The sequence below is a fragment of the Pavona decussata genome, unplaced genomic scaffold, assembly GCF_977016875.1.
Source record: "Pavona decussata unplaced genomic scaffold, jaPavDecu1.1 SCAFFOLD_242, whole genome shotgun sequence".
NCBI lineage: Eukaryota > Metazoa > Cnidaria > Anthozoa > Scleractinia > Agariciidae > Pavona > Pavona decussata.
Genome location: NW_028145647.1, coordinates 407,523 through 460,000, shown reverse-complemented (window position 1 = coordinate 460,000; position 52,478 = coordinate 407,523). Strand labels below are relative to the sequence as shown.

At 37.2% G+C, this 52,478-nt stretch overlaps 3 protein-coding genes across 5 annotated transcripts; 2 read left to right on the top strand and 1 right to left on the bottom strand.

Moving 5' to 3' along the window:
* The first annotated feature begins 13,010 nt into the window (after positions 1-13,010).
* LOC146457509 (uncharacterized) lies at positions 13,011-31,270 on the top strand. 3 transcript variants are annotated; one of them, XM_085091891.1, is made up of 3 exons: positions 13,011-13,196; positions 29,758-29,903; positions 30,330-31,247. In XM_085091891.1, exons 1-3 carry the CDS (start codon positions 13,138-13,140, stop codon positions 30,968-30,970), a joined length of 846 nt encoding a protein of 281 aa, XP_084948017.1. In that variant the 5' UTR covers positions 13,011-13,137; the 3' UTR covers positions 30,971-31,247. The 3 variants fall into 3 exon arrangements, with proteins under 3 accessions (XP_084948017.1, XP_084948014.1, XP_084948015.1); XM_085091888.1 differs by lacking the exons at positions 29,758-29,903; positions 30,330-31,247 and adding exons at positions 13,997-14,145; positions 14,562-15,320 and having other exon boundaries at positions 13,015-13,196; XM_085091889.1 differs by lacking the exon at positions 13,011-13,196 and adding an exon at positions 28,927-29,055 and having other exon boundaries at positions 30,330-31,270.
* LOC146457510 (uncharacterized) lies at positions 20,667-22,991 on the top strand. The gene is made up of 3 exons (XM_085091892.1): positions 20,667-20,801; positions 21,543-21,688; positions 22,118-22,991. Exons 1-3 carry the CDS (start codon positions 20,743-20,745, stop codon positions 22,759-22,761), a joined length of 849 nt encoding a protein of 282 aa, XP_084948018.1. The 5' UTR covers positions 20,667-20,742; the 3' UTR covers positions 22,762-22,991.
* Positions 31,271-39,805: 8,535 nt separating the features above from the next.
* LOC146457508 (high-affinity choline transporter 1-like) lies at positions 39,806-52,009 on the bottom strand. The gene is made up of 8 exons (XM_085091900.1): positions 51,847-52,009; positions 48,834-49,039; positions 48,165-48,272; positions 45,962-46,266; positions 45,505-45,633; positions 44,726-44,879; positions 43,537-43,769; positions 39,806-42,543 (listed from the first exon to the last, which is right to left on the bottom strand). Exons 2-8 carry the CDS (start codon positions 48,994-48,996, stop codon positions 42,040-42,042), a joined length of 1,596 nt encoding a protein of 531 aa, XP_084948026.1. The 5' UTR covers positions 48,997-49,039; positions 51,847-52,009; the 3' UTR covers positions 39,806-42,039.
* Positions 52,010-52,478: the final 469 nt, after the last annotated feature.

Genomic DNA, 52,478 nt, shown 5'->3' with positions numbered 1-52,478 from the left:
ATTTTCTGTTGAATAGAGTTTTATGTTGTGTTTTGTTGTGTTTATGGAGTAAGTCTTTCATATGTTTGTTGTAGAACTCTGAGCCTTTGTCAGTCCAAAGATACTCTGGTTTATCCCCTTCTTTGAAAATCTGTTGGAATGCTTTGGTTACAGTTTCACCTTTCTTATCTTTTAACGGAACAATCCAGCCGTATTTACTGAAGATATCTATAACCATGAGAAGATACTTATAACCTTTGTTCCATTTACTCAACTGTTGGATTTCAACAAGATCAGCAGCCCATATTTCATCAACATCATTAACAATAACACGCCGTCGAGTAAAGTTACGCTTTATGGGTTTATGCAGTTCATCAGCTAATGTTTCTTGCCAGTTTTTACTCGACGGCTTTTGGCGTTTTTTGAAGCTCCAAGTCCAAGCTTTTTCTTTGTGGCTATTGCAGCTTGAGCCAAGCTTGTACCCCAAGGCTTTCACGATAAGGTATTTCAGATATTCTTTGTAGCATAATATCATCAGCTGCGTGTTTATCGGATAATGATCTAGCATTACTATAATCTATATCATGTTGTTGGCAAATAGCATCTAGTTTATTTATTGGTTCTCGATAATTGGGATCATTTGATGCTAATCTTTCTTCTAATTTTGTGCCAGGTCCACAATAATTGTATTTTTTCCCCTTAGAGTTCTCATATGTAATTCTCCAAGTTTGGATAGTTGTTTTTGAAGATCGAAACTGCCTAAACCACTCCCATCGAGATCCTTTCTGTCATAGACATATTTTTTATTAGGACGTACTTTAGTAGATAATTGATCAAGCATTTCAGAACCTGTCTTCTTTATAAAAGAAGTAGCTTTTTCTAAAGCATAATCAAGAGCTTTCTTTTGTAGCTTGGGATTTCTCAATGCTTCAGATCCGTAATATCTACCCATTTCTACAGCCTTTTTACCCAACCATGGGATACCATGTTGAATTAACATATCAGTACCAGTTGATGCTAAAGTATCCATTATGCCCGCCCCTTTGTGCGGGCTGCTCCGTTTCCCTGATTTTGTTTAACAAATTTGGTTTTTTTTATCCCGCATTCTGCACAAGTACAAAAAAACATTAATCTATTATTTTTTGTTTGGAAATAACCAGAAGGTTCAACACATTCAATTTGTTTTTTCTGTTTAACACAATACGATTTTACCATTTATACATATATATTACACAATATTTTTGAAATAATTTATTATGAATTCATGATTATCACTATCAGTAGTATTCAAATGGAAATTGGTATTATGAATTGTTTCTAGAATCGATTTTACTTTTTGTCTTTCAAGCAGATAATAGAGACACCAATATCCACATAATACAGAATCTCGATCTTGAATTTCATCTGATGAATATATCAAAGGTTTACCACTTGCTGCAAGATATTTTTCCACTTCTTTTGGCATAGGTAATCCGAAGCTGTCAAAATATTCAGCATATTTGTTTCCATTTCGATATGCAACCCAATGTGTGCCTGATCCGATATAATCATCAAGATTTATGATCCCCACTTCATTGTTTCTGATGGACATGGGTAATTTATCTTTGCTGAAAACTCCTCTGAAATATTTGATACCAAGCTGTTTAACCCAATTATTAAGATCAAAATTGCTAAGCGGAGTATTAATAAATTCTACAATATGTTCACTGCCTGAAGGCTGTGCAGATCTTACAAGATATCCCCGATTAGTGGAATGTTTTTGAAAGGACTGTTTTTTCCCAGTAGTAACCCTTTTCCTTTTTTGGAGGTTTTTTTTTACTCCCATGCCTATGGGTTGTTTCCAAGTACCATAAAATGGAGGTGGTCTATAATTATAATCAGCCGGAAGAACCAAACCACCATTGGTATTTTTGGGAACATAAACTGGTACAGACCGTCTTGATCTCTCTCTGTCCACTTGCAACCCTTTTCCAGTCAATGCATTCAACAATAAAGGAACGCCAATTGAAGCCAATAATGTACCCAATAAACCACCTGATTGACTTTTTGTGGGTTTAATAACAATCTGTCCACCAGTATGAATTGCATTAACGATTTGTTTCTTTTGTTCATTTGTCAACCAATCTTTATACTTTATCAATTGATCAACTTTATTTTGTGGAATTAAGAACCCACCAACCTGTCCTTTTCCGAATATCTTATCAACACCAAGACTGGCAAGACCAGATAATGCTCCAGTAGCCAGTGGACCAGCAGCTTTTGAAGCTAGACTTGTTACAGCTGGAAGTGCCCTCGCACCAAGACTGAATAATGATGACCAAAGGCTCCCTCCCATTTTGACTGCTTTTCGTATCTGTGTTTTTGATATTTTAATGTCAGAACCAGTACCATTTGCCATTGATTTTCGTAATCTATTTATTTGGGTTTTGGTTAACATAAGTTGGTCAGGTCCATTTAGTTCATCATGTGATAATCTGATTGTTATTGCTGAATTATCTCTCAATGCTTTTGCTAATTTTTGTTTTTGTCCTTGAGACAATTTTACACCATGTGAATGATAGCTAGTCATATCTTATATATGATATGTGTAGATAAAATTATATTTATCTGAATAAAAGCTTGCCGTCTTTCTGTACAAGTTTAGCATCTTGTTCGTATAAAGTGAGGGCATAAATTGAGTAGTTTGCATTTGTGGCACCTGATAGTTCATAATGAAATACCAGTTTAGTTGTTCCATCTCTAATATCCATCTTTTGTTTTGTTAGATCAAAGTATAAAAACCCGAATAATGATTTGAAATTAGATGTATTCAAAAGTGTACCTTGTCCATATTCATTGTTTGCATGAACATACTTCAGTACATCTCGGTAAACACGTGTCATATCAGTTGATGGGTTGTAGTGCACATCAGGATATTCATTACCATTCGCAACAACCAGATGAGCAGAAGATAGTGCTCGATCATTAGCAACATTGAATGTGTTGTACAAGAAAGGATTAGTCGTTTGTGCACCAATATTAGCATCATTGATGATGAACACAAACACATGTCTTGGTCGTTCGATGCCAGTTGATATTGTAAATGTACCAGATCGTAGTCTAGTACTCAATGATCGCTCAATGTTTTCAAGTAGATATGTCCATTTATGTGGTTTCATAAACTGATCAATGTATAATGATTGTCCTTCTGAATTGAAAGTTATTCTTGGCACAACTAGTTGCATCCTCATTATCATAACACGACAGGCAGCCCCAGCTTGCCAAATAAGATTATAATCTGATTCAATTTGTAGATATAATTCCAATCTTGTTGAAGGAAGAAGTTCATCTCGTAGTGCCTCAAAAAATGAATAATGATTAAGAGTAATTTCTGTTGTAACATCTGCTGATAAACCCAAAAGTGCTTTTCTTGCAGCAAATCCTTTATTGTAATTTGCCTGAGCAGGTCTTTCTTCAGCGTGTCGGTTTGTATCCAAATAAAATAATTCATTCGTTGCAGTTGATTGAGCATAATCTGAGCTATATTCCAGCAGATTCTTGATATTGACAGCATGATTTGCATTGTTACAGTCATAAACTTTCCGACCATTTAGTTTAACATCGAAGTTGTTGATGAATGAGTGGGATCCATTAACAATCCCATTATGATCCTCAGCCGCAATATTAGCGTTAGCCATTGTCTGTACTTTGAAGGTCATTGAGATTCTGGCATTTTACCAGTCGAAAGGTGTTACCTCACCTGTGTTGTCAACCACAAACCTGTATCCAGTCTTCTTCTGAGATGCATCGTTAGCTGGAGCGGTAGTATTCAGTGGTGTTTCAAGTTCGAAAAAGACATCTTCATAACGTTCTAAATATTTTGGATTCCTGAATGATTTCATTATACTGTTATTACACAATTATTACAGTTATTACACACACTATTACACAATTTTCCTCCTTCTGATTTTCCCACCAGATATTATCTGATTCACTCGATCTGCTATTTCCATATCAGAAAGTTGTTTTGTCACCTTTGGCTGAGTGGACACACTGGTAGGTGACAAAATTGAGGGTTGTTTTTTACTCAATAACTGAACTATCTTATCTCCGGCTTTATTCCCAATATGCTCTCCAGTTTTTGTAACAGCCTTTGTAGCTGCTGTTTTAACTCCTTTTTTAGCTAATTCTTTGGTTGTTTTTCCGAATAATTTTGATGCAATTGATGTAAACATATTCCCGCCAACAATTGATTCATCGTAAATATTCTTTCTAACATAACGACCCATTTCTGGGTCAAATCTTCTTTTGAATTCACTTTGTCTCATTATACAATTTCATTACACAAAACTTGAACGTAGAATTAAACTCATAAACCAATCTATATTATTTAAATCAATGGGTTTGTTTAATGCATCCGTTACCGTTATTCTGATTTCGGATATAATATTCTTTGATACTGGACTGAATAAAGCTCTTTTCGGCTCAAAAGTAAATGGAAATGATCTTCTTAAATTATCCGTTGGAATCATTATTAATGTATTTGTTAATACTCCATCGCTAATACTGTCAGTTATAAGATCACAATTTATGTTTATGACATCAATACTATTGGTTATATTTGGAAGTTTGCTGCTATATTCAGTCTGTGTTATTATTTTGGGCTCAAAACCGATCAGATCACCGAATTTTGAATTGGATATATCCAATCTCCATTTATTTCCAAGTTCGACAACGACACGATAACTTGATAAAACAAAATACAGTTTGACAGCTACACCATTAGCTGGTTGATCATCGTTTTGTTTAATGGCTTGGGTAATATAATTATTGAGATCATCATAACTGTACATACCATCAACAAATGTGATTGTTTCCCAATTGGCTCCACTATCTTTGGAGTATTTGATTTTATTATTGTTGCTTTTATTATTGATATTATGCCATGAATAAGTCATTGACACACGATTAACTGCTAGTTCATGTTTCATATCGCTGCCAAGATGAATTGGTGGATTAAACTTGATTAAAAAGTCTTCAGGCTGACTCCTACCTATTTTTTGACGATTAACGGATGATATCTTTATTTCTCGTTCTTGCATATATATCTTTATAATACATAATTATTCAACAGCTCAATGAGTTGTTTATTGGAAATCGTACCTAGTTGATTCAATTTATGGGCAATCTGTGAAAATTCATTTTTAACGGAGTTATTCCCAGCTAAAATGGATCCGCCGAGAAGTTCCATTCTGTCAAGTAGGTCATTTATATTATTGAAATATACAACTCCTGATCCTATTTTTTTGAACTTATTACTGGTTTTATGAATTGGAATTTCACTCAGTTGGTTTAATTCATTGAAAACCATTTTGGCTATATCACTGTATTTCTTTTTTGAAGTGAATCTCTTTGTGAGGAGATCAATGGTGTCAAAATCAACCTTCTTATCAAGCACTTTTTGTCCATCTTTTGATGCAATAAGACGTAATTGTCCCATCAATTTGGGGATATCAATCATGAGACCACCATACTGACCATATTGATTTATCTTATACGCATTCCGCTTTGGTTGTGTATGCAAGCCTTCACCACTGGTAGTTTTGAGACCTTCTGGAATTATTTTGAGACGATCTCTGTATTTTTTCAACAATTTACTTTTAGCCCTCAATCTTGGTTCATCTTCTGTTTTATTTTTTGCAGCAGCACCCAATAATTTCCCATTTCGTTTTATTTCTTCATCGAGTTGATTCATATAAAAATCATAGTCAATATTACCTTCAAGGATACCTTTGAGAACACCACTCGGTGTTGACAGACCCATGGTCATTAATCTTGTGTCGTTCATCCCCATCAAATCCAGCATCCAGATTTGATTTCAGATTAGACTTTGCATCTGATTCCATCATTGCTGGTTTGTAACCAATCGGCAGTTTTGTTGCTTGTTGCGGTTGTTGTGGTTGTGGTTGTGGTGGTTGAATTGCTAACATCTCAATGTTCTCCAAACCTGATGTGATTGCTTTTTGGTTTTTCTGCAATTGCTTAATCAATTTATCCTGTTTGTCGTCGATTGCTTGTTTTGTCTCTTCCTGAGCTTTAATTATTGGTTTGAACGTTTCTGATAAACCTCGTTGTAAATTTTGTTTATTATGCTTGTATTCTTCTTCTTGCTTGTCTCTTACCTCTTTAGTTAAAATTCCAGCCTTAATCTTGGCTTCAGATATTTGTTTTAATCTTTGTAAGTCCATTATACTATTTGCTTACATAAACTTATCTCAACTTATCTCAACTTATCTTTCAGAAATCATATACAAATCCATCATCTTTTATTGTCTAATTAAATATTATAATGGATATTCCAAACTATGACAATGAAAATGAAAACAATAATTTCAAACGGCTTTATGGATTCATGCCAAATGATACATTTCGAATGCTCATCTGTGGTAATACTGGTTCGGGTAAAACTAACCTTCTTTATCACATGCTTATGAAACCATTGCTCTACTATGATCAGATACATCTTTATGAAAAAATCTAGAACAAGCAAAGTATAAAGATATGATTCAAAAGCTAAGTGATATATTAAATAGTGTTGGTTATGATGTGATAGTTTATAGCGATGATCAGATAGTTCCAGTTGAGAGTTTAATGGATGATGAATCACAAAAGATTGTCATATTCGATGACTTTATTTGTGATAAAAACCAAAAACCAAAAACCTAATCAATTAGTATAATGGGAATTTTCAATGATGAAACAACTTCTACATCAGGTTCTGGATCAATAGGACAACAAGGTCCTCCAGGTGTTGGTTTTATACTAACAGATAATGGTGATTATAACTTACAAAACAAAAAAATGGTTAATGTCAAACAAGGCACTGATCCTAATGATGCTGTCACAAAGAGTCAGATTCAATTGTTGGATGGAGCACAATCAGGTACAGTCGTCAATAATAAATCAGTAATTTACAGCAATACTGGCAGCGTTCATACCAATAGTATCTATCTACAAGATATACCAGACGGCGCTGGTAGCTCTAATGATGTTCGATTAATGACTGAGCATCAGTCTCATGAAAACATTCATCTTCATATACCAGATTTGAAAAACTTTGATGGTTATGGTGGACGAGCTAAAAGCGAAATAATGGTCACATCAACAGAACAACATATTACCGGACGGAAAACATTTTTTGATATTAATGTCTTAAAACCTGATAATGACAATCAAGCAACAAATAAAAAGTACGTTGATGATTCTGTTAAAAAAATACCATCGCCTGATTTATCAGGTTATTTGGAAAAGGATGGATCATCACCAATGACTGGTAACCTTGATATGGGTAATAAACAAATCACCAATCTTGGTGCTAATATACAAAATACCTATGATGTTGTTAATTTAGGTTTTTGTGATACCAAATATTTGCAAAAAGTTTCAAATAGTGATCTTGATATGGATTGACATCTGATAAAAGATATGGGTCCACCTGTTGATAATACTGATGCTGTTAATAAATACTACGTTGATCATAACTTTCTTAACCGTTTAAATCCTGCTGCAATGGGGGGCGATCTAGACATGCGTGGTCATGAAATTAAATTTCTGAAATTATCAAATGATCCATCAGCTGCTGCTCGGGTGTCCGAGCTGAATCTCAAAGCTGATAAAAACTATGTTGACAATCGAGATACCTATGTTATCAATACTGTTTCAACTTTAGTTAATACCAATTTGAACACCACCCTGAGAAGAGATGGGACCAATTCAATGACTGCTGATTTAAATTTGGATGATCATAAGTTGATAAATGTTAAAGAGCCAGCCAATGATAAAGACGGTGTAAATAAAAAGTATTTTGAAGATAAACTTGCTGAATCACATTTGATTAGCAGTCACAAAACAAACGAATTCAAATACCTGTATGACACAGATGAATCAGCTTCGGAGTATAATATAAGGGTAGATGGGTTTGAAGAAAACTTCAGAGAATCTGCTCATCAAAATAAAAAAGCTTATTCAATCACAATGATTAAGGACACTGATGGATCTAATGATTATCGAAGTGGTATCTCATTCAACATTTATCCATTACCTATTGGTACCTACACAATGGTATTCGAGTATTATTGGCCTGAATCCACCAATGTATCACTGTCAACTCAGGGAACAACTGTCTATATTCACAAACAAGTCTATCGAGCATTCGACACGTACGGCAAACTACTTGTTCAGATAAATAACAACAGCAAAAACACACCTGATCGTATAACATTAGTCATTCATGGCAGAGCTGTAGTCCAAAATCCAGAAGGATACTTGGTTATTTATGGAATCAAAGGGTGGAGTGATAGTGTAGATCCAAGAGTTTATGATGGTTTGAAAAATGAGATGTACGCTGATATTAATATGAATAATAATAGAATCGTAAATTTGGCTGATCCTACAGATGATAAAGAAGCTGTAAATTTACAATTTCTACAGAAAAAAAATGGACCAGTTCGGATTTTCGGAGATGTTATACGTAATGGTTATTTCGTCACAAAAGGCGCTTATCTCAGATTCGATAAAAAAATATGGATCACAGATATAAGACTTATGAGAAGAACTTATGAAAGAGTCACAGACACAATTATTATAACACTTCTAAGTAATCAAAAAAATAATTATAACTTCGATTTTCAAGATGCTAACACAGTATGGATAACTGTAAATAGATTATTCGATACTATTGTTTCACTGCAATGTGCAAAATTAAGAAACATCTATTTTACTATTTATCACAAAGCAATATTAATTAATATAATAATATCATATACAATGCCATACGTAGAAGATGAAAACGGAAATAAGTTTGAATATACAGTCAGACATGAAAAGGCAGCAAGATATCATATGGAAAGAACCAATTCACGTCAATGATGATGGTCACCTTGACACAGAAGACCGTCATCTGATTATCAAAGATGGAACACAACCAAATCATGCAATATCTCTGAGTCAACTCCAGAGCCACACAGAGGATACTATCAAACCACTGATTGACAATAGTATAAGACAATCTTTGGTACAATTGGATTCTGACATCAAAGGATTATTGGAGAATATGATGCGTGCTAAAATAATTACCGTTAATAATCAGCACGATTAATGAAGCTCTTAAAAAATCATAAAATTTTGTGTGACAATAATTATAGAAGACTATGATTGATGTAACCGAGTTTAACCACGTCAGCAACACATTATCATCTGACCAAATCGATGAATTGAAATCTTATTACAAAACATATCACAAAAAAATGTGGATTTACAAAAAAGCTTATAAATCCTATAGAAAATGGAAATTAATCGGTAACATCAGTTCTGCAATTATTGCTGCTGGTGGTATATCCAGTAGTATACCCACTTCAGGTATATCTCTTGTTGCGGCTACTGCTGTTTCACTTTTCATTCAAATATATTTGAAGCATAAGAACAGGCGTGGATCCAGGGGAGGTGAAATGGGTGAATTTTCACCCCCCTTTTTCTGAGCCCCCTTCTTTCCTTTTTCTTTTTTTCTTATCCCTCAAATATTGAAATAATATTTGATTTCTCTGATTGAGGCGGAGAGTGTGCATAAGCAATGACTGGTTCAGTGTGTTTTTAGCCATGTTCAGCGTGTTTTTATCCATGTTCAGTTATAGTTTCGCTATAACGAGTATGTCTTCACGGAAAGCCCTCTCTTGTATGAGCGGTGCTCCCTGTAAATTTTCTTTTAGCGCTGTATTTTCTTGTTATTAAATGCCATTTATGGTTTGGAGGATTTGCGTGATAGTCACTGAACAAAGGTATGTGCTTAAATGTCACATGTTTTGTTTTTTGATCTCAAAGGTCATTTATGGGTTTTGTGTTCTATCTATTTAACCTGTTGTTGTTTCTGTTTAGCGACTGTCGTTCTTATGCCCTTTGTGGCAATTGGTTCAGGCTTCGTATGGCTCATTTCAGTGTGTCTTGCGACAGTATAGCCTCTCTTTTTATATTTGTAAGGATAGGATTTGAACCTTGTTCTGATCATTATCTTGTAGCTTTTGCATTGCCGGGCCCGGCTATTTGCTTTTGTCTTAAGATGTTGTGTTACTTATCACGGTTATTTGTCTCTTGATCCTTTCTTTAGCTTTGTAGCTTCTTTAAAAGCTGTACAATACGTCAATTTGAGGGCTAAAGACCGCTTTAGTTACGGCTGTGTTTTTTGTTATCGCTCCGCTTTGTAACTGTGATCTTTGTGTTTATGTTGCGGGAGCTTAGTATTTTCCTCCTGTGCTTTGACTACGCCTTAGACTGTTTACTGAGGCGATTCTTCTGTGTTTCTCTGGCCAGGGGCTGCTACGAGGTCCTTCAGCCGTTAGTAAATTGTGGTATTTTAGGCAATGGTCAGTACTGTACAAGAGTGACAGGCCTGCACGACTCCCTATTGTGTTAATTTGGCTCTCACGAGTATATCTTTCATTGACCGCCCTCTCTTGTAAGATATGAGGGGCGGGTCTTTGTAATTTTTTTTTTTTTGAGCAATGGTTGGTTGTTGCTCTACAGTCTTTCAAGAGGATTTGTTTTAAGTTTGGCACTGCTGGGTGCTGGGTGGCTTTGGTTCAATTACATTATTACAAAAATTCACCCCCCATTTCAAAATCCTGGATCCGCGCCTGAAGAATGTCGATATAAAAACATATCAATGTCATTACGCCTATCAAAGATACGGGCACTTGTTAATATCTATAAAAGAAATCCTTAGAAGTGGCGAATTTGATGATGATCTCCTGAAAAAACTACAACATGCTGATGATTATATTTTAGACAACACACCGATTGTTGATAAACAAGCAAGGATGTATGATAAGTTATTTCACTGACCTATTTCACCACCAATCAAATCCAATACACTATCCCAATATTTTTTATAACTAGCCAATGTTCGGTCACTCTTAATACAAACAAGCGGACTGTGTTCTAATCCCATGGCTCTTAAAATTTGTTCCAATAAAAATTTTATACTGATAATACGTTTCCTTTTCCCATTAATACGGGGAAGGATTTTATTTATTTCAGCGAAAATACGATGTATTTTTACCCTCTGTTGATAATTAATACGAATCATCGATGCTGCCAATAAATCATCGATTATATTTTCAAGATGATATTTTCGATTGTAAACGCTCTTTGTACGAATTCGATAAAGATTCTCTCGGAAATTAACATATTCGTTTACTACTTTATAGCCAGCAACTTGCCCGCAATTTTTACAAACTGAATAACCTCTATCAAGAATTATATGAGCATTATCACAACAACATTGTTCGCGTTCGTTCGACTTACGATTTTCAAACTGCTCATGACAGAAAGGACAAGACTCTTCAAAATCCTTTAAACCTTCATGTATTTCTGCTGAACATAAATCACAATTCATTCTACTATACAATATATAATTGTACACAATATTGTTTAAACCAGCGAAGACTAAATCAATACATTACCATACAGTCATTACGCCACGGCACAGCTGTGGCGGTCTACATCAAATATCACAACCGATTCGTCGCTTCAGTCATACAAACTTTGTGAGTAAACTTTACCAGCAAAATTTATCACGACGTATAATTTTTGTTTGTCTGATGCATCAGACAATTCCTGATTGGTCGATAAAATCATACGACTGTCATATGACTTTAAACACAAAACACTAAATTTAGACGCAAGCGGGAAAGTCCCACTGCATTACATCATTTCCAAGAAAGTGAAACAGTGTTTGGATAATGGTGTGACTGCGTTTCTTACGCGTAAGTTAAAAAGTAACGACGAAGAGACAAGCTATCGACAGCAAAGAATAAATTTTTTCGAAAAGGCTTAAAGAGATGACACTACATAATAGTATAAAGAAATGAAAAATAAATATATTATAAAAATCCCAATTAAAGCCGAAAAACACATGAAAAAGGTTATAAGCTGTTATCCAATGGAAGATACATGCCCATGCATCAAAGTAATAAATCAATTAACCAAATGTCACAGTTGTAAACAAAGAAGAACATATCGACAATTTTATTATAATGGTAAAGTGACTTCCGTTTGTGAAAGATGTTTTAGCAGTCGAGATCCAAAAACAATTAATCTGATATATTCAGGTAAGCCGGTTCAACTAGAAGAACGTGATATTTGTGATACTATAAATGTTTTTGTGAAACAAATTTTTATTGGGTTGTTTTCAGGGCACATTATGGAAGCATTCTTATTCGTGAAAATGGAAACCAAATTTCATATACATGTGATGGAGCAACTAAAAATATGACTTTGACATATTTTGATGAATGGAAAAATCATCTACAATTCAAACACGGCAATTAAAAGCGGTGGCTCTATCGTCGCTCCACCTGAACAATATGATGATAATTTGATAGAAACGCCTATGATTTGGAAAAAAATCATTGATGCAATTTCTTTTTTACAGCGCAATTTTTTGGCAAAATTTATTAGCGCAATTTTTGGCGCAAAATTATTTATATATAGATTTCCAAAAAGTGATACAATTAAATGATTTAAATCATATGATTAATTCTAGCGTTTTATCATAATTCATTCCATATTTTCCACCTATTTTCTATCATTTATTAAGCCATTATGATTTGGAATGATTTTTAATGGAAAAAAATATCGGCGCAAAATTATAGCACAAAATTTTGGAAAATGCGCCTATACCATCATCTGCTATACTACTGTTTGCTTTAGAGAAGAGCCTGATATTGCCTGTGATTTATGTGACATATTTTACAGGGGAGTATAATAACCAGGATTCACATTGTAAATCAAAACCCAAATGAATGAATTTTTTTAAAGCAAAGACTTCAAATGTAGTTCACGACCGAGAAGCCCAAGACCACCAAAGAGCTTGTTGTCGAAGCTGCTTTAATCAATCCTTTGTCATATCTTCGCCATTCCTTCGAAGCCAACCACGATGTAATTATTCAGAAGGTTAAAAATAAAATACTGCGAGTAAAATCTCGTTTGTCTAATCATGCATATTTTATTCAGCGTTTCTCTGTACTGATGACGATGTATAGCTCCACATTGCTTCGTTTCTCCATATCAGCCGGTAACTAATAAGGCAGCTTAGTCTTCAACGCTCCTGTAAAACAACTTTGTACCATGTTGTATCGTATTTTGTTGGGTTTGTTGCTCGTCAGCTCCTCGCTGTCGACTACGAGGTAAGAACACTTCAGTAATATTCTTCTTTTTAAACGAAATGTTATAATCGAGTTGAATTTAAAATAAACAAACTTCTTATTCTGATAATTGAGAAGCGACAAGACGAAAAGCTTCATAGACTGGCATATTACTCCATTAGTTACTGCTTTCATTCACACAGACATTCCCAGATGCAAGCTACAAAAGAATAAGAGTTGCTAAATGTATATTGTTTAAAAAGATTTTGTGTTCGACTGAAATTATGTTATGGCAGTTATCAACACAATTATGCAGGTGCAATTTAGTTCCTCGACGGTAATAAATTTGCTATAAAAGCATTCAACCACAATTTAATCCTCAATGATTTAACGAAAGCACGTTTGGGCTACCCGTGAATTGCTTTCGGCCGTCAAAAAATCTATCATTACATAAATCTTATGCCACATCTTAATTTCGCGATTCAATTCGAAGGGCTGAGACATTTTACGACATTAAATTATTGCGCAGTTGGAGAATTGGGCGAAACGTGCGTCTTGCAAAGTAGTGTAAACCAGGCTTATATTTAAAGTTACTTTATTTCCTCGCGAGAAGAAATTCTTGTGTTCAACACTATGAAGGGAAACGAAAAAATTTGCTTCGATGAGGTGTATTATTGTAGGTTTTATCAACCTGTGTTGTTTATAGTTTTTTCAAGCTGTTACTTTTTAAGGTAAACTGATCGACCTGAAATGATCACCATTCATTTTCGAAGGGAAGATAAATGCTCTATTCAAAATCGTGGTAGCCTTTAATAAACTTTACCTGAATTTTTTTTTTGCAGGGGTTTGGCTAAACAGAGCCGATACAAAGTGCTGGAGATGGACACGAAAGGAAATCTGTATTTTTACAGGACTTCATTGTTCTGTAAGAATGAGATCATTAAACGGCTGGTGAATGGCAAATATAATCTGGTAGATTCGGCTCCTTTGGGTAAGTCATTCAATAAATTGATTTAATATGTACATATTTCCTCTATTGAGCAATGAGTGGACAGCAAGAGAATGTTTTTGATTTTTTCTCATTGTGATTAATTTTTCTTTATAAAGACAAAGGAAATTATCATAATTCGGCACAAAAAAGGTTCAGACAAAAGAAAATGACGTAAAGATTTTTATTAAAATACAGTTTCAAAACGTGCAAAGAGCAAAATTTATGAAGCAAACTAACTGAAAAAACTAATATGTTAAATAATGATTGGATAAAACCACAATCTTTCATTGTTTAGAAAGAAAAAATCAAACTAGTCCAGTCCTTCACAAAATATTTTCAGGGTAAAGGAAATGCACTTTATTTAACAAAGACTAATATTAATAGTGTGTTCATCTATATTGTTTTATTTTTAACAGGCCTGTCTAAGGCGTCTCCAGTACTGAATTGTAAGGACCTCAAACTGAAAGTGCCTTCTGCCACGTCAGGAGTCTACTGGATTGACCCGGATGCTGGTTCCCATGGTAACGCTTTCCAAGCCTACTGCGATCAACAGACAGACGGTGGGGGCTGGACTCTAGTCTGGAGTTACACCTTCACAGCTTACTCAAGCTTTGCAGATAAAATAAACGCCGTCACCCCTCGTCCCAGCTGGACAGCCAGCTCTGCCAATACTCGTGTCTCCACAACAGTGCCATTGAGCGAGACGCATTACGAGGCTATGAACTTTGCTTTGTGGCGAACCATTGGCAAAGAAACACTGATCAAAAGCAACATCAACAACTGGATCGCTTGCAAGGAAGGCACTGGCAGCATAGTGAGACAGAAGGCGGGCTCAATCAACTGTAAACTGGTTAAACAGGTCTCAAAGCAATGCGCTGGAGTGGTGCCAAAGTCTTTGAGGATAAACAATGGCGGACCTTATCTCTCCAGCAGTAGTCTCTATTATTACTTTGACGCTTATACTGGCGATGGCTGGCCCACACATGACCCATGTGGTAAAGGGCAGCAAAATCAGTTAAAAGGCGTGGTTAATCCGCACGGTAATCTTTTTGTCCGTTAAAAACTGATTTCTTACCCGCTCGAGTAATCATTAAGATAAACATGAAACTCTGCAATGACACACTTTTCTTTGTCAACCAATGCTTGTTAAGAGGTTTTAAAGGGACAAATATTTTTGTCATGCTAATATCATGCTACTCGAGTCGTACAATTGCTATTTTACGCTGTATTGGAAAGGGAAATATTTTTTGTATTTTTATACGGTGTTTTTAAGGCAACTTGTGGTACAAATAAACGAGGGTTTTTATATTTTAAAAGGTCTCATTTTATTTCAGTGTTCATTGATTTTTATTCTCCAACTTTGTCAGCGCTCTGCTTTTTGTATGACATTTTTTTATATTCATTACAAATAGAAATTTTAAAGACTTGAAGACCGAGTCCCAAACTACACAATCGCTTTTGCTTCTTTGACGGTTGCACAGACAGGAATCACCTTACACGTGACCAATATGAAAGAAGAAAACCATATACATGTTAACATTTTTTTCCATGGAAAGATTTGCCAGCTTCCCCGAGTAATCACTAAATTAATATGAAAACCTTATCTTAACACAATTTTCGCAGTTCTCCACACTTGGCTTGTTTAATCGATTTGAAAGCAAAAAAATGAAAAACCACGATATTCAAGGCGCCTGTTTCCACTCTATTGAGAAAGGAATACCGTTTCTTGTATTTTTGTACAGTGTATTTTATTACAGCGTTGCGAAACAGCGTGGATATTTACTGATATTCAATTTTAATTGTCTTGATTTGTTTATGTATTAATTGTAACTCACTTACCTTGAACTTATAATTTTATTTCATTGAAGAAAGCCTTTCCACAACTTAATTTCACTGTCCGTCATGGATGATATTTCGCGTCTGAAATTTTCAGAAATTTTTTGGGAAATTACCGAATCGCCAAATTTTTCATATTTTTTGAAAAGACGCTCTCAAAAGTCCAAAGCAAAGTTGGGCTGCCAAACCTGAACAAATAGAAAAACAGGAAGCCAGTGAATATAGATTGGTGAAACAAGGGAACATGGTTAAACGCTGTGAGGGAAAAGTAGATTCCGCCATATTCGCTAGTCATAAAACGCGCTTCTGTAAAAACAACTCCTTTTCGGGTGAGGACGTTTTGTCAAACCCACCAAACGTTTTCAAGTTAGGACAATTATGAAGTTTTCCTTCCCACATATTACAAAGTTATGCCAAAGAACCTCCTGATTCGACCCAGAAATGCCGTAAAAATAAATTTTGAAGCCTGCTTATTTTATCATGTGGTATCACATGAATGGTCAGCGTGTTTCCTCGCTCGTCTTACCCCTCTTCACCGCACAATTCCGTCCTCTTGTTTTGCTTCGAAAAATGCAAAGTTCAACTGCAACATATAATAATAATCAATTTTAATTAGTTCCAAAAGTAACTAAGACTTATGAGGGAGACATCTGACGGTAATAATAAAATAAAAATAAATCACTTTATTTAAGTATCTGAATGTCTTTAACTCAGAGCACTTATTTGAGACACCTTCCAAATCGAATTGGAATTTAGAAGTGTTGGTGTTTGAGGAGAGGGGAAAACCGGAGAACCCGGAGAAAAACCTCTCAGAGCAAGGACGAGCTCAACCCACATATGACGCCGAGTCCGGGAATCGAACCCGGGCCACATTGCTGGGAGGTGAGTGCTCTCACCACTGCGCCCTTCCTGCTCCCCACGAAATGAAACTGATAAACTAATGGCAAGTGTTAATAATCACACAATTTTTCTGCACATATGCCAAGGCATTAGAAGTCCTAGGAGATATGTAGATTTTTTTTCTCTGCATTGTATGCTAGGAAACCTTTAGTTGAAGATGGCTGAAAGTTGTCAAATTTAAAGTTTGGTTTATTTACACATAAAGTGACGCCTGTCATGTGCATCTATACAACCTGAGATCAGTGCAGTGAAAAGTATCAATGCAGTTTATTTGTTTGCTGTTTCTTCTTTTACTTTCAAACGTTTATATTTATTTTTCCATCACGATGGTGAATTCTTCGATTACAAAAAAGATAAACATAAATTCGTTCACAGAACGTTCAACAATAATTTAAGTTACGTACAAAGCAAGGTATTGTTTACACTTGTAAAATGTTCTGATATATAATGGATATCTTCAAAAGCTAAGGACTGAATGAGGCTAAACCAGCACTGATGATCAAAGTCTCGACGTCCGTTTTCTGCAAATAATGCCATTTGTTGTAATTTCCATATATTGATCAAACGTTTAATACGCAACGACATCTTGTATTATTTTACTGTGTGTTTGTTCTGATCCTCAGATCGCACTCTCAAGGAAGCGCCAAATGAACGAACTTAAACTTCTGCTTTTTTCAACGATTATATTCCCTTCACGGTGGGTGGTGAGGTGAGAATTAAGAATTGGTTCATGCTTAGCGTGCGTATATCGATCGAGTTATGGATGCACGCGCGCGGGAAGTTTGGAGAGCACGAAAGAAGCGTGCTAGCTTCTTTCGTGCTCTCCAAACTTCCCAAGTACATCCATAACTCGATATAAGCACAGCTAATAGCATGAATCAATTCTTTTATAACATAGTGACAACAAAGTACTGCGCGGAAAACAAGTTTTATTTATGATTGATTACAAAATTTTCTCAATGCACTGTATGGAAAACAAAGTTTCCGTATTGGCTGGTTACAGACACGCCAAAATGGTATCGATGAAAATTTTGCTTCTTTGATTTGTTTAAAGTCAATGAAAATGTAGACAAACAAGTTTCCAAGCCCACAGAATGTTAAAGTACTCAAATATTTAAGTCAACTTATAAAGGCAGGAGCTAGGGTTTCCATTCATCCCGATGTTTACGTTGTGCACGGTACAGTTGAAGAAGACTCAATTCCAAGGGAAAAGTCGGGTAGTTCTTCATTATTTTCGTCCATTTCTGGGGAAACTTTGAAAAAACTAAGCGAAGGAAACCCGAGTTTGTCTGATTTGCACACGTCATCGAATGGACGCACGGTCGTGCGTATGTTGAGAAATGTACCATGATGACGCCAATAGGAGTTAGATAGGGAAGCACGAGCGCTATGTTATAACGGTCAGCAACTTATCTTAAATGATACAAACTCGAGAAGTGAACCTGCGCACTTGCAGAGTTCGCGATTATACGCTGCGCTTAGTACAAAACAAAGTCAACGCGCTCGAAACAACAAGTCTACAGGCCCTGACAATATTCCACCAATGGCACCGAAGCTGTTAAAACTCGCGGGTGATGCTGTAGTTCCAGCTTTGACGGGTCTCTATCGGTATCGCTGTGGACGCAAAACTGTGTTCTCTACTTGGAAGATAGCAAAGCTTACGCCCATATTTAAAAAGAATGACGAAGCGGAGTGAGGTGACTATCGCCCGATCTCCTTACTCGGTATCCCAAGCAAGATCTTGGAATCGGAGGTCAATGATACCCTTTTGAGGCTTACCTTCAAAGAGAATAACAAAGTCTCAAATAGGCAGTGGGCATACTACCCAGGTTATTTGACAGAATACCTGCTGATCCATCTGACGGAGACATGCAGGAGAGTACAAGACTCAGGAAACTTTGTAGCTGCGACATTCGTGGATTTCAGACTGAGGCATTTGGCAGCCTCTCACCTGCTAGTGATTTTGGCATTACGGGTACAAATAATGAAAAATATATTTGCCGTATGTGTTTCCCTCCTAAATTTACTGAGCGCTTTTCCCGCCTAATTACTAAAAACTCGGGAAAGTTTAAAACAACTACTTTTCTCTAACATATCATAGGCGTGTTAGATGCACTAGGTCGTCAATTACTGACATTATACTTCCCAAATTTCATTTAGATGTTGCAAAAAAGTCTTTTTATTATCATGGTGCATCCTTATTTAATAGTCTTCCAATGAACATTAAGACTTTGTCTCCGATGGAACGTATCCAGGCTATTTCCGCTTTTTATTCTTAGGTTAACTTATTTCAACAGTGGAGGTTTCCTTTAAATCACGCATTAAATTAAGAAGAACCCTAAATAAGTATTCAACACGCATATATTTTATTCAAATAGTTTTACTAAAGCCCAAAGAAGTAAAATACAATTTTAAAGTTCTCAACTCCTACAAGTTCTCTTTAAAGCTAGCTTCTTGAAACTCGAAAGGAAAGTTTTTCATTATTGTCTAAGTCCTCCGGTCAATTTCTTCATTCAGCCGAATAATTTCGGTCACAGCCTCGTCAGTGTTGAAACTTTTGTCCATTAGTTCCTCCTCCGTTAAACTGCAAATTTTCTTTCAAGTCTTGGTATTTCCGTTTACAGTCCAACACGATTTTGCTACAGTCTGTCACCTCATCAACTTCCGTTTTTAGTTTTTAAAAGTCTTGTCATTCGTTCAGTGTTGAAGCAATTCCCTGCTTTGAGGGTTAGAACTAATCTTTCTGTCAAATTTGCTTTGAAAAAGCTTTCTGTTCGCAGATTGCAGATCGTAACCGAGAGATAGTCGGAATTTTACGCTAGAAACAATGAGCCACCCCCAACACTCTTAAAGGATTTCACATTGAGCCAGTTAACTAGCCGCATCGTCTAATTAAGAATAACAATTTAATGATGTAACAAATAAAGAAGCAAATGTTTGCTTTGTTTTATTATTTATGTTGAAGCTTCTTTGTGAATTATCATACTATGCTTATGGATTGGATGTAAAAAACGGGCTTGAGCCCTCTGGGTTCGGACGGATGGCCGCCATTATTAGCTAAAACTCAAATCAGTTTTCCCACATTTTGCCTTAGCTCGTGTGCGACACCTTGCGTTCAGTTACAGTATTGACATGTCCCGTTTGGGAAAGGCTACGAGTCGATTTAAATAAGAGCTGTCTGTAAATGTTTTTCTTGTTTTACACAATGAATTTATAAGTGATTTTATATGATTATGATCAAGAACTGAAGAAAATCTCAAACGTAACAATCTACTGTGGTATTGAAACTTTGAAAATTGTACATATGTAGTACGCTAAAAGAACAGACTGGGGATAAGAATGACTCAAATGATAGATGCCTGTTGTCATCAACAAGAAATATGCAGAATTTGAATTTCAAAACTGAGTACCTTTGGACAAAGTCAACAAACACATTAGACAAGAAAGCATACACCGCGAAACACTGACTCGACAAAATACCCTTTATATTGTAAAATCCAAAGGCTTGGATTTTCAACGACTTCAAAGATAGTGTCGATCGCGGCCATCGTCCATTATACTTAAAGACTCGGTGAAGGCAAACATTTTGACAATAAGATCTAGTTGATCTTGTTGTCAAAATGTTTGCCTCTATCAATCCTTTGATATATCGTCACCATTCCTTCGAAGCCAACGAAGGTGATATCATTCAGAAGGTTAAAAATAAAATACTGCAAGTAAAATCTCGTTTTCTTAATGATGCATATTTTATGCAGCTTTTCTCTTACGATGTATAGCCCCACGTTGCCTCGTTTTTCCATATCAGCCGGTAACTAACAAGGCAGCCGAATCTTAATTGCTCTTGTAAACAAAGGTTGTACCATGTTGTACCGCATTGTGCTGGTTTTCTTGCTCGTCAGCTCTTCCTTCTCGACTGCAAGGTAGGAACACAGCCATGATAACATACATTCTTTTAGGTGTGTTTATCCCATATATCATGGACAGCTTGAATTTGTAATATGCGAACTTAACATTCTGTGGTTGTATAAAGCGAAATGAACGCTTTTATTTATATACCCAATACTGTATTATTCATGCACAGATGCAAAAGAAATAGCAAAATATTTATTATTCGATTCGCCTTCGGCTAAAATGGTGCTATGGCAATTCTTATTAAAAATAGGTAATCTATTAAAATTTGCTTTCTTGAATGTAATTAACGTTATTTTAGGAAAAGCAAAGTTTTATAATGGGTTTCCCGCGAATTGGTTTCGGCCGTCAAAAAAATCTGTTTTATTAATATCACAGAAAATTTTTTTGCCCCATTCGAATTTAGTGATTTTCAGAGAGAAGACATTCGCTAACTTAGGAGAATTTGTCGGAGCACGCGTCTTACAAAGTCAGCTCAGATAACTAAAATTAAGCTATTTTCTTTATTTATACAATGCTTGGACAATCACGAAAAATGGGAAAATTACCTTTGATAGGGTATATTACTTTTAAAATATTGGGTTTTTCTAAGGGGGGCTTTTATGTGAAATAGATCTAGAAAGCGAATCGCAAACCTTTTACTAACTAAACTACACCAAAACTGAAATATTTACACTGAATCCAGTCTAGAGGGCCGAAGACAAAAGGGCCATTCAAAATTGTAGTAATGTGAAACAATTTTTCTTTCGCAGAGGTTTGGATAAGCAGAGATACAAAGTGCTGGAGATGGACTCGAAAGGAAATCTGTATTTTTACAGGACTTCACTGTTCTGTAAGAATGAGATCATTAAACGACTGGTGAATGGCAAATATAATCTGGTAGATTCGGCTCCTTTGGGTAAGTTATTCACTAAATGGATTTAACATGATGTATATATTTCCTCTTTTAAACACTAAGTGAACACCGAGCAATTGCTTACATTTATTGTCATTAAATTAAAGACAAAGAAAAATTACAATGATCACCAAAAAAGCGAAATTGTGACAAGAGTCAATGTTAAGGGAAAATGAGGTTAAAATAATGGCGAAAATCAATCTACAGATTACAGTTTCAAAATAAGCTAAGGGTTACAATTAGTAAGGAAACTAACTGAATAAACTAACAAGTTAAAATACATTTGCCATTCTGCATGAATGATTGGATAAAACCGCAATCTCGCATTGTTTAGGAACTAACAATAAACTGGTTCAGTCCTTAAAACTGATATTTTCAGAAAGGAAATGCTTGCCTATATCTACATTGTTTTGTTTTTTTCTTTTAACACAGGCCTGTCCAAGGAGTCTCCAGTACTGAATTGTAAGGACCTCAAACTGAAAGTCCCTTCTGCCACGTCAGACGTCTACTGGATTGACCCGGATGCTGGTTCCCATGGTAAAGCTTTCCAAGCCTACTGCGATCAACAGACAGACGGAGGGGGCTGGACTCTAGTCTGGAGTTACACCTTCACAGCTTACTCAAGCTTCACCAGTAATGCGAACGCCGTCACCCCTCGTCCCACTTGGACAGCCAGCGCTGCTAACACACGCGTCTCCACAACAGTGCCATTGAGCGAGACGCATTACGAGGCTATGAACTTTGCTTTGTGGCGAACCATTGGCAAAGAAACACTGATCAAAAGCAACATCAACAACTGGATCGTTTGCAAGGAAGGCACTGGCAGCATAGTGAGACAGAAGGCGGGATCAATCAACTGTAAACTGGTTAAACAAGTTTCAAAGCAATGCGCTGGAGTGGTGCCAAAGTCTTTGATGATGTACAAAAACGGACCTTATCTCTCCAGCAGTAGTCTCTATTATTACTTTGACGCTTCTACTGTCAGTAACTCGCCCACCCACGACCCATGTGGAAAAAATCAAGCGAATCAGTTAAAAGGTGTGGTTAATCCGCACGGTAATATTTTTGTTCGTTAAAAGCTGATTTGTTACCCGCTCAAGTAATCATTAAGACAAACATGAAACTCTGCAGTGACACAGATTTCGTTGTCAACAAATGCTTGTTAAGAGGTTTTAAAGGGACAAATATTTTAAAAAGCATGCTACTCGAGTCGTACAATTGCTCTCTTGCGCCGTAATGTGAATGGGAAATATTTTTGTTTTTTTATACACTGTTTTTAAAACTTATGGTACAAATAAACGAGGGTTTTATATTTTAAAAGGTCTCATTTTATTTCAGTGTTCATTAATTTTTATTCTCGTACTTTGTCAGCCCTCTGCTTTTTGTATGACACTTTTTCAGTATTTATTACAAATAGAGATTTTAAAGAACTGAAGACCGTGTCTCAAACTCCTCAATCGCTTTTGTTTCTTTGATGGTTGCACAGACAGCAATTCCCTCAAACGTGACTCAAGTGGAAGAAACAAACAAAACCATATACATGGTGACATTTTTTTCCGTTTAAAGATTTGCCAGCTTCCCGAGTAATCACTAAAGTAATATGAAAACCTTATCTTGACACAATTTTCGCAGTTCTCCAGACTTGGCTTGTTAGATGATTTTAAAGCAAAAATAATGAAAAAAAGCGCGATTTTCAAGGCGCCTGTTTACACTCTATTGAGAAAGGAATGCCGTTTCTTGTATTTTTGTAACAACATTTGTGAAACGACGTGGATTTTTACTGATATTCAATTTTAAATGTCTTAATTTTTTTATATTAATTATAACTCACTTACCTTGAACTTATTTAATCTATTTCATTGGAGAAAGTCTTTCCACAACTTAAAATTACTATCCGTCATGAATGATATTTCGCGTCTGAAATTTTCATAAGTTTTTTGAGAAATTACCGAATCGCTAGATTTTTTAATATTTTTTGAAAAGATGTTCTCAAAACACCAAAGCAAAGTTGAGCTGCCGAAACTGAACAAATAGGAAAACAGGAAGCCTATGAATATAAATTGGTGGAACAGGGGAACATGGTTAAACATTGTGAGGGAAAAAGTAGATTCCGCCATATTCACTGGTCATAAAACGGACTTCTGTACACTGAAAACTCCTATTCGGGTGAGGACGTTTAGTCAAACCCGGCAAAACGTTTTCAAGTTAGAACAATTATGAAGTTTTCCTTCCCACATACTATTAAGCTATGCTAGAGAACCTCTTGATTCGACCCAGAAATGCTATAAAAATAAATTTTGAAGCCTGCCTATTATATCATGTGGTATCACATGATCGGTGACGTGGAGAGCGCGCGCGCGGGTGAGCGAGTTTGTTCTGCGTGTTTCCTCACTCGTTTCACCCCTCTTCGCCGCACACTTCCGTTCTCCTATCTACCAGATAAAAGGGTTTCTATTTTGAGTTTTGCTTCGAAAAATGAGAAAGTCCAACTGAAAAAAAAAGTCAATTTTAATTAGTGCCAACAAAGTAAGTAAGACTATATTTTATGAGGATGACATTTGACAGTAACTGAAACTGATCAACTAATGACAAATGTTAATAATAACAAAATTTTTCTACACATATGCAAAGGCGTTGGAAGTACTAGCAGATATGTAGATTGTTTCTGTGCATTGTATGCTAGAAAATCTTTAGTTCTCTGGATTCGAATGAAGATGGCTGAAGGTTGTGAAATGTAAAGTTTGGTTTATTTACACATAAAGTGAAAAGTAAAAAGTATCAGTGCAGCTTATTTGTTTGCTGTTTGTTGTTTTACTTTCAAACCTTTTTTATTTATCTTCGCATCAAGATGGTGTATTCTTCGATTACAAGAAAGATAAACATAAATTGTTTCACAGAACGTTCAAAAATAATTTAAGTTACAAAGCAAGGTATTGTTTACACTTGTAAAATGTTCTGATATATAATGGATATCTTCACAAGCTAAGGTCTGATGATCATCCTTTCAGAAATAAGGACAAGACAGGTTTCTACAATTGGAGCGGAGCGGCCAGCGGACGCACAATAGGTTAAATTATACATGCAGAACATATAAAGAACTAATAAATTCCGAGTAAGAGCCAGACTTGACGATGTCAGCTGGTAATGCATTCCATGCTGGGATTGATCTTACACAAAATGAGTGTTTGTAAGCGTCGACTGAAGAGAACGGTAGACTTATCTTAAAGTCAGGACTCGCCCTTGTACGGCTGTACGCGGGCACAGAGGTAAGCTCGTGGGGGAGGGAGATGTTGATGTTGTTGGTACCACGGACGTATTTCCTCTGGAAATCTTGTACCACAAATAAATATATGCAGCTTTACACTTAAAGAACAAAAGACCGCCATCGAAGGACACAAAAACGAGATTGGACGAGGACAAATTTAGATACGAGATCGAAACGGCGTCTTTTCCATCTCATCAGGGCGGATAGATGTTCTATCCACCCTCATTTCATCGATCTTTGATGACGAAGATGTTGTCTTGTGGACCTGGCAACATTTATTTAACAACATTTGCGACGAACACGCACGCAGGGTTTATTGGATCACCAATACCTTTCACTATAAAATGAACCAAAGGTATCAGATATTAAAGACGACAGTCTCATCTAAATGCTCTAAAATGTGACAAGAGTACAAGCGAGCTGGAAACGAGGTTACATCGGCCCTAAGGCAAGCAAAACGTTCATACTTCTCCAAAATGTGCAAAGAAGTTAAAAAAAAAAAAACGAGCGCCTATTAAAATCTACGAAATAAAGTTCGAAATCCAACAGCGTATAAGAACATCGGCCCTGTCAAAAGAGAAGACGGCAGTCTTGCACTAGCTAACGAGGAGGAAGCCAGCCTAATGAGCTCATACTTTGCCACGGTTGGAGATAAGCTGGCGGCGGCAGTTCCGTCGCTCAGGGATAACGGTCAGCAACCAATATTAAATGCTACAAACTCGACAATTGAACCTCCGTCACTTGCAGACTTCACGATTACGCAGTGCTCAGTACAAAACAAAGTTAACGCGCTCAAAACCAACAAGTCTACAGGCCATGAAAATATTCCACCGATGGCACCGAAGCTGTTTAAACTCGTGAGTGATGCTATAGTTCCATCTTTGACGGGTCTCTATCGGTATCGCTCTGGACGTAAAACTGTGTTCTGTACTTGGAGATAGCAAAGCTTACGCCCATATTTAAAAAGAATGACGAAGCAGAGTGCGGTAACTATCGCCCGATCTTCTTTTTCAGTATCTCAAGCAAAATCTTGGAATCGGAGGTTAATGATACCCTTGTGAGGCATACCTTCAAAGAGAATAACATAGTCTCAAATAGGCAGTGGGCACACTATACACAGCTTATTCGACAGAATACTTGCTGATCCATCTGACGGAGGCGTGCAGGAGATGACAGGACTCAAGAAACTTTGTAGCTGCGACATTCGTCGATTATAGAATAAGGCATTTGGCAGCGTCTCACATGCTTTTTTAGTGATGAAACTGAAAAGAGATTTTGGCATTACGGGTACAAATAAAGAAAAATATGAGAATGATGTATTAAAAAAATTACACTACTCGGAAAAAAATATGAGTGCTCCTATCAGGAGTCGAACCTAAGACCTTCCGATTACTAGTTCGGATTCTCTACCACTGAGCTACAGGAAACTCGTGGGAGCTAAGGCCATTAAAGTAAGTTCATGGGACAAACATTCTGCATACTGCTAGGATTGGAATGTCAATGTGTGGCATATGCGCAATGGAAAAAAATACATTTGTCGTGTGTGTTATCCGCCTAAATTTACTGAGCGCCTTTCCCTCCTAATTACTAAAAACTCGGGTAACTTTAAAACAACTACTTTTCTCCAACATAGCGTAGGTGTGTTAAACATTTCGCAATTTATTTGCTTTCTTAAGCTCAAAGCACTTTATTCGCTATCTTAAATTAAGATGTAAATTAAGAAGAACCCTAAATTAGTATTCAACACTCATAAATTTCATTCAAATAGCTTTACTAAAGTCGAAAGGAGTAAACTACAATTTAGAAGTTTTCAACTCCTACAAGATCTCTATTAAGCTAGTCTTGAAACTCGAAGGGAAATTTTGCATTACTGTGTAAGACTTCCGGTCAGTTTCTTCATTCAGCCGAATAATTTTGGTCACACGCTCGTCAGTGTAGAAACTTTAGTGCATTAGTTCCTCCTCCGTTAAACTGCAAATTTTCTTTCAAGTCTTGGTGTTTCCGTTTACGATCCAACACGATTTGCTACAGTCTATCACTTCATCAACTTCCGTTTTTAGTTTTTAATAGTCTTGTCATTCGTTCAGTGTTGAAGCAACTCCCTGCTTTGAGGGTTAGAACTTTTTTCTGTCAAATTTGCTTTGAAAAAAACTTTCTGTTTGCAGATTGCAGATCGTAACCGAGAGATAGTCGGAATTTTACGCTAGAAACAATGAGCCACCCCCAACACTCTTAAAGGATTTCACATTGAGCCAGTTAACTAGCCGCATCGTCTAATTAAGAATTCAGGACCGTACCTATGATTTTTTGTCTGAGGGAGCAAACTCCGCACACCCCTCACAGGGGTCTCCCGTATGCAGACAGGGTTTCTAGTTTTGTTTTCACCCCTACTCAGAAAGTTATTGCTTCTAAGACCTAACATACCGATGCTTTTTGTCTTAAATTGTTATGATTTTTATGGCATAAACACCCTGTTTAGCTTGAAACTGCCCCCGAGGTCCCTGCTACACAATAATGATTTATATACCATATTATACTCAAGCTATACTGTGAACAGCAGTTGAAGACTTTGTATGGATGGTTTCAAAAAAGCGTTGAAAGCCTTCGTCAGTTTGAACAGAGACAGCGGCTTGAAGGAATTGGAGCTAAAATTCCAGGTTTCGGTATCAGAATACCAAGTCTCAAAAAGGAACCTATTAGGCTGTTCTAGATTCTCTTCCAATTTGACTTCGTGTCATAGCTCTCTGTTGGAGTGGAGTGAAGCCCGTTCCGCGATGAATTAACACCATAGCAAGGCCACTTAATCGATCTTTTGCCATTGATGACCGAGTCCACAGTCAGCCCAAATTACAAAATCATCATTTTCATAAGAAAACTTGTACTGGCGTTTGCATCGAAAGATTTTTCAAAATAATTATTTGGAATTCATATTGAAGGAAGATGTTACAGTCAATTAATCGATTTTCGTGTAATGTCAGACCAATATAGCATCAAGAAATAGCACAGCAAACTCAAACACTATGTTAGAAAAAAAAATTCATTTTTCCTGGCGGGAGCAGCTGCCCCTCTGTCCCCCGCTATGTACGGCCCTGGAATTTAATGATGTAACTTGAATAACGACGGAAATGTTTGCTTTGTTTTATTATTTATGTTGAAGCTTCTTTGTGAATTATCATACTATGCTTATGGATTGGATGTAAAAAACGGACTTAAGCCCTCTGGGTTCGGACGGATGGCCGCCATTATTAGCTAAAACTCGATTTTCCCACATTTCGCCTAAGCTCTTGTGAGACACCTTGCGTTCAGTTACAGTATTGACATTTCCCGTTTGCGAAAGGCTACGAGCTGATTTAAATAAGAGCTGTCTGTAAATGTTTTTCTTGTTTTACACAATGAATTTATAAGTGATTTTATATGATCAAAAACTGAAGAAAATCTCAAACGTAACGATCTACTGTGGTATTAAAACTTTGAAAATTTTTCATATGTAATACGCTAAAAGAACAGACTGGGGGATAAGAATAACTCAAATGATAGATGCTTGTTGTTATCAACAAAAAATATGCAGAATTTGAATTTTAAAACTGAGTACCTTTGGACAAAGTCAACAAACACATTAGACAAGAAAGCATACGCCGAGAAACACTGATTCGACGAAATACCCTTTATATTGTAAAATCCAAAGGTTGGATTTTCAATGATTTCAAACGTAGTGTCGATCGCTGCCACCGTCCGTGTATTTTACTTAAAGAATTGGGGAAGGCAAACATTATGACAATAAGATTTAGTTGATCTCGTTGTCAAAATGTTTGCCTTTATCAAACCTTTGATATATCGTCACCATTCCCTCGAAGCCAACCAAGGTGATATCATTCAGAAGGTTAAAAATAAAATACTGCAAGTAAAATCTCGTTTTCTTAATGATGCATATTTTATTCAGCTTTTGTCTGACGATGTATAGCCCCACGTTGCCTCGTTTTTCCATATCAGCCGGTAACTAATAAGGTAGCAGCATCTTTATTGCTCTTGTAAACAAAGGTTGTATCATGTTGTACCGTATTGTGCTGGGTTTCTTGCTCGTCAGCTCCTCTTTCTCGACTGCAAGGTAGGAACACAGCCATGATAACATACATTCTTTTAGGTGTGTTTATCCCAAATATCATGGACAATTTGAATTTGTAATATGCGAACTTAACATTCTGCGGTTGTACAAAGCGAAATGAACGCTTTTATTTATATATCCAATACTGTATTATTCGTGCACAGATGCAAAAGAAATAGCAAAATATTTATTTTTAAAATTCAATTTGCCTTCGGCTAAAATGGTGCTATGGCAGTTCTTTTTAAAGATAGGTAATCTGTTAAAATTGCCTTCTTGAATGTAATTAACGTTATTTTAGGAAAAGCATAGTTCTATGTTTGGATTTCCCGCGAATTGGTTTCGGCCGTCAAAAAATCTTAAAATATCAAAATATCACAGAAAATTTTTGCCCCATTCGAATTTCGTGATTTTCAGAGGGAAGACATTCGCTAACATTAGAGAATTTGTCCGAGTGCGCGTCTTACAAAGTCAGATAACTAAGATTAAGCTATTTTCTTTATTTACACAGGGAATCACGAAAAATGGGAAAATTACCTTTGATAGGGTATATTACTTAACTTTGGGTTAAAAAATCTAGAAAGCGAATCGCCAACTTTTTACTAACTAAACTACACCGAACTGAAATATTTACAGTCCACTTTAGAAGGCCGAAGACAAAAGGGCCATTCAAAATTGTAGTAACGAGAAACAATTTTTGTTTCGCAGAGGTTTGGATAAGCAGAGATACAAAGTGCTGGAGATGGACGCAAAAGGAAATCTGTATTTTTACAGGACTTCACTGTTCTGTAAGAATGAGATCATTAAACGACTGGTGAATGGCAAATATAACCTGGTAGATTCGGCTCCTTTGGGTAAGTTATTCACTAAATGGATTTAACATGATGTATATATTTCCTCTTTTAAACACTAAGTGAACACCGAGCAATTGCTTACATTTATTGTTATTAAATTAAAGACAAAGAAAAATTACAATGATCACCAAAAAAGCGAAATTGTGGCAAGAGGCAATGTTAAGGGAAAATGAGGTTAAAATAATAGCTAAAATCAATCTACAGATGACAGTTTCAAAATAAGCTAAGCGTAACAATTAGTTACCCAACTAACTGAATAAACTAACAAGTAAAATATATTTGCACTCTGCATGAATGGTTGGATAAAACCGCAATCTCACATTGTTTAGGAGCTAATAATAAAACTGTTTCAGTCCTTAAAAAATATTTTCAGAAAGGAAATGCTCGCCTATATCTCAGTATCTATCTATATACTTTTTAACACAGGCTTGTCCAAGGAATCTCCAGTACTGAATTGTAAGGACCTCAAAGCGAAAGTACCCTTTGCCACGTCAGGCGTTTACTGGATTGACCCGGATGCTGGTTCCCATGGTAACGCTTTCCAAGCCTACTGCGATCAGCACACGGACGGAGGGGGCTGGACTCTAGTCTGGAGTTACACTTTCACAGCTTATTCAAGCTTCACGAGTAGCGCAAACGCCGTCACCCCACGTCCCACTTGGATAGCCAGCTCTGCCAATACTCGTGTCTCCACAACAGTGCCATTGAGCGAGACGCATTACGAGGCTATGAACTTTGCTTTGTGGCGAACCATTGGCAAAGAAACACTGATCAAAAGCAACATCAACAACTGGATCGTTTGCAAGGAAGGCACTGGCAGCATAGTGAGACAGAAGGCGGGCTCAATCAACTGTAAACTGGTGAAGCATTTATCCAAACAATGTTCTGCTGTGCCAAAGTCCTTCGGCATTGGCGGCTGTGGACCTACTCTCAACCTCAGCAGCCTCTTGTATTACTTTGATGGTTGCACAGGCGGAAGTTGGCCCACTCACGACCCATGTGGAAGAAACCAACAACACCACTTAAAAGGTGTGGCTAATCCACACGGTAACATTTTTATCCGTTAAAGGGTCTGTAAGCCACCTGAGAAATCACTAAAAGAAAATAAAGCTAAACGAAGGCGCAGTTTTCTATAAACAATGCTTGTTAAAGGGTATTTTGTAATTTTAAATCAAAGATTGATAGATAGTAAGGGGTTAAAGGTGCATTTTAAACTTTGAAGCATGATTTTTAAGCTACAAGTATACCTACTTTTTTTTATATCGTGGGGGGAACAAAACTGAACTTTTCTGTATTTTTATATAGTGTTTGTAACGTAATGTATGGCAGAAAGTTGCGAATAAACTTGGGGGTTTTACTTTTTAAAAAGCCTTATTTGCTCTCAGCGTTCATTTTCCCCTCTCAATTGAAATTAGTCCTTTTTCTGCAGCTTTCAATGATTTAACAGGACTCTGGAAGTCGATTCTCCGAAATTTGCAAAACATTACATCTCGCGACACTTGTGACCAATATTCTGAAAATTTTGGCGATCCTAGAGAAATAAGTTCTTTTCATAAGACTAGAGTGCTCTCAAAAAAGAATTATTCATATAATTGAGTGAACAGGAAGGCCTTAAAGAGAAAGATGTTACCCAGTTGAACCAACCAAGCTCGAGGGCGGTTTTTTTTATTTTTTTTAACAGATGTTTCAGTCTGCAAACAACAAGTTTCCGTGAATTTCTAAATTCTCGTGTGTTCTTGTCCAGTCGTAAGTAAACAATTATTTAATGGTGTCACTGCCATAATGCAATACCCGTGAAGGAACTGAAACTAGTTGGTGGTCTTTGTTATTTTGGATCTGATCTTCTTGATACTCCAACCAAATTGCAGCGTAGCTGTCACGTCATGTATTCTTCCTCGTGACGGAGGAATGCGTGACGAGCCAAAGAGCGTCGTTCCAGTGAGGGGCTAAATTGCAGCAGATGGTAATGTACGTTTTGCTAGGATTTCGTGTTTTGTTTTTTCTTCAAGAAAAAGCGAAAGGACTTTAATTGGGCAATGCAAAAACTTTGATCCTGTTCAGTTAGTTCCAAGCTCTAATCAAGCTGATTGCGTTCATATGAATATTTGAGAAAGTAAATAAATTGTTAATTAGGATATACCACACACATGAAAACGGAAAGTATAGGTGACGAAACCTGGAGCGCAAACAGATACTCCAGATAAAGCTCTCATAAATCCTTAGAAAAGTTTACTAAGGATTTGTAAGAGACGCCAGGAGGTACTTACAGTACGCGATGTCAGTTTCCGTCCTCTCATGCGGTGTATAGTGCCTTTCGCGCGCGCTGATTGGCTAGCTCGGAGGTGATTAGCCAAGTACTATTAACCTCCGAGCAACCTAAGAGAAAAAAGATGGCTTCCCGTTTCGCCAAAGTCACTAAAGAGGAATTTATTAAGATAAACTAGAGAGCTGTTACAAAAAATACAAAAATGGCAACAAAATTTAGTTTGACGGCATCAAATGGTAAGTTATTTAATCTTTCCAACCTCATATTCTAAGGCGAAAACTGAAAATACAATGCCTTGTTTACGAAAACTGTCGAGCACTATAATTACAATGTAAATAATGAAACATCTAATGTTTTGCAGCATGGTTTCAAAAACAAGACGAATTTCACACAATAATTTGAAGAAATAACACTGCAGCAACTAAACAAGTGCCTTAAAAGGTTTTAATTGTTCGCAAGAAAGCGAGACGGAACTTTCTACAACAAGAAATCGCCTACCGCGCGAGGTGCGTTATTTTAAAATTTCCAACCATTTGTCGGTATACTGTCAAAAATAAAGAAATTTTTTGGCCCGCTAGTTATCCAACTTGTGTGGTATATACCAAAACAATTATTCACCTCAGTGTCCGTGAAAGTGATGGATATTTACTTGGCGGCTAAATAGCTGCTCGTCAGGAAAATTCCGTGATGCTTTATTTGAATACATGTCACGTGCTGAGTGCCTGAGGCTTGTGACTACTGTTGCACACAAGACAACCTGTAGGCGCTGCTTGTCATGAAAATGGCGCATTCTACAATTCTTGCCAAGAAAAAGTCGATATTTACATGATTTGAATCAAAGGTTCAAAAAGAAAGAAAAGAGCCGTCAAATCAATCTAAAACAAAGCCAAACTTCGTGTTGGTGGCCGCTGAATAGCGCTAAAAACTAAACACTTTTTGTCGTGGGCGAGGGGTCGACGGAGGAGGGGGACGGTGATTTCATCGAAAAAGAGAGTGAAAAGGAATATTGTTTAAACTTTGCACAGCTGCTTATTGCATCTAAACAGAGGGGGTTACAATGCTTATAATTTCAACACTGTAGTGCTGTATTTATCACTTTGCAAACTTGTGACAGAAATATTAACAAACCAGCATCCATTAAAAAAAAAAGACACTCATTAGTTGCAGAAATTTACCCCTAGAATTTTTCTTTCAACAGTACAAAATCATTCCCAGTACTGAATGCCTCAAAGTTACCCAGCAAATGAAACTAATGAAATAATCCACCTACCCGCCTCGACTACCTTTAGCTATTTGCGGGTAGGTATATAACTAACTTGTAAATCTCTGTTTTAATAAAGTGTTGTTGTTGAATGATCAGTAGGGCAAATTGAGCATCTGTTAAGCTTCTGCTGAAGATTCTAAAAACAGTTTGTAACAGTGATTCCACAATGCAGTGCAGTTCAATGGATTTGTCTTGGTATCATACTGATGACAGTTTTGGGACTTAATGGAGGTTGGGTCGTTAAAAAGTGGCAGCTTAACAGGAATTAATGAGTAGTTTTTAAATTTTTACTTTCGCTCTTTCACAAAATCGCGGTGGGGAACAGGAAATTTAAACCCAGCTAACATGCATTTCTAAGATTGCCTTTCTCTTGTATTCACACTTTCCATAAATACTCTCTTTTGTAAAGTTCCCCTCCTCTGATATTCACACTGCTCGTTGCAATTACTGACACATAAGATCTTCTTCTGATATTCGAACTGATCATTGGAATACCATCAGGCGGATAGAATTCTGTTCCACTCATGATTTTCGCAAATCTTATTAGCCGTTTCCCTGTGCACTTTCCATTGTCGCTAAAAGAAAAAGGGCAATAATCAGCTTTTGATACTTTGGAAAGGGACAAAAATTCTGTAGCGCAAACTAAGGTTCAAGTATTCTTGGTATTTGTTAAAATGAAGACATTAAAAACAGTAACCATTTTTTTTTTCAGTTTCAAAGTAACCCTCTGTTTTGAAAATACGTCCATAAAGCTTAGTAATGAGATTTGTACAAGGTCTTAAATGCTGAAATAAACACAATCCATCATTAAGGATGGTGCCTAAGTCGTTTAAAATTGGTTAAAAAGAGACTACCGCAGTTATTTACGCAAATTAAGGACGGTGCCTACTATTGTTACTGCGCATATGTTCTGCGCATCTCGAGATACTCGGGTTTCGTATGGGTGGTGCCTACTAATACAGGGATATTTTTGCGCGGTTTAAAACTGTGCGCGGAAAGCAGAACTTAGCAAGAGCACTTGGTGTCCAAAAAAAAATAGGGGGTAACCATGCATTTTTCAGGGGTAATAAAGCTTCAATTTGGAATAAACGCAATACATTGCTTTGTATTTTACTGCTTTTAGAATAATTTGTTGCTTAATTATCCCTAAAATGCCCCGCTACCCCCAACTTCGAATTCCAGTAGCTCATACTAAGATCTGCTTTTCTCGCACAGTCACAAACCGTGTAAAATTACTTAAGTATTTAAGCCGGGCTGGTTCACACGAGCAACGCAAACGCAAAGCGCAAACGTAAGCGCAAGCCAAGAGACGTTAACACGTCGAACGCAAACGCAAGCAGAATGAGATACGCACGCGCATTTCAGTACCTTAAGAGCGACTCTCTGTAGGGACCGAGTGAGATTGAAAAAATGTGGCACAAGGTTGGAAAAATGGACCCCTTGATATTTCGTCCAGAGATAACCTATGGTATGCTAAGAATCGTGATATAAGTTTTAGTTTCTAGAGTTTTTACATTTTTGAGAAAATTACGAAAAACCGTCGACAACCGGTGAAGCCGAAAAATCACAGGAATGAGGTCAAATTTCATGATCAGATAATCGAACTCGCGTGAAGGCGCATAGCAAATTATGGTTTTTCTTAGTTTATAATGTTAATCAGGAGGTATTGCTAAGCTGCTTTGATGATAGTTTAGACTTACAATTGTAATTCCGAATTTCTGAGGAGCAAGCGAAGAGAACCGAAATTTGTAGACTTTGAAAATCAAAAATTCCATACCATTTTCAAACATCTCAAAACATACTCGGTATTATGTAGAATTCTTTCAAAATTCAATTCTAGCAAGTAAAAGAGCTGTTTGTGAACGTGATATAATTTTTTTCTTGGCAAAAGTTATTTGTGAGGCGAGCGGCCCCATGCAAGTTGACCCAATTTGACCTTTCGAAGAGATCTTGTTAAACCAGGAAATGTAAACAATTCTACTATCCTTAGCTCGCTTTCTGAGCAAACCATTGTAAAACCCTGCCATTTCCCATCAAAACTACCCAGTTAACCTGAGATAATACTTCGGTTACAGCTTACCTTCCAAATGGGTGTTTGAAGGCAAATAATTTTGATGTTCTTCGAGAACAATTGGTATTATATCACGGTTGAGATACGTTCTACCCACTTCTATTCTTCTTCATATTTACCGTTCTCTAATCCATCCTTACGTTTCTTACGGTCTTTCAGTATGGGGCCAAACTTCAAAATCAAATCTGGAGAAAATCTTAATCCTCCAAAAAAGAGCCTTACGTCTAATTTATTTCCGCAATAACAGAGAGCATGCCATCCCGTTATTCGTATGTTCTAATATCCTTCCAGTTGACATGCTTTATTTCAAATCTATAGTCAGTCTTATGCATGATATCAATAACCAAAGTGCTCCCCTGAACCTAATAAATCTTTTTGATCGAGTAGATTCTGTGCACTCGTATAGAACCAGGTCTGCATCCACGGGCAAATTTCATATAAAATGCTCAAAGCCGACACAACTGAGCCACTCATTTTCGAGATTAGGTTGTAAAATCTGGAATGAATTACCGGAATCTTTCCGTGCAAAAACTAAAGCCTCCTTTAAGAAATGCCTTCAGACCAGATTACTAAAACTTCTTGATCAAGAGGATATTTATGTTGACGTCAACACTCTGATTAAAAACTTCAAATATCAGTGGTATGATTAGCTAATATGAAACTTTCTTAATTTTAATTTAGACAGTCATTATTTTTTACTTAACTTATTACACATTAATTATTGGTATATCTTTAAATTATATTCTGTAAATATATACTAATCAACTGCACTACCCGCCTAGCCTATGCTATTTGCGGGCTAGTGCATTCTTGCCTTACCTTCGTGAAAAATGTGCTTTAATAAATTGAATTGAATTGAATTTTCCAGTGTCTTGCTGCCGTGCTTAGCCACCGGCCTTTTCATCACTAAGGCATTTTCTAAGCGTCACCTTTCTCTGGGTTGTGTAATATTTTTGCAGGACCTGGATCCATGTCTTGCATATAAGGCATCTTCTGGTTATCTACTGAGTTTTGTATTGAATATTTCTAATGAAAAGAGGCAAGAAAGTGAAGGAACTAATTGAACTGAAAAACAGAGGCAGATCAATGTCACGCAATCTTTACATCCAAGTGATCACGTGCCGCAAATACATCCGCGTGGATATTTTTGTCTTGCTCTTGCTCATTTCTTCATTTTCTTCCTTACTAGCATACAATGTTTTCCTTTTGATTTTCGTAACTTTTTTATTTGTAACCACAAGCCTATTTCGAAGGAGAGTTCTTTGTATGCAATACTTTGAGTCGGTGTATATACACGCAACACATTTACTCTTCCCATTTATTTCTAGTGACTGTGCAACAAACTAGAAATCCTATCTAGTTTTAGCTCCAAAAGTCAAATGCCTGGGAAGGTCCATTGCTAATGATTTCCTAAAGCAGAAGAAAGGGAATAGTAATATATATCTGAAAAAGGGCTAGTTACTGGCCGCAAAGCGAGTTTTTGTAATTTGTATTAATTGTACTTACCAATTTGCCTATGGCAGGTGTACACGCCAATGGGTCCCCTTCGTGGCGCATCTAACTTTTTAGGAGTTATATGTTCAACAAGATACCTTTTGATGCAGAAGTAGACGCACGCTTTACTTTACTTTAGAGTCATTTGCTCTGCGTCATTGGTTGAAAAATTGGAAGATGGAGAGAAATTGCTCGTTTCAGCGGCTAATTGGTAGCCAAAGCGGTCAAAAGCAAATGACTCAATTTTGGCAGAACTAAACACATGCGTCCTAATTACTGTTGCCGAACTGTAAATAATGTTTGATTTCAAAGGAATTTTTTTTTTTGACAAAGTGAGCGCTCAAGGTTATACAATGCACTTTAAAAGACCTAAACTCATTTTCCTGCACATATCTTTGTAAGTTGAAAAGATTTTAATCTAGTGGAGTTTGTCCGTTTGCCGAATTTAAGAAAAAGTTAGGAGCCTCGCACGTGCTACGTAGCTTCGCTTATCGGGCGAACGATCAATAAGTGAGAATTCTATATTTAGAACCTTTTTAATAGAGGTAAACAAACCGTTTGTCACAGATCTCTCTCTTTGGCAACTCTCAAAACAGTTTTACGTGCTCTTTACTCGTGCAAAAAGAAACATGTCTTGTACGTGCGAAACCAAAAGCAAATCATTTTCAGTTTCCAAAGGGATAGTTTTCGAGAATCATATAAAAGCGTGCGTCTACTTCTGCATCAAAAGGCACCTTTACAGGGCTGTCAACCTCACACGTCTTCAAATATGGAGAATATGACTTCCCCGGACAGCAATAACAAAGAGCCTTACAGAGGCGTCCCATCCAGGCCAAAGTCACGGGTTCAGTGAGCAGTGGGGGGGGGGGGGGGGGGGGCATTAAACACTAACAGAAACAACGCTAAACATTTTACATATTCTTGTCAGCAAATTCGAGTCTACGACAAATAGAAAACTTTGTCAATTATCCGGGAGATTACAGACATAAATCTGGAGACCAGAAGATACGGCTCAAAATCTGGAGATTACAGACATAAATCTGGAGACCGGGAGATAAGGTTCAAATTCTGGGGACTCCCGGATTATCCGGGAGAGCTGACAGCCCTGCCTTTTTGAAATAAATGTGATGCGGTATATTTCCAGCCTGGTGAATGAATGAGAATGATGAATTATTCTAGAAAGTGACACAGGCATACTCGGAAATAAGAAATCCGAGTGCTCCTATCAGGAGTCGAACCTAAGACCTTCCGATTACTAGTTTGGATGCTCTACCACTGAGCTACAGGAGACTCGTGGGAGCTAAGGCCATTAAACTAGGTTCACGGGAAAAACATCCTGCATACTGCTAGGATTTGAATGTCAAACGTGTCGTATATGAAATAGATGTGATGGTATATTTCCAGCCTGGTGAATGAATGAGAACGATAAATTATTCTAGAAAGTGACACAGGCATACTCGGAAAAAAGAAATCCACGGAGCACTCGGATTTCTTTTTTGCGAGAGTGCCTATGTCACTTTCTAGAACAATTCATCATTCTCAAAACGTATCTTGTCGAACATAATCCTAAAAAAGCTAGATACGCCACGAAGGGGACCTATTTGCGTATTCACCTGCCATGGGCAAATCGGTAAATACAATTAATACAAATTACAAAAACTCGCTTTGCGGCCAGTAACTAGCCCTTTTTCAGATATATATTACTATTCCCTTTCTTCTGCTTTAGGAAATCATTAGCAATGGACCTTCCCAGGCATTTGACTTTTGGAGCTAAAACTAGATAGGATTTCTAGTTTGTTGCACAGTCACTAGAAATAAATGGGAAAAGTAAATGTGTTGCGTGTATATACACCGACTCAAAGTATTGCACACAAAGAACTCTCCTTCGAAATAGGCTTGTGCTTGCAAATAAAAAAGTTACAAAAATTCAAAAGGAAAACATTGTATGCTAGTAAGGAAGAAAATGAAGAAATGAGCAAGAGCAAGACAAAAATATCCACGCGGATGTATTTGCGTCACGTGTTCCAAACAAGAGTAGATAAACGTGCATTGTTGTGCATTTACAAATGTGTCCACTCTGGCGGGCAATTCGAAAAATATTCTTTTACAGAGATCATTAACGTCGTTTACGTGTGGACGGGAGGCCTAAACGCACAAAAAAACATATCCTTTTACGAACGTAAACGTATACGTGTGGACGGGGCCTAAGACAATGTTTGTTGCAATAATTTTCTGCACGTGTATGTGTGTAATTAAAATGGGAAAGTTTGTCACTATAGCTACAATTAAGTGTAAAAGTTTTATAAAATTGGTCCCTCGTACGTAAGTGCTGGATGGCCAAGGAAATCCTTACTTGAGGTTACCGGAGGAAGTAAAATGGGAAATGATATTTCACTTTTTTTTGGGAGAATACGAGGATTTGACGTACTTGGAAAGGGATTTTGTCATTAAACTTTTTGCACTGGAAATGGCGCCTGAGGCGAAATTTTGGCCGGAAAGACCCCCCTCCTCCTTCAGGACCCTCTCATCAGTTACTGGACATCAGTGTTCTGTAAGGGAGATATTATTAAAGAACTGATCAATTACAAATACAATGTGATAGACTCGACTCGCGTAAATGAGTCAATAAGTCAGTTTTTGAATTGGTTTCTCCTAATAAGCAACATACCAGACGGTGAGCACCCTGCAAGCAGAGGTTTTTTGTCTCGTCGTTGTTGTTGTTTTCTCTCCCCGCGGGAAAATAAAAAAAGACAACATTTAAAGACAGCCGTAAAAAGACCAGCAAATAGAAGCGACAAGATAAAGAAACCTCTGCTTGCAGGGTAGACGGTGAACGGCTTCTTATTTCTTGTTAGTCTGGAAACTCTCATTACTTTTTATGGTTCCCTTAACAACCATAACACGCTTTATTCAAAATGCAAATATTACCATAATGCACAAATATCTTTTATAACATAGCTTGTAAATTCGTGTAATCAAATTCAATTGCGCGAGCGTGCTTCATATTCCCATTGTGCACGCTGATGACGTCAGCAAACAAATCCCTCGAGAAGAAAAAATTCTCCGTGAGTGACTGCGGCATTTTGCATTCAAAAACATGGAAAAACTTCAGCAAAAAGTTTAACTACAAGTGGAAACAAGCGAACCAGCTGATGAAGAAGATCTGCCTACAATTTTCTTTGGGATTGGATTTTTAAACTCCCGAAAAAAAAAAAAAATAAAGAAAAGGAAAAAAGAACAAGCAAGGCCCGTGTCTCGCAAAACTATTAATTTTCAGACGCCAATTTTGCTTTCTCAGAAGGAAAACACACCTTTTCGAAACGATAAACTGACAGAAAAACTGCTAAGGAATACTCGACAGTTTCAACAGCGGAAATCCGATATCCGATGAAGCATTTGGGAAGTTTGGAGAGCACTCAAGAAGCTAGAGTTGCTCTCGGCTACGCCTCGAGCAACTCTTACGCATCTTTCGTGCTGTCCAAACTTCCCGCGTGCTTCATATCTCGATGAAGCACGCTGACGCATGAATCAATTGTTAAACATAAAAGAAATGTGTAACACACAATTGTGGCATTAAATTTTCGCACCCCCAAAACACCGATAAACCTGCGGCCCTTAAACTAACAATAACTAATGTTCGGTAAATATTCACGTAGGACATGAAGACTGCTAATTTATACTGTTAGATGCTGTGACAAAAAATATCATCTTGAAGTAAGTTACAATCACTAAAAATATTTATGTTATAGTGAAACTTAAGACTTGGGTTGTTGGTGACCGACTTAGCTAAGTCGGTCGCCTGTTCTCTCGCTCTCTCTGACTAGTATATAAGGGTATGGCTTAGCTTTATGATGTGATGTAAACATGTTTGCGGTTCTTATCTATGTTCACCAGCCGATATGATGGTATCATCACTAGATAAAGCAAGGCAAAACACAACGAACAGCATTAACAGGGCAACTGGTCTCAGGAATAGAAAACTGATCATTATTCAGGTTAACGAGAACTTAAGTTTAACCTTCAAGGAGGCCTTGGCCGAGATACAAACCAGTTTACAGCACATCCTTGGTAAAATTTCTTGGAAAAAGCAAAACAAAACAGGAAAAATAATAACAACAACAAAGAAGCTGGTATTGAACTTTTTATCACAGTAAAACTACCCCCAAAAGACTGATATTGAACTTTGAATACAGTACTACCACCTAAATCTTTGAAAACTAAATGACAAGTGATCCAAAAAACTAATCGTCCAACATTGAACACAAACAGCCATAATTTTTCTATTTTAAACAAACACAAATAGATCGTCTTCAGGCGCATTAACTATATTTTAAAATAAGGATATTAATGACGAGAAAAAAGAGTTTGAAACTTAGCTTGCTTTCAACCGGTCTGAAATGAACAAGTGTAAACAGCAAACACAATAGAAAAGGTGAGGAAATTCCCAAACGAAGAAGACAGGTTAAAGGAGAGCGGAAGGTGAAAATGAAATTTTGTTTTTAATCTTACAACAAAGATTGAAAAAACTATTCTCAGAGTACAAATAGCAATATTTGTAAATTTACGCCCACTGAAAGCACTTTACGCCGAGTAAAAAGGCCGGCCAAGAAAACCTTACGCCGGCCGAGAAGAAAAGGCCAAGAAAACGATATGATATACGTCCGCCATCTTGTCATCAATATTGAAGGTGTGGGTGCTAACCATAAGCAATTTTACAATAACTGTCCAAATTCCCACGCGCTGATTGGCTAATAGCTATCGTCGATAAGAGTACAGACAATAAAAATGACGTCAGATGTAAGGCGCGCGCTTTCTTAACAGAAAATAAAGCCAATAATTTTTTTCTGAAGCATCCCAGCGGGCCGGAATCCCAAATCCCTTGGGTTTTCTGCTGTTTTCGTAATGAAAAAAGTGTTTTTCATGGTTTACAATTTTTTGTAATCAGTTTAAATCAGCTACAAAACTGCTTACAACCTTCTGTTCTCCTTTAACATAAAGAGGGGGAGGGGTAGTTATGTCTTTACGCTCCGCACTACAAACTTTACATCTCTTCCCTTTTCTCCATAGGGTAGATTTCATTACTATCTTCATCTGGTTTCTCTAACCCATATTCCCTGAAGCAATGCAAGAAATCAAGCTTCTTTGGTAAAATTTTCTTCTGAAACAAAAACCTCAGCGAGTAAGACACGATAATGATCGTTAAGAACGATACAATCATGGACAGGGTTTTAAACGGAAACAGTTGTTGCCCAGTTTCTTCGTCGTAATACGGATATTTAATGAATGCAGGCATACCAATTGTTGACTCCCCTCCCCCTACGCGGAACACAAGCCCCATTATGTAACCCATAAAAGATCCGTAGGTATTGGTGCCTTGCAGGTAGATAACACAGCAAAATTGTGGAAACAGGATGACGTAAACCAAATCACTGCAAAGCTCGAACAAAGTGTAGATTGAATCCACAGCTAGAGCCAGTGATGAAGCGGACGCGCCAACTGCAACTATGGCGATACGCATTACCCACAATACTTCCTTCTCGGAGGCCTGAGAAAAAAAGGTTTACGAATTAATACAAATTTGCAGTGCTAGTATTTTTCCATCAAAAGGTTGGTTACATAATTTATATTATAATCAGTATTATGTCACTGAAGCGTAAAGTTTGCAGAAGTGTGTCAAAAGTGACTCATAAATTTCACCCAGGAAAGCTGTGTCCCTATTACAAAGGCATTGACAACTGAATACCTTTCGTGAATACGATTCAGTATTGTTTTGAAATGATTCTGCATTACATGTCTTAAAACGCTATACTACAAATTTAATCTGCTATCAGACCAACTAATACAACGTTACTGATCATGCTACAAGATAGCTTCAAGATCATGATCAATTTAACACTAATAAGAATCGATTTCGGAAAGAATTTTACAAGGATTATTAACGATAAAAACGTAAAACGACGTTTGGATGACTTCATGCCATCATTGTCAATGCAAGTAGAGAAATTCACATACCACTCATGTTAATTTCTCTACACTCGACAATCATGATTTGAAGTCATCCACACGTCGTGTTATGTTTTTATCTTTAATTTTTAATTTAACCTACTAATTTATTGTTTATTCTCATGTTCTGTACTAGTAGCTGGGCGTGGAATCCGATCCCCACCATTTTTATATGCAAGTCTCCGGGCGCCACCCGTCAAGCCAACTTTGGACAAACTCGTCTTGGCGTTCACACTATTTTATTGTTTTGGAACGTTTCTATAAAAGAACTCTCACTGTGGGCTATTAAAAACTTATCCACTGTAAAGCAACATTATTATTTACACAAGGTTGTCATGTCAAAATGTATACCTTTCAGGACGAGTTAGAAAACTTGGGCTTGCTAAACCAAGACTCAGTCTGCAATATATATTTATATTTCTGCGCCTTTCTTTCAAACATCAATTCGCCTTTTAATAATCAGTATATTCTTCTCACTGTCGAGACAGCTCATCCCAGAACAGTTACAGAAAGTAAGGTTTTTTGGATTTCATACCTTTTGCCTGAAGATAGGCTTGTAAACGTTGTGAGCAAACATTGTGCTGGCAGACAGAAAACTGGAGTCAGCGGACGACATGACAGCCGCAGACACAGCGCCCAGGCCTACAAACGATACAGCTGTTGGAGTGAGGTACTGAAGCACCATGGGAAGGATCAAAGACTTGTCAAGTGTAACAACCTGATCTGTCCCGTTGCCGGATGGCTTAAAGAAGGCGGTCTTCTTCCAGTCTAATATAAAAAAAAAAAAAAGAAATGGCAAAACGACTTCAGTTACTTGCGCTAATAGATTCGATCGAAAATAGTGGAGAATTAGCTTTTGGAGAATTTCAATTTTTGGTTAACAAAAAGGAGTTTACTGAGCTGCATAAATTCACCATAGGGTATTCCTGAAGGAAATAGACCTTTTTTATGGAAAAGAAAATCCAAGTTCTTCCAACCGAGGAGTTCAACCGTCCTGTTCTCAGTTTCCTTTTGGGAGAACTGGGAGTTTTCTTGATCCGAGTTTGCCTACGCCACTCACTGGAAAAATACATCTATGATATTTAAGTTTCTGAAAGAGGCCAGTGCACTGATTTAACACTTTTCAGTTGGAAAGGAAGGAAGCCTCAAGCAAATTCAGGGCAGGACTGCATAACAACAACAACAAAAAACACCGATCAGAGCCCAAGATAGGGTATGAATATTTTTAAAACACGCCAATTAAACTTGCCTTTTGAACTATAGAGATCGAAGTTGTTACTAATAACAAAAACCTGACATTTAGGTCGCGTTTGATTGACCGTATTCCGGAATAGGAATAAGCATTTAAGTTACAAGTTGTTAAATTTTTCTTTTTAAGGAATTTGGAAAGCCATTTCGTGAAACATTCACTGATAAGCCATTTCTTACTCCAGTAACTCCAAATACCTCTTACGAGGGATTTCTTGTCATCGTTGTATGTATTCCTATTCCGGAATAGGGTCAATCGAACGCCCACTTAAAATCACGTGCAACAGGTACATGTGACATTTGTAATCTAATTCTTAATCATATAATATTCGCTAAGGGAATAGACCCATCACTGCGTATGTGAACCATCACTGAATATTTTATTTTATAAATCTGGCCAGTTATAAGCTCAACAATAACGAGGGACCTTCAGCAGAAGCCGAACTTATAAACCTGTTTTACTGAACTTGTTTTACCTGTAGAGGCACCAACAGCTCCAATTAGAGCGGCTGGTACAGCCATCAGTACACACCCGAGCCCGGCTACCAAAGCGAGGCGTTGGGCCTTTTGTGGTGAGTTACATGAAAGCACACGTTGAAAGAAAGCTTGCCATGGAACACCACCAAATATCTGCAGAGAAAACCGAACATTTGTTAGAATAAAATTAATTTCATCCAAGGAAGCCGAAATATCTTAGGCTGGACTTGGTGTGTTGGTAAATATGATGAACAGATCAGCCCTACTGATCATGTTTTGTAAAGTATGACCAGGAATGTGCTTTATGGCTGTTTTATTATCTTGAGATAGGAAGGTAAAAATCGCTTGAACTAGTGAAAGCAAATATATACAAACTAAATAGACAGACCAAACCTCTCACTACCACCACAAATAAAGTTGCCATAAATAAACAAATAAAGCATAAATAATTAGCATAATTAAAGTTATCATTGCATAATAAAGTTAATCATAATGTTGGCATAACTAAAGTTATCATTGGCATAAATAAAGTTATCAAATCCAACCCAATCCACCAGAATAGGAATTTTGACTTTTTGACAGCCTGTTCAGAAATCAGATTTGATGAATTGCAATCCACTTCCAGCATTCTAATTCCTCACTAGTCGTTAACTTCTGCTCTGTGGAATCTTTCAATTGAATATTTGGTGGCGTTAGGTGACATAAGAAGGAAACTGTTAGGTGAGTAAAACTTCAATTTTTGGCGGGCAATGTCGTTCTAAGCGCTTAACTAATTTACCAATAACAATCCATAGTCCAGCCACACTCCAAGGTTCTTGTTAGACCACTCTCCCATCCAATGTTCGCCGGAATTTTCTGAGATACTGCTGACTGCTGAGTGCGTCATGGCGAATGGGACACTGATCCACTAACGGAGACAAAATCAGTAAGAAATAGAATTGAAATACGAAGGTTGTGTGGCCCAAATGTCTAGGGCCTTTGCCAATCTCGTACCCAGAGTCCTCAGGCTCTTTGGCCAGCGGATAGCCGCTAGGAGAGACTCTGGGGAACTGGAATTGTATTACTGCAGGATTTCTGCGGTAAAACAACGCAAGCCGTTAGGGAGGAGCATATCAAAAAAATTAAATAAAATTCCAGCTTCCCAGAGTCTCTCTTGGCGACTATCCGCTGGCCATAGAGCTCGAGGACTCTGGGTACGAGAATGAGCCTTTGCCAAAAGTGCTGATCCTACTTACCAGTCCAACAAAGATGCAGGTAAGTTGAATGACATCAGTGTAAATCACGGAGTAGAGTCCGCCAAGCAGTGTGTAGGAAACAGCGATGCATGCTGACCCAATGATAGAAGGCACACGATCCAAGTTGATTACGACGCTGACGGTGGCGCCGAGAGCGGCAAGAATGGCCGCTGACCAAAATATTTCACCCGACAATGCAGGGATATACAATAGTCCACCTATGTGCCGACCGTACTTCTCCTGGAAAGGATCGAGTATTGTAAAATACTCTCTCTTACGCATGATTTTGGCAAAAAACAATCCACCTGAGGATTACAACCACAAAACAAAGAGAAAGGAGTGGTACGCTTCTTTTTAAGGACGGTGCCTACTTTTGTTACTGCGCATACGTTCTGCGCAGGCATCTCGAGATACTCGGATTTCCTTTAGGGGGTACCTACTAATACGGGGATATTTTTGCGCTGTTTAAAACTATGCGGATAAAGCAGAACTTTGCAAGTGCTCTTGGTATTTAAAAAGAAAACTAGGGGTAACCATGCATTTTTCAGAGATAACAAAGCTTTAATTTGATAATAAAAAATACATTGCTTTGTATGTTGGAACTTTTAAAATTATTCTTTCTCAATTACCTTTAAAACATGTGTGGTTCCTCCCAATTTTTTTTGGAATCCAATAGCCCTCGCTAAGATCTCCTTTTCCCAAATAGTAATAAACTGCGCAAAGATACCTTTGAATTAGTAGGCATCCTCCTTAAATCCACTCTTTCGGAAAATCAAATATTGAGACATGTATTGATGACCTGAACGTATCGGCACTGTGTGGACTAATTCAAATGACATCACATTTTAGTTTCGTCGCGTATTTAGGGTCCTTTAAAGTGGTTTAGGACTCCAGAGACCTGTTGTTCAAGGCCCGATTATCCCAATCCTGTTTGAACCCTTTAACCCCTTATATCAAAGAACAAATTCTCTTATCTTGTCTCCATACTTTTCTTATAAAAGTACTGGGGAGAAGTTATTCAAATATCAAGAAAATTAACCTTGGGTGATCATATCCTTTATTCTCGTGACCTCACATGCTGAAAAAGTATTGATATTACAAGGAGAAGTTTGATGCTAATCACTGTTAGGGCTTAAATAGTTAATACGAACTTTGATTCGAGTTAATTACTAATCAAAAACGTTTTTTTCCAAAAATATGTGTCCCTAGGTTTTGAGGTAGACTATTCTTTACTATTCTTTACCATTAACTTTAAATTTAGCTTATAAAAACAGCTTTAACGAGCAACCGAAGTGAATTTAAACCTCGTTTAAGTTTTAATTTTCCAGGATCACTGTCGATAGCCTCAGCTTTCAAACTGCACCCAGGACTCCAAGTCTCTAAGAGAAGAAATCAGTTCTAGGACTATGTATCTTTAGCTTTCTCCAGTGCTCCATTTAACCAGAGTAAGCATTTTAAAACCGGACGGCAATAATAGATAGGCTTTGGGATTCAGGCTCCAAGGAGAAACGTTTGGGGTTCTAGAATTTTCAAGAACCATCCTTTAGGACAACTAATTATAATTCAAGCTTCAGAAAAAATCGAATCTGAATTATATTCTGTTCGACTTTCAAGTCCGTACTAACCACCTTTCAAAACACTAAACTGTGTTAGGTTTGGGTTTTGTCCATACTGAGTTGAAATTCTGGGCTATGAATTGAATTGAATTGAATTATGAAAGCTAGTTCGTTCGTAAAAAGACTGAAACATGTACATAAACCGATTTAAGCACCCAGACAATATTTAGTCTCTCAGTTGCGTCTTAAAGTGTGGGCAAATTAATGCATCTTTAGTATAAAAAAAATGTCCTGATTTGAAACTTAATGGTCTCGCCTCGGTTCCTTCCTCTTTTCCAGACAATAGCTTAATCTTTTTTGAGGGGTTTAGATGTGGAAAAAAGTACTATCTGCTCTTATTTTTCTTTTGTTTAAGGGAGTGGGTAACATAGGTAATAGTTAAAGTGCGTAAAATAAGTTAGAGATTGTAACTGTAAGTAGCTTGCAACTGTCCTTACGTGTGAGGCCTGACGTACTTTAGAGTTAATATTGTAATAGGATTAATGTATAAGTGTAAAGTCTTTCCCTTCGTAATGTAGTCGTGCAAGTGAAGCAAATCAGTAATAATGAAAGATAATAATAACAACAAAAATAAAATGTGCCCTTACCTACAACCAGACTTAACGAATAACCCCAAGGAGCCTGGGCCCAAATTAGACCTTTATCATAGATAACTTCTGCTGTTCCATTGATATAGCCACCACCAACCCACGTTGCTATGGAAATAACAATAGCAACAAATTCAGTTTATATATTCGCATTAAATGTACAAGTGAACAAATAATTATTATATTGAAGGCTGTGTAAAAATGGTCGCGGCACTTTGTCCTGTATACCTTTGCCGCTGCATAGACAAATGTTCATGCAGTATAAACAGGGCAAGAACAATCTAATCTTTTTCAAGATGTGATATTTTTTTCAACTTCTCCCCTTGTGTAGATATTTTGCTTCTGCGTTTGAGTCAAATGCCGACTTTGAATAATCTACTGAATTCCTAGTTTTACAGAACTCGTTCATCTGTTGGAACGCGCGAGGGAGCCCTGATTGTCACAGGAGTAGCATAGGAGTGGGTCCCCAAAGTTTCATACACCTTGTGTCTTCGGTAATCGCTAATAACTGTTTATCTTTGTTCTTACTTCAGCAAATTAGCTTGATACCTTGCTCTTTGTGTTCTAGGAGCATTTCCGCGTATACCGAAAAGGTACCTAGTATTCACGCTCAGCACAATTTTGATCCAAGAAAGTGGAAATCTCCATAATACAGCCCCTTTAAATTACCTGTTAATGAGAAGGTGCCCACAAATATTCCAATACTTCTGCCTGCTAACATAGTCTCCTCTTGATTTCTCTTGCGGCGGCGAGCGGCCCATAAGCCGACAGAAAGCATTATGCAATAAAACACAACGATACCAACCAAACCAACAACGTTAACGCCCGCCATACTGTCTTTTCACTTTTGTGAGTCTGTAGAATGTGATGAGAACCTACAGACCAAAGAAGAAACAATTTAGAAGGGAAAAAGCAGTTCTGTCGAGAGAATCCATCGATTTTATGATGCACCAACAAAAAAAGAAGCTCGTTTGTAAAGCACAGTGCAACCGCTGTGCCTATATTATCTGTAAATAAGAAGGTATCAGCCACTCCAAATCTACTTGCGAGTTCCTTTAGCCTTCGTTGTTTTAATAAAACCGTTACAAATCGTGTATTTCATGAATAGATAAACAATAAAGATTATTGCTAATTCCCTTCTATGACTGGGGTCACACTTTAAAGTCTTTGAAAAATGAAAAACTAAAGCTAAAACTCCTCAGAAATGAAGTTCACGTTAACTAAAAGGTAAACGAAAGAAAATGATGAGCACGGCATTTATTTTTGACAAGTTTGTCTCAAATGCGTTTGTTCTTTAATTTAAAAATAATTAATACAGGCAGATTAGGGAAGAGAAATGATTAACACTAAGAAATATAAACTATAACTTTGGTTTTGCTACGAATTTGACTTCTTGAAACCAGCCAGCAATTTCTTGACAATTCATGTTGAAGAGAATAAGGAAGCCTTTAAAATAATATTGTTACTTTTTTTGCTGTGACTTGCTGTTAAATACTGCAAATTACTCCACCATGTCAAACTATCCCGGCACAATATGGAGTAAATTTATTACAAGTCCGGTCCCTCCTTTGATAATGGGAATCAAGGACTTAGCGATAGCCACCTAAGCACTACATTTTGAACGATACAAAAGCTCAGTCATCACCGAACGGATTAGTTAAAAGAGTGGTACATCGACGGCACCAAGGACTAGTGGTTGCTTTTAATTATTAGCACAAACCTTTTTAAAACGTATCCTAGTGGACACATACACGTTTTAACGAGACTCTCGTAAAAAATTTACCGACTACCTTGGTATAGTGGTCCAAGGCTTCGTCTGCTCAGAAGATCTGTCATTCTCGTCAGGGGCACAGTGAACAGACCCGGTAGAGAGTTCAAGGAACGCCAAACAACGAAAAACACACGAAGGAAATATGTAAACGTCATATACGAGCGAGAAATTTTTGAATAAATTCAGGGTGAATCTCTCTACCACACGTTTCAAACTGCGGCACCACAGATATGAAAAATTAAGTTTGTTGATCTAATCAGTCGGGCTCGCGACATTACTTGAACACGAGGTTTTATTCAAACGACAACGTCACACTGTAGTACCCAGGCTATCTCAAAGAAATAGTGCACGGTAGTAACGCGTGGCACCCTAAAGACATATCATGCCTTATGAACATGACAAGATTAAAGTCAGGCAGGTTTGGACATATTCAGATGCCAGTCTTGTTAACGCAACTTACACGTGATGAACACAGTTTAGAATTTTTTGAATGTACAAAAAATAAGGAAATTAAACTATAGAGACACGACTTTTCGATCCCTGTTGGATACCCCTGCAAGATTTCACAAAAATGCTTCTAACAGAACATGAGAATTGATATCATGTCAAAACAGCTTAAAAACGCAAACAGTTCTGGCTGTGTGTATCGGTGACCCGGTGAGAAAAACAGCTCTAAGAAAGTGAATCCTGATACATCGCTCATTAGCGTGTTTGTTCTCTCTTCTCGTGAAATAGATTACGTAAGCGCTACCTGATCACTGACGAGGATATTGTATCAAAATAATTTTTTTCCTTTGACCAACATCAGTTCTACATAAATCAACCCATGTATACTATTGTAACATTGTTCTTATTTTTGTCTTCAATTTAACATTGGGTTAGATACTAATGGCCGTTTTTATACTAGGGGACGCATTATCCGTCTGGACGAACTTGGGCAAACATTTGAACATTGTTTTTCTGGTTATTTGTCTCTAGTATAAAGACGAACAAAGGACTCATTATCCGTCTGGACAAACTATTTTCCGTTGTACGTCGTTCAAGACGAATAACGGAAGATAATGCGTCTTGTGCCCGTCTTTATCCTAGAGACGAATAACCAGACGAACAACAAATGTTTGCCCAAGTTCGTCCAGACGGATAACATGATGCGTCATCTAGTATAAAAACGGCCTTTCTCTCCCTAGCGACGGCTTGGGACGGAAATATGAATTTGATTAGTACAGGAACTTCATCGCACTTTTTTTTTTTATAAGAACGACTAATTTGGAGGCTTAGGCTGAACGTTCTTATTTTTTTTTTTTGGCAATTTGAGCCCGAAAAGTTCGTAAGATGTTCTCAAGTTACTTGTTACAGTATTTCAATAAATCTGTGTGGACGTGACCCAGACTACATCTATCAAAGAACAATATGTAAAGATTTCCGGTAGAGCTATTTATGCTGAGCTTTTTCATATGACGAAATAGATCAGAAAAAAAAAACAAAACAAAAAAAAAAAAAAACCAAAAACGTTCCCTGTAGACGTTTTTGCGTCATCCATACATACATATATATATCATACATACATATATCGTTTTCTTTCCACAAAAGAATAGCCTGTCTACAGCCGCCGTACACAGGCTACAAAAGAAGAAACTGTTTTTCTTCGGCTAGCGACCATTTGGTCCTGATTGCTTTCTCCAACATGGCTTTCGCCGTGCTCAGCCTTTATATTGCGATAAAAGTGAGCGAAGACAGTCTTGTCTTGCTAGCAGTGCGAGCTAGCGTACTTATCTCTCCCACCAAAAAACTGGTTATTTTGGTAATAAGCTAAGGAAGATGTTCCCCAAATTTGCTCGGCTGAGCTAAGCCTCAGCCTAAATGTGATTTTTCTATGTACAGTCTGTATTTTACCTCAAGCTCGCGACTTACCTATAAAAACTGCAGCTAATTTGTCTCGTATAAAACCTCGCCTGACAAAGAACAAGGGAAAAGAATGCTGCTCCCTCTTTCACCATATACTCTATATATGTTCGACCCTTTTTTCCAGTCTATCCCAGTCTTTATTTTATCCCCAGTTTCTTAATTTTCTTTAATTGCCAGTCCGTAGTTCAAATTCCAGAGTCCATGGTTGTTTACCATCTACCAAAAATTTCCGGTTTTTCTCAAGTTTTTGTTTCGTTACCGCATGAAAGCCACTGGATCAGAACTGCTATTGCTTTGATAGCGTCGAGCCAATTGCAGGCACTGTTAAATCCGTTTAGTTCAAATTTTGAACTAGAAAGTTGATTGGTTTCCAACGACCACCTGAGGGAATTTGAATCTAACAGACGCTGCAATTGGTTGACAAGAATAGAATACCGCGTGAGAAAAAATGTCAATAGAACGAGTTTTTCTTTCTTGCAGACCCAAATGCAATTCAATCGAAATGTACATTGTCGGAGCAACGAAAAAATGCTTTAGTTTTCAGTGTAGCATAAATGCTTGCCAACATTTTAATTTTCGAAAATGTTGTTGACAAAAGGCTTAATTGAAAACCCGTTTCAGTCAAATCATCACGTGCC

Bases quoted from the DNA above. Each gene is read 5' to 3' on its own strand.
- LOC146457509 (XM_085091888.1), top strand. From the start codon at position 13,138: ATGTTGTATCGTATTTTGTTGGGTTTGTTGCTCGTCAGCTCCTCGCTG. The intron at 13,197-13,996 runs GTAAGAACACTT...TTTTTTTTGCAG, and splicing joins TCCTCGCTGTCGACTACGAG to GGGTTTGGCTAAACAGAGCC. The intron at 14,146-14,561 runs GTAAGTCATTCA...TATTTTTAACAG, and splicing joins GGTAGATTCGGCTCCTTTGG to GCCTGTCTAAGGCGTCTCCA.
- LOC146457510 (XM_085091892.1), top strand. From the start codon at position 20,743: ATGTTGTACCGCATTGTGCTGGTTTTCTTGCTCGTCAGCTCTTCCTTC. The intron at 20,802-21,542 runs GTAGGAACACAG...TTTCTTTCGCAG, and splicing joins TCTTCCTTCTCGACTGCAAG to AGGTTTGGATAAGCAGAGAT. The intron at 21,689-22,117 runs GTAAGTTATTCA...CTTTTAACACAG, and splicing joins GGTAGATTCGGCTCCTTTGG to GCCTGTCCAAGGAGTCTCCA.
- LOC146457508 (XM_085091900.1), bottom strand. From the start codon at position 48,996: ATGGCGGGCGTTAACGTTGTTGGTTTGGTTGGTATCGTTGTGTTTTAT. The intron at 43,770-44,725 runs GTAAAACAAGTT...TTTTTATATTAG, and splicing joins AGCTGTTGGTGCCTCTACAG to ACTGGAAGAAGACCGCCTTC. The intron at 42,544-43,536 runs GTATGAAATCCA...TTTTTTTCTCAG, and splicing joins AGCCTATCTTCAGGCAAAAG to GCCTCCGAGAAGGAAGTATT.